At 33.3% G+C, this 72,089-nt stretch overlaps 2 protein-coding genes and 1 long non-coding RNA gene across 4 annotated transcripts; all 3 read right to left on the bottom strand.

Moving 5' to 3' along the window:
• Positions 1-17,970: 17,970 nt before the first annotated feature.
• On the bottom strand, positions 17,971-19,318 carry LOC127257461 (uncharacterized). The gene is made up of 3 exons (XR_007839985.1): positions 19,207-19,318; positions 18,652-19,131; positions 17,971-18,511 (listed from the first exon to the last, which is right to left on the bottom strand). It is a non-coding gene; the product is annotated as an uncharacterized LOC127257461 (long non-coding RNA).
• A 5,692-nt stretch (positions 19,319-25,010) lies between these two features.
• On the bottom strand, positions 25,011-31,576 carry LOC127257164 (serine/threonine-protein kinase/endoribonuclease IRE1a-like). 2 transcript variants are annotated; one of them, XM_051283518.1, is made up of 7 exons: positions 31,209-31,576; positions 30,663-30,882; positions 27,552-28,855; positions 27,272-27,444; positions 26,166-26,412; positions 25,774-26,083; positions 25,011-25,417 (listed from the first exon to the last, which is right to left on the bottom strand). In XM_051283518.1, exons 1-7 carry the CDS (start codon positions 31,355-31,357, stop codon positions 25,274-25,276), a joined length of 2,547 nt encoding a protein of 848 aa, XP_051139475.1. In that variant the 5' UTR covers positions 31,358-31,576; the 3' UTR covers positions 25,011-25,273. The 2 variants fall into 2 exon arrangements, with proteins under 2 accessions (XP_051139475.1, XP_051139476.1); XM_051283519.1 differs by having other exon boundaries at positions 31,191-31,321.
• Positions 31,577-48,207: 16,631 nt separating this feature from the next.
• LOC127257159 (MLO-like protein 8) lies at positions 48,208-53,621 on the bottom strand. Its single transcript, XM_051283510.1, has 15 exons — positions 53,266-53,621; positions 52,219-52,276; positions 51,921-52,129; positions 51,581-51,697; positions 51,247-51,307; positions 50,853-50,941; positions 50,652-50,726; positions 50,464-50,552; positions 50,293-50,342; positions 50,139-50,179; positions 49,893-50,066; positions 49,664-49,699; positions 49,491-49,558; positions 49,330-49,390; positions 48,208-48,787 (listed from the first exon to the last, which is right to left on the bottom strand). Exons 1-15 carry the CDS (start codon positions 53,398-53,400, stop codon positions 48,356-48,358), a joined length of 1,695 nt encoding a protein of 564 aa, XP_051139467.1. The 5' UTR covers positions 53,401-53,621; the 3' UTR covers positions 48,208-48,355.
• Positions 53,622-72,089: the final 18,468 nt, after the last annotated feature.

Raw genomic sequence — 72,089 nt, 5'->3', positions numbered from 1 at the left:
AGTATCTACAAAATTCTCATATGAACCAGGTAGTGAACACAATAAAATTAGGGCTTGATCTTCATCATCTACTTTAACCTCAACTCCTTGAAGATCAAGAATGATACGGTTAAAGGTATCAAGATGATCCTTTACCTGAGTAATTTCGGACATCCGGAGGGTGTAAAGACGTTGTTTCTGATATAGCCTGTTCGTGAGAGAGTTGTTTTGGTACTTCTTACACAGTTTATTCCATAACCCAAAAGCCGTTGTCTGATTTACAACCTCCCGTAACACCTCATCAGTAACTGACAGCAAGATCGCGGAATGAGCCCTTGCCAAAATCTCCTTATTTACCTCCTCCTTCGTGTCTTTAGGAAACTTGTCTTCTCCCTCCAACGCAGCCGCACATCCTTGTTGAACCAGAAGTGCCCTCATCTTGACCTTCCAGAGCGTGAAGTCATTCGACCCATTAAACTTCTCCAGATCAAACTTATACGAGGACATCTTCAATCAATGAGATATGGCTCTGATACTACTTGTTATGAGAAAACGGGAAAGAAAGCAAATAAAGAAACAGAGGTTTTACGTGGTTCGATGACAGTGTGTCAACCTACGTCCACGGACAGGAATCAGAGAGATTTTATTATACTGATTCAGAGATTTACAATATGTCGTCCGACTAAGAACCATAGTTGTCTATTTATAAGTACCCCAAAACACCCTAAACCCTAAGCCTATTTGTTATTAATTAGGATAAACCCAAAAGGAACTCTGCCAATTGAAACAGCCATTTCGCTTTGGTTTAGGGTCGGGTAGACCGCTAAATCCAAGTCACGTTTCAACAATTATAATATTTAAATAATATACAATAATGAATATTAAAATAAAAATAAATTAATTTTTAATTTTACTTTTCTTTTTAAATAAAGATATGTATAATAGATATAAAAATATTAATTTATAATATTTACAAAATATATCAAAGATGTATATTAAATGAATAAATAAATAAATGAGAAGTAAAAAAAAATACCTATAAATCATATACAACATGTATTGTTATATTTCAAACATTTTTTAATAAAAAAAATATACGAATATGAAGAAACATGCACGACAGTACGATAACCCTGATTTTTTCGTAAAATTTTGTGAAGAAAAAAATTTAATACATTAATTATAAATAATATTATAAATAAAAATAAATCAAATTTTAATTTTAATTTTTTATTAAACATAAATTAATATATAAATTACGTGAGAAACAATAACCCGAAAATATCTATAAAATATACCAAAAAACTTATATCAAATTATTTATACACAATACAAAATAAAAAAATTATAACATATTATATACATTGACACATGTTTTTCTTCCCATTCTTTATTTCATCTTTCTTTTAAAAATTTTGACTTTATTCCTCCGACTTCTATTTTATCTCTACTGAATTATTCTTCATATTTTTTTTGATATTAAGAAGACACAATTTAAAAAAATTTATAACATGTATTGTTATATTCCAAACAATTTTTAATAAAGAAATGTAGGAACATAAAGAGGCACAAAGGCAGTAAGACGACCTGATTTTTTTGTAAAAAAAATTATGTAGAAAAAAAATTTAAATCAATAAATATAAATAATATTATAAATAAAAATAAATTTAATTTAATTTTTTTTTATTAAATATAAATTACATGGGGAACAATAACAAAAAATATTTATAAAATTTACAAAGAAAATTATATCAAATTATTTATTATGTACAATACAAAATTTTTAAAAAAATATCAAATACTATATACGTTGACACATATTCTTCTTTCTATTTTTTAGTTTCATCTTTCTTCTAAAAAGTTTGACTTTATTTCTCCGACTTCGATTTGATCTCAACTGAATTATTCTTCATATTTGCCATAATATTAAGAAGACACAATTTAAATTAAAATATCAATTCTTATAGATAGAAAAAAAAAATAAAACAAAATTTTTAAAAACTAATTGAAGATAAAAAAAAAAAACATAAAAAATAAAAAGAGAGAGATATCTATCGATATGCGTATATATTAGAGCGAAAAAATATAAAATATATATAGTAATATATGATAAATTAAAATATATATAATATATATTGGGTAATACTTTTCTATAAAAAAAATTAAATTTTTTTCAAAAATAAAATATCAATTACAGTGATTTCCATAAAAACTATCATTATTAATTTTCTAAGTAAAAAAATCTTAAACTAATATAAGTTTCCATAAGTTTTGAAATTCTAAAAATTAAAAATTTAAATTAATGCAATTTTTCATAAAAATTATAACTTACCAAAAATATTTTATAATTTTTTTAATTATAAAAATTTAAAAATTTGTGGTGCTAGGAATTGAAAATTGTGGGATCCATGTCATTCTCAAATATATAAGTATATCTAGTACATTTGATTAGATTAGATATATTTATAGACTTTATTTATTAATTTAAAATTTAAATCGATATTAATATATCAAATTTCTTATTTATTTTATATACATATATAAAATAAGCTCGCTCTCTATATATATACATATATGTTATAGTTAGAATTATATTTATGCACGATTTTCGAAATTTTTTTCAACTTTTCATATGTATGTGGGTGAGTATGATAATATATATATAGATGGATGGATAAGTATGTATGCAGTGTGATGATAATTAATTAATGATTTTAAGAAATATGAGTAAATCCCGTTCTTGTTTGGCTTCTCTGTCGTCTTCTTTAAGTTCTAAGCATGAGCAAAGTTGCGATCAAGCAGAGCTGTTTGAAAATATATTTAAAGTGTTGGAACCTGAAATTCGGAGATTCCAAAATAATTTGTCGATTCCGTGGTCTGGGTTACGGAAGTACTCCAAAGAGCCAATCCGTCGTCGGGTAATTGAGATCTTATGTGATTAATCGAACTAAACTACGATAATCTATGGAAATCCAGTAAAATAAATTGCAGAAAGCAGTAACTTGAATTAAATTGCATAAACGAAACTAGAACATGAAAGAAAAATAGAAAAATATACGGTTTGATCTTGTTGTACCTGTGTGTATTGTGTTTTTTCCTAATTTTAATCATAAGCTAGAATAACCACCTCTTCCACTAAAAAAGGTAATTCCAATTATTCCTCTACTTCTCTCAACCGCTTGGTAACCTTCTTCCATCAGCTCCTAACCACTTTCATTGCCTCTGGACCGAGTTCCATTCGTTTTGAACATCTTCCGTTGTTTCTGGACTGGGTTCCATTCGCTCTGAACTTCTTCCATTGCCTCTAGATCAGACCTACAACTTACCTTGACTTGCTTCCATCATACTCCTAGCGGTCTTACGGAGATATGTCCCCAACAACCTCGAGTTATATGGAATCCTCCTTCTTCTTTCTTTTGTTTTGACCTAAAGAACCTTTCGTATAGGACATGTATGTACCGGGGTCTTCCATTAGTGTTACGAACCAACCCAGGGTTGATGGAGCTTGCTGTCTAAAGACATATGGAAGTTGTACCCTTTTGCTCTATGGAAGCTCTGCAGCCTGATGGAAGTTGTTACCTTCAGTTTTGAGTCATTTGGACTTGGGGTCCAACAATTGCCCGTTTAAAAAAAAATTTAAAATGCGAACCATGTAGAGCTTTACTCTTTTTTGGAATTTTCTTCTTATGGAGCTCACACCCATGGGCCTTAGTATAAAATCCAACCCGTTTTGATTTATCGCATAAGGCCCTCAAATGTTGATGTGACGGCTGCACTCTTCGATTCCAGCGTCGCTTGAAAGAAAAGACAATTTAGGGCTTTTTTGGGGTTTATCTCAACACTTCCCCTTTCCACCATCTTCCCCCTCATTTTTCTCTCTCATTTTCCTTTGGATTTTCCTGTTCTGGTTTGTGAGTGCAGGCGTCGATTCGTATGGCTTCTCCGATAGCTCATCTTTCCGGTGGTGTGGAAGAGCCCTTGTCGATGGCGGCAGTCCCAGGTCCGATCCGCTATTTGATGTCGGCCGAGGGACCTTTGCGCTTGTCTGCTGATGGGGATTTGTGGATGTTAACACCGTCGGCCGAGACGGATCTCCAAAGAGAGGAACTCCAGCAAATCATCGCCGGCGACAGGGTATCTCCCCTGTTAATTGTGAAATCCTTTTACTCGTTGGCTCTTCGACAAGGTAGGGTTTTAACCCAATATCCCGACAGCGCGACCTTTAAGGAATGGATGGCGACCCTCAGTGGCTCAGTCGACACTCAATGGGAAGCTTGGGGGATTGACGACATGATTACCATCAGCACACAGGTTTCTCATCCCAACTCCGATCTTCTTTTCGTACTTCTAGGGTTTTGGTGTCCAGCGGTGAAAGGATTTTGCTTTCCTTTCGGAATGCTTTCACCTACATTACTTGATATTGTGGTGATGTTAGGTCTCCCCGTAACAGGGGATGATCACACTTTGCTCCATGCTCCACCGAATACTGTCGATTTTGGTATAGACTATTCAAAGTCTAGTTCGAGCGCCTTACTATACGAGAAGTATGGGGCGCCGAACTTGAAAGCTAGTTTGCTAGATAACCATAGGACTTTTGTAATGCTTTGGGTGAATCGCTTCTTCATAGGTGCAGCTAGTAGGAACTTGGTTAGGGAATACGAACCCTTAGTATCGTCGATGATGGAGGGTGACTGTTTGGCGCTTGCTCAATTCTTCTTAAGCCATTTGTATAGAACCCTTAACGATCTCCATATTCGCCTAGGTCGTAAGGAGCGTGTATCCACCCAGAGGGACCCTTATGGTTTCTTCAACATTAGGCTGCTTATATGTTTCCGAAGTTGTTTGACATACTGTGGCCGTTCCAAATTCCGAATGAAGAACATATCGGTGTGTTTTTAGCTGGGTTTGAGTGCTCCTGCAATGCTTTTCAAATCGCTAATTTCTTCTTGTCGTCGAGTAACCGTGAGGACGCATGAGTTTTTCCTTTTCCGGAGCGATCTCATGGGCCTGATTGGTTTTCTAAGCCTCTGCTAGTAAAGGAGGATGGTTCCCCTGACTGGTCTTCCATCACGTCATCATGGAATCAAGTTTTAACCGCAAGGCCTTTAATGTTGGGTTTAAAGCCTACGTCTCGTTCTTTACCCGTTGGAGTAGAGGGATACTTCCCACAGTTGTATGCGCGCCAGTTTGGACTCCAACAAACGATCCCGATGTACCGTTTCCATTTTCAAGGGCCCTTTCCTCCAGCGGTAAAGGACCTATCCTCCAAAGATCTAGATAACTATCGGGGCTTGAATGCAGCCATTAAGGATTTGCCCCTTCCTGTCTTCGAAACCAGGCCCTCCACTGATTAGGCGTTTGCAGGCTGGCAGGAATCCTTAAAGGATGTTCTTTTTGCTGAACCTCCGGCTTCATGGCTATGATGTTTCATTAATACCGATTTTGACCACCTGAATGAAACAGCTGATATTGTCGCTGAGAAGGTTGAAAGTACGGCTCCTGAGATCATCGAAGGTAAACTTTCATCTTCTCATTGAGTTTTGCTCACTAAAGATTCGGCTGACTCTGTTTGTGTTTGCAGTGACGGATTCCTTCCCTGTACGTAGATCAACTCGGCATGCTAACGCCAAAGCTGCTGCCCCGAAACCTTCGGAGAAGCGTCGTAAAACTATCTCTCCCAACACCTAGGTTCATACTCACTTTCATGTAGTTCTTCCACAAATACTTAATAATTTTCCCATTCGTATATATCATTGTATCCAGCCCGCTAAGAAAATGCACAAAGGCGTTAATGTAATCCCGACGATGAGGACTACGTCTCACTCTATGGTGAATCCTTCTTCGAAGGTTCATCCACCCAAAGCTTCAATATCTAAGGTATTTCCATCGCCCAAAATGCATTCTTCTTCACATTCACATTAGAATGTTAATTGTCAACGTCCTTTACCAGCATGCACCTTCGAGGACGTCGGGGACTTCTCTTCCGCCTCCAGACCACATTCTTGCCACACCTCGTGTAGGTCATGTTACTTCCGACTTGAATATCAGTCCGGAATGTATTCAAGAGTATTTCATTGGGCGTCTGGATGCAACGTCTACTTCGGCACTTTCGACTCATTCTCTGAGGGTCTGGACGAACAATTCATCACCACATGCTTGGAAGCGTCCCCGGGAGATCCTGAAACCTTGAGTTCCATCCAGTTGGCTTTGCTAAATTTAGCGGAATCCCCTTTTTATGCAAATCTTCTCGAGTCTATTCGAGTGCAATGGATCGGCTTATCTTCCAAAGTAAACGCCTTTGCTCAGCGCCGCAGAATGGCAGAGGAGAACCGGGACTTCAGGAGGACACACTTGGATTAGTTGGGAACATTAAGGAAACAGAAGCAGTGAGGATGAAGCTTCCAGTGCTTCAAATCAGCTTGAAGCTTCTCGCACCGAGCAATTGGCAAAGCAAATTGAAGTGGCTCGTCTCCAAGCTTGGCTCGCCCAATTAGGTCCTGAAATTGCGGGGTTGGAACGGCTATTGGCGGAGAAGTGTCGAATGCAGGCTGATTTATATCGGAGGTCCCAACGCCTAGATGCCCCCATAGCCACTTTTTCGCAAAAGAAAGTTCTGTATGAGTTCAACGGCACTAACGGGGAGGCAACCTTGAAAGAACTAGAGTCGAAATGGGGGACCCTGGCCTCTTTGTGGGCAATTTTTAAACCTTCAGCGCAGGTAATCTCTTCACCATCTCAAGACCCGGACGATGAATATACGGGGGATGCACCACCTTCTGTTCCTGTGACAGACACTCCCATGGTTTCCAAATCTGAACCTCTGCTTCAGACCGTTGCCGACGTCCAAGCATCTATTGGTCATGTTGTGAGAGATTTGATGTCAGCCTTAGAAGTGGCAGCAGACCACAGCGCTTCCGACCCACTTTCAGCTTCGACAATTTCAATCTTTGAGGAGGCAGCATCAATCCAAGAGCGCTTGGCTCTAGTGGGTGTAGTTTCAAGCTCTGGTGGGATGGCTTCATCCTCGGAGGGCCTAACTTCTATAGATGTGGTTCCAGTCGTTGGTGGAGTAGTCCCAATTCCCGGAATTTCAACTCCAGTGGAAGCCGTGCCAGGTCCTAATAGAACGGCTCTATTTCTGGAAGATCTGATCCCAACTCCGGCGGATCCAGTTCCCATGGAAGCAGCCCCAGGTCCCGATGGAATGGCTCCATCTCTGGAAGATCTGATCCCAACTCCGGCAGATCCAGTTCCCATCGAAGCAGCGCCAGGTCCTGATGGAATGACTCCATTTCTGGAAGAGCCGATCCCGACTCCGGCGGATCCAGTTCCCATGGAAGCAGCGCCAGGTCCTGATGGAACGGCTCTATCTCTGGAAGATCCGATTCCAACTCCGGCGGATCCAGTTCTCATGGAAGCAGCGCCAGGTCCTGATGGAACGGCTCAATCTCTGGAAGATCCGATTCCAACTCCGGCGGATCCAGTTCCCATGGAAGCAGCGGCAGGTCCTGATGGAACGGCTCCATCTATGGAATAGCCGATCCCGACTCCGGCAGATCCAGTTCCCATGGAAGCAGCGCCATGTGCTGGTAACTCCGAGCCAAATGTAGACCCAACCACAAAGGATACTCCTCCAACCGTACCTTAATTTTGGGAACCATTTGCCTTTTTCCATGCTACCCGCAATTTCGTCTGGATTTTTTTAATTTGCTACTTATTTAGCTACTTAAGACAACTCACTTTCATTTTGTTTCATTTTTGCACATTAGCGGCTTAATAGCCTACTTTCATTTTGCCTTGTATTTAGCGGCCTTAACAGGGCCTGCTTTCACTTGTCCATTTCATTCCTTCATCTGAACATTTCTATGTTTCATCCCATCAATACTCATCAATCTATAAGCACCATTAGGCAACACTTTACTCACTTGATATGGACCTTCCCACGTAGGAGACCACTTCCCAAACGTATTATCTTTGAATCCTTCGGGTAACACTGCCTTCCATACCAAATCTCCTTCGTGGAATGCTCACCGATGTATATTTTTTGTAAGCTCGTGCTACTTTCGCTGTATTCACTTTGATATTCTCCAAGGCCATCATCCGATCCTCGTGTACGTCGTCCAATCTTGAGCAAATTCTGCTTCAACACTCGTAAAGATGGCACCGTGATTTCCAATGGAAATATCGCCCCTTGCCCATAAACCAGTTGGAATGGAGTGCAACAAGTGGCTTTATTTCGATATTTCTTACAGGCCCGTAAAGCCTGCCCCAACACTTCGTGCCATCTTCTCAGGTTATCTTCCACGGCCTTTTTATTTACCCCAATTAAAACCTTATTGGCTGCTTCGGCTTGCCCATTTTCTTGCGTATAATATGGGGATGAATGCAAAAGAGCAAACCCATACTGTGCGGCAAAGGCGGCCACTCTATCACTGGTAAAAACAATACCTTGATCGGCGGTAATCATTTGCGGGATTTCATACCGGTGAATAATGTGTTCCTTAACGAAATTGATCACTTCTTGATATGTTAAGTTGGCCAATGGTACAACTTCTTTCCACTTTGTGAAATACTATGTGGCCACCAATATGAACGAGTGTCGTTTGGAGAATGGCGGATGGATCTCTCCGATGATATCCATCGCCCATCCCTGGAATGGCCAAGGTTTCACCACTACATGCATTTCTTCCGCTGGAATTCGGATCAAAGGACCATGTCACTGACACGCTACACATCCTTGAGCATACTTGATGCAGTCTTCTGTCATTGATGGCAAAAAATACCCATATCGTCGGATCGTCCATCTCATGACTAATATGGATCTGTGTGCTCCACTAAGCTTTTCATGCACTTCACCCACCACCTTCATGGCTTCTTGAGTATCTACGCATTTCATTAACATTCTAGCGGCGGCTCTGCGAAAAGGATCTCTGTCAATCAAAGTATATTCTAGAGCCTGCTTCCGTAGCTTTTCAAAAGTGTCACCGGTTGGTTGTTCCAAATACTTTCTTAGTTCCATATGCCAATCCTCCACTTCCACTGGGCACATACATACTCGCCCTGACTTGAACTTTCTTATGGCAGATGACTTATACCCAGAGGCTTCTTGAGTTAAATCATTAGTTATTCCGTTTTCAGCTCGAGGTATGAATTCCACCACCGCGTCGTCAAAATTTTGTAACATCGTAACTGCCTCCATTCGAAGGTTTCTCAATTTTTCATCTTTGCATTGGAACTCAGCAGAAATTTGCTTCAGAATTAATTGTGAATCGCCTTGAACTCTGATCGACTTGGCTGGCTACATACTCTGCTTGATTATTAGTGAATCCGGGTGCCAATGGGCTCTCAATAAATACCCCAGCTCCAACGCTGGTCTACGTGACCTTTCTGGGCTCATCGCTCTGCCCTGACCTGTGTTTGGTTTGAAAATTCTGCCGGGCCCACCACCGGACCCATTCTTTTTCCATATTGAGCCAAAACCCTAATTTTGAATTTTCTGTACTCAACAACTTTCCCCCATCCCACCTGCCTCAAGATGTGACGGTTGAAAGTCTGCGACTCACATCAACAGTGTAATCATTACATTTTTTCAAGTCAAATCACGAGATTTATTAGAACCCTCTTGGTAAGGCAAATCGTCTCCTCTTCGCCATTTGCAAATTTTACCCTGTACCAAATCCCCTTTATCTTCTTCACTATGAAATTATCCTTCAATCTCTCAGATTGCTCTCACGGGCAACCAGTATGTTCTTTCCCTGCCTTTTGATGGGTCCGACCCAACACCTTTTGTTTCGTCGAAAGTCTTAACCCCCGCCATTCGTTCTTACTGTACCACAGTGGAAGACGCCTCCCGAATGCGGGAAATCATCGAACAAGGTACACCCCTCTGCCATCAAAAACCCTACATTCAACCCAGCTCGCGTCCTGGAAAACATCAAAACCAACCTGATTGATCCAAAAGACACATTCCGCGCATGGCGCACCAGGCTATTTCCCCACTTCCATAAACAATGGAAACATCAGAGGATCTACAAGGCAATCTTCCTACTGCTTAAGTATTTCACCTTCATGGAAAGGTATTGTTGGCTATGACGGCCTTTTAGAACCAAGAGATTGGTGTTTTTCTCATATCATGTGGTCCTATAGGCATTATTTGCACCCCGTTGTCATCGCTCCGCTGCAGTGGCTGTCTGGGTCGCTGACCTCAGAGATGGAGTCGTCGCTTGTGAGCGGTATCGCTTGTCTCATCTGCCTTAGCTTTTCTGGACCCATATCACCGCTTAAAAGGGCAAAAATTGTTAATAATCTCAACAAACCAATTCTGGATCATGCCAAGCGAGATAGATCAATAAAGTATGCCATAAATTAGATATTGTGATAAAATTTATACAGAAATTCAAGTAATACATAGTTTTGTCAAGCGGAGAATATGCTCATATTTCGAGTCATCAAACCTCAAATTATGACAACACATTTTTTCATATATATTCAAATGCAGGGAATTTAGTCGAAAATTTAAATGTAAGTGTTTATTGTGAGCGATCAGATATAGCAAAAATTTGTGGTTGTAGACCCTGAATCATTTATCATAATTATCTATACTCTTTAACCGGTGAATTTCCAGGTCGAACACAGGGATTTTAAGTCAAGAAATCAAATCGAGTGTCGATCTCATAAAAGCGGCAGAAAAGCAGTAAGAAGACCCGCTTTGCAGCGAGCCTGAATCTAACGCTACAGAAAGCTAGAAACTAGGGAAAGCGATAAAAGTGAGCGAAGGTGAGCGGAGCGGTGGTGAGAGAGATATGTGCCAGCGATGAGTGAGAGAGAGAGACATGAGCGGGTGGCACAACATATACTTATATAGATTAAGCTGTAAAGGGTGATGGAGAGGTGCTGTGTCCGAACTGTAGGTTACTCAATGGCTAGATTTTCCTGGATGAAATGAGCGAGTGATGCTGGTGTTTAATCGAAACATATATGTATAATATGAAAGCAGTAGGAGAGAGAGTAATGTAAGTATATAAACCGGATTATAAAGAACTTTGATCGCTGATGCTTGACCTTAAGGGAGTTACAACACAAGGCACTATTACACCTATTGAAAGATCCCTTCAATTTGCCAATAAATTTCCCGATAAAATTCTTGACAAAAACCAATTACAAAGATTTCTTGGGAGCCTAAAATATGTCTTAGATTTCTACCCAGACATAAATAGAAAAATCAAACCGCTTCACGATAGGTTAAAGAAAAATCCGCTACCCTTGACAGATATACATACAACACTAATACAAGATATTAAAAAAAAAATTACTGAAATACCATGCCTCCATCTAGCTGACCCAAACCTGCCAAAAATAGTTGAAACAGATGCTTCTGATATTGGCAATGGAGGAATACTAAAACAACTACAAGATAATAAGGAAGTTATTATCCAATTTACTTCTGCTCATTGGAATGATACACAAAAAAAAAATTATTCTATCAAAAAAGAAATCCTAAGCATTGTTCTTTGTATATCCAAATTTCAAAGTGATTTGATCAACAAAATATTCCTATTACGAGTGGATTGCAAAAGTGCAGAAGAAGTCCTATAAAAAGACGTTCAAAATCTTGCCTCAAAACAAATCTTTGCCCATTGGCAAGGAATACTAACCATCTTTTGCTTTGACATTGAATACATAAAATGTGACACTAATTATATTCCTGATTTCTTAACCCAAGAATTCTTACAGAACAGATCAGATGCCGCAGAAACCAGTCAAGCTCCACATCGACAAGACTGACGATGATCACCAAATACCACCCAAAGACGATCTTGAAGATACAACAACTTCCAAGCCGTCATCAGTAAAATCAACGCAAAAATTCCTAAAATAGAGATTTGAAGATGGCGACCCGACAGTAGGAGCAATCTATTCCTATAACGGTAACTTTCAATACTTTGTTAATCTCAGTGATGACACTTCTGACTCGGACAAAAACGCTCTCTTACCCGAGCCAAAAACTTTACAAAAAATTTCTCAGCCAGAACCTCTACAACAAGTTCCTGAATCCTTAGCCCGTAGATACCCGAAAAAACCTCCTCTTCTCAGAAAACCTACGGTTGCTGCCACTTTAACAAAATCCCCAGAAAACACCTCTGTTGCAAAATCCTATTCATCTACTTCCACAATCCAGCTCACCCAATCCCCGCGAACTAAATGGTCCCTTAAATCCACCTACCAGAATATTATTACCAACGAAAAGGGGTTTGATTCCCTTGACCCTTTTGAGACAGCCGAAGAACTTTTTGGAGAAAATAACTTCTACAAAATTTTCGACCATGGGAAAACTATCCTCTACTACCAATCAATCCTCGAAGACACAGCCTCTGTAGTTATTAAACATGAAACTTCAAAGAGAAACCCCTTCGAAATTCTTTACTCCCAGTGGAAAATTTTTCGAGTAATCTCTCCGTCTGACTGGTATGGTCTACCACTTACTGAACCTATTTCATTCTCAGAAAGATTCTCTAGCCTACCTTTTGCGCCAAAACACTACAACTACTTTGAATACCAACAAGCCTGGTTTAACTCCTTCTGGCTCACCAACAAATCAAAAACCTACACATGGCTCATTTACTTTGACCGCACAGTTAACATTAATTCCTTCCCCATTTGGTGGTCTACTTGGTGGGAATACCTTGGATCTATCCCTAAAAATTTTCTACCCATCATTCAACAGTCTTTTGATATATTCTCCAATAAACATTGCCCAACCAAGCATGAAAAGAACTATTTCACCCATTTAGCAAACTTCTGTACAAAATTTTATGCCCCTGGGATTTTTTCTTGGACCCTTGAGATTCATAATGATACATACAAGGTGCTGCGATGAAGGTTTAACGTAAAATGGTGGGGAAAATGTTCGATTGTCAAGAGCATACAACCAGACCAAATCGAGTATTGGATTGCCCAAGATACAAGCGTAAAGCAGATTGTAGCAAAGCCAACTAATCCGAAAATAAAATTCCAAGAACAGCGATCCCATATTGCTTCTCTCATCGCAGCCACTAAAACACCAAAGGAAGCCATTCAAATCATAGAAGAGCAGCTAGGCTCAGACGATTCAACAAGCCAGTCCAATGACACATGGTTCGGTAATAGTGGAATGTAAAAAAAAAATGATGCTGACGACATTCCACATCATATAAAAGAGACCATCCGAAGACCAATTGTGACAATTTTAATATGCCAGGGAAAAAAGACTTTAAAAAAAATGATGAATGATTTATATATATATCCCTACTACTAAAAAGACATATATATATATGTACAAATAAACTACTATCTATATACATACATATGTACGTACAAATACTCTACTATCTATATACACAAATATTATATATACATATATATATACTTTTTATACTCTACTATCTATATACACAAATATTATACATGTATATATATATAATATACCCTGACAGGTTCCACCAGGCATAAAAGGAAATGTGGCCGACAAAGATCACAGGTCCAACTTACCAAATAAGGAATGATGGCCACCCAGATTACCACTACCTTCCGCGTATGGACAAAACCCTCATGACATTTGCACTTCAGTCCCTCCTTATTTGCCGAAAGACCCCTGCCTCCTCCTATATAAGGGCTTTCATTTCATCAAGAAAGAAGGAGCGAGGAAGAGAGTCCTGATTTCTTTCTGAATTCCAAAAGCATTGAAGGTCTAAGAGTGTTCTACATGCTAGTGAAGTCTGAGTAACTAGATTCAGCAACGTTCTAGTGAAGTCTAAGTAACTAGGTACGAGTTGGCAAGTAATCTTTTAGAATGTTCCAAAGGTCTTAATATTTGTGAGTCTATATGTCTTAATCAATTTAGTTTATGTATAAACCATAAGTTTGTCCAAGTTGTGTAAAGTCTAAGTCTGTTTATTTAAGAATGTCATTATGATAAATCATCAGTTTATTCAAAAGATGTCAACCCGAGTCTATTAAAAATACGACTGGAAAGCTGAAATCAAGACTGTAATGTTCTCCACAAAACATTGATTCAAGACTTTAATGTTTACATATTAATACCTTAATTTTAATAATCTACATCCCTTCCCCTGCGGACTGGCAAGGCCGGACCACTAATTAACTTTTAACAACCTAACATCCCTTCCTCTTTGGATTGGCAAGGTCATACCACTAACACTAATTTTTCCTTTTATCTAATTTTTACGTACTTTATATCCTTTTACATCATTTGATTATGTGGACTCTTGGTATCAGTTTATTCAAAAGTCATATAGTGCCATGGTTGAAGGGATCTTTCAATTGGTGTAATAGTGTCTTGTGTTATATAGTGTCCTAAGAGTCTTATTTTTGTTTGAAAAAGACTTATTTTAGATTCAGAAATGACTAAACCATTTTTCTCTGTTATTGATAGAAAGGTACGAAGGTGTTTAAAATGTTCTTCTATAGTTTTTGAATAAATTAAGACATCGTCAATATAGACAATACAAAATTTATGGAAATCATTAATATATCGTTCATAATTTTTTGAAATTCGGAAGGTGCATTTTTTAATCCAAAAGGCATTATGTTCCATTGATACTAGCCGAATGGAACAGTAAATGCGGTTTTATATCTATCTTCGGGGGAAATTTGTATTTGCCAAAAACCCGATTTCATATCAAATTTTGAGAATATATAAGCATCATATAATTTTTGTAATAAATCTCTTTTATTAGGAATAGGATATCGAATCCATTTTAAAGCTTTGTTTAATAATATCAATTAATTTTTGTTGTTCTTGTGTAATCATATTGATAGATAGATCTGTGCTAGAAGAATCTATTGAAGTTTCATCATTTTCTATGTTAAATATATTATTTTTTTATCGTCATTAGATGAGTCAGATGATCTTTTTTCCGTTTCGGATTCATCTTCCTCAGAAGATGTTAAGAAAGGATTATAAAGTTTATCAGTTATTTCATCTTCAAGTTGTAATTCTTGAATCTTTCTTCTAATTTTACAATATTTAGCTATATGTCCTATTTTGTTGTATCTATAGCATTTGATTTGATCCTTGTTTTTTCTTTTGTAGTTATTATTAAGAGGTTTTTATACTTTTTGGCATTATTGTAATATGTAGGGGTTTTAAAGGGTTTGTAATCTCGTTTGTGATAACCTTTTTTATGATATTTTCTATTAGACTTAGACATTTCTTTACAATTGCAATTTTCATTAGGGGGTTTAAGACTACAAGCTTCAAGTTTCTTACAAAATGTTCCTAATTCTGTTTTTGTTTGTCTAAGTTCCCATTTTAGGTGTTTTTGTATTTTTATATCTTGACATATACGAAGTACTTCTTCTGTTATTATACTAATTAATTGCCCATAAGTGTAATTATCATAATCTATAGTTTGTGATCCTAATGAAGTTTTAATTTTATTTCGGACCTTTTCTCCTAATAATGTTGGTAATCCTGCGAGAAATTTTTCTTTCCAAAATGGTTGGTTTGAGTCATCACGAGTTAGTAAACTATCAAGAAAATCTCATTTGTAATCAGGGAAATAGCTAAGTTTTTTTATATCTGAGGTTGGATAAGAGTTCAGTATTTCTATTTTTAATATGGGTGGGATCTTCTAAGAAATGTATTGATATAGTCTGGATTAAAGAGGATACGACATCTTGTATAGTATCACCTGATTCATTTAAGATAGGAGTTTCGTATTTATCTATTTTAATAGCATCTAATATGTCTTGTTGTTGATTATAAGTGAGGTATAAATCCCACCATCCTTTTAACTGGCCTGAAAATCCAGCTATTAGAACTTCAACGATAGCCCTATCTTGTATATGCCCTTGTGTTCTATAGGCATTAGCAGCCATAGTCATTTTTTGTAACAGAAGTATGATTTGATATTCTCCTAAACCATTAAGATTCCAATTATATAAGGAGGAATAATTAAAACGAGTTTGAGGAACAGGCTGAAATACAGAGGTAAGAGGGTGTGGTTGTGCATCCCAATTTATTCCAGTTTGATGTGAACAAATGACATTTAAGTGAGAAGATGATGGTGTATCAGGAGCATATTCGGCGCTGGTGGTGCCTATTCGTGAAAGTTGGGATTGAAGTTCTTTAATAAAATCAGATTTTCCTTGTATAAGAGTTTGTGTACTTTCTTTGGAGATTTGGAAAGGCTTAAAGAAAGGTTTTTTGGCAGAGGAAATGTGTAGATTTGGCTTATACAGTGTTGTGAATTGTGTATCTAATATATGAGATTCAACTCTTACCAGTTGTTTTCCGATTGTATTTAGATGAATGTTGGTGTAGTTGGTTTGACCAATTAAATTTTTTATATTGATCTTTTCATCCTCATTAACTTTCTGTAAAGGGGCAGTGTTTATTTGTTGATCTTTGATAGAAAACTTAAAAACTTGTAGAAGTGGATGATTGGTATTAAAGGTTTTTTTTACCATTTGTTGTTTCTCAAGTAGGTTTTCTTTGTGTAATAGGATGAAGAGTTTTTTGAACTGGATAAGTGGTTTGATAGAATTCAAACCACGTAAAAAAGGGAATTATTGTTTTTGTTTCTGAGATAAAATTATAAAATGATGTTTGTATTTTATTTTTTATCATCAAGAAAGTTTTTAAAGAACCAGTTTCGCTTTTCATAATTTTTTGGAGAATAGAATTCATTATGAAAAATTGTTTTATCTATTGAAAATTCTTTTTCTGTAGTGTTCAATTCGTTAACATTTTCAGTTGTTGAAGAAAATGTAGAACTAGTTGGTTCGTGTAAAAGTTCATTGTCTCTACGGGTGTAAATAGATTTAGGTATTGATGAAGAGAAATTTACTTCTTCTAAGGATGAAGTTGGGATATTAGAAGTGGAAAATCTGGATGGTTTAGTCAGACTATTTAGTTGCGAAACTCTTCCTAAATCAATGGTATTTGTATCAAAATATGTAGAGTTATTCTCGTAATTATAGTCTGATTTTGGGTTTCTGTGAAAAGAGAGTCTAACTTCTCCACTGCTACTTTAGGATATGGTTTTAAGATGAGGGTTTGGAGTAGGAAATAATGGTTTTTCAGGTTCAACCGCATCTTCTCAAAACCATTCATCTGGAAGAGAGACATCCTTCCACTGAATAGATTTTGAGACTATAGCATTAGATTTGCTTAAGTCTATTTGGAGAAGAAGTGTTTCTCTTCTCCTACTATGGAATTTAACTTTTGTATCAAAAGCTGATAAAATGGCTTTGTAGTAAATTCTTTATAATATAGTTACAGGGATGGATCCTTCTAACATTTTATAGTTATGAGTTTTAATTTGTAGTACTAAGGATTTTAATACGTTTTTATCACGCAAAGAGATTGTCATATTAGGATAACAATCGAAGGAAATGGATCCTGTGCATAGGCTAGATTCAACTGAACTAAGAAGAGATTCATCAAAGTTAATAAAACGAGCATCTCTAAGTACGGCAAGGATTGAAGCATCAAGACCTTCTTTTGTCAGTGGTTTTATACCAACTTGGACTAACCCAATATGTATGTATTTATAACCCTTAGAAGAGTGTTTATCTAAAGAATTTTGTGAAAGTAAGGTGATTGTCTCAAAGGGTTTTGATAATTGGATATTTTTTTCTTCAGTTTTAATAGCTAAGTCAGTAGACCAAGAGAGGAATCTAGAGGTTTCATATATTTCATTTTTTGAGATCTTTGGTATGGCCCAATCATCAATAGATTTGTTAAAGTTTTCAATAATAGTTTCTTCAGAACAGACTAATTTCTTACAACTAGATGAGCTATTTGTGGACATGGTAGAGAAAGATCGCTGAAAAAAGGAATCCATAAGAGTTTAAATGTATATTTCAAGAAAAAACTTACAATCCTAAGGGTGTAAAGGACATAAGGCGTACATGGCTGGTCCGGTTACCCGTCGGCAAATATCTTGGAGTATTCCTGAAAAACACAAATGAACGCCTTTTACACCCCCTTGGTTCTGATACCAAGAGTCCACAGAATCAAAGGATGTAAAAGGATATAAAGTACATAAAAATTAGATAAAAGGAAAAATTAGTGTTAGTGGCGGTATCCATCGATCAGACGTCTCTCTTCTTCAATGTAGCCGCTCAAGGCGACATATTCTCTCTTGAGTTTCTCTAATTCATTCTGGTGGTGCTCCAGTTCTCTTTGCCTTCTACTGATGTCCTCATCCAAGAAGGATTGGGATTGGAGTAGGTTGTTCAATCGCGCATCAGCTTGTCGGAGGTCCTTGTTGGTCTTTGACAAAACGGGCCTTAATTGTGGTCAGATCCGTCTCAGATGGACGCTGGGACGGCCCTACAGATGGAGTTGGGATCAAGGGAAGGTCGGCTTGAAGTTCTGTGATCCTTTCTATCAGTCAGTGGAGAACTGGAATGGTGTCCAAATCAGCGGGACTTTGGACCAACAGATCGATTATGACTTGAGTCAGAGCCTGAAGTGCTTCATAGCTCAAGTCAGGGCAAGGTAAGTTGACATATCTGGTCACCACTGTTCAAACAGTTGTGGGAATTGGGATATGAGAGAGAGGCGTAAGATCAAGTCGGCTCTATCGAAATAAGGAATCTTTGAGCAAAGTTTGAAATGGATAAGACAGATTCAAAAGGTTTTTCTTTTGGGAAGACGTTTACCTGGCTTGGAATGACTGTCGAGCTGGATGGAGCCAGAAGTGCGGGCACAAGTAGGGGTGGACCCTAGAGCTCCTAGGCACTAACTCCTCACTCTTCTCCCGCGGGAAGAAGGCTCGGATTAACAACATTTGGTTCTGAACCTTGTGAGGAGAAGGGGTTGAGAAAACATGAAATCTCAGGAAAGTGGAAAATTGGAAAATTGGAAGTAAACAATTAATTTACCATATTTTCTAATTTCTGGTTGATGGAAGCCTCCCCTGATTGAGATGAAGATATTTCTTCAACCACCACGAGGGGAGCTTCGGGACAGTTGGCCGCTGAAGGGTCGGCTCCTAGAGGTGGGGCGTTTGTTTCAAAATGTTGGTGGACTGGCTCGGGGAGAGTTTGTTGTTCCTTTTTGACTTTTTGTTCGAGGAGATCGGTAGGAAGGTTGACAACAACGACTTGTAGGTCAGGCGCAGCGTCAAGGGGATCATGAGTCTGCAAGATTTCTCCTCGGGTTAGTTAAAAATTTAATTGATCTGGATATAACTGGATGCTATGAATGATACCTACTGGGTTTAAAGGTGCATAAGCCAAAGTTTCGGAAAGTGGCAAGGAGGAGGAGTCTGGCTCCTAGTTGGTTCATCTTCCCGACTAATCATTGGCAATTCCCTTTGATGTGTAGCAGGAGCGGCTCCGGCGTGTCGGTTGGCGAAGCAGGAGTTTGAGTTTCAGTTGTTGGAGGAGCATGTGCCTAAAAGTTAAAAGTTGTGTGAGGAGGACATTTTAGTTTTTGGAAATATTAAGTAATGAAAAGAGTCAGTTACTTGTGGTTCAGGGTCGGCAGATTGATCCGTAGTTTCGTCGGTTCGATGATAGGCGGAAGAGGGTCATCTACAAGGACGTCTGGGTTATATAGAAATAAAATTATAGTGTTTATGAAAAATTTAAAGTAGGTCTGGCCTTACCAAAGCCGGGCGGAAGAAGGCATCGTACATTGGATGTCATCCAATGTGTATCGATAGGTAGGGAGACTAATTAGTCCTCCACTGCTTGTCGATCTACTGCAGTCATGGTGCAAACTTTGTTTGGACGGCTCCTTTCTTTTTCTTTAGTGCGCTGGGGACAGCCTCGGCAGCAGACGCCCGCTTCTTTCTTGGTGCCGGCGCCGAATGGGGTGAGCCTAGGGATAGTTCCGGTGCTAGAAGGAGAAACCCTATTAGTTGATCGGACGGAAGGGCTAGCAGCGCCATATGACCGACCACCACTCCCGGAAGGTTTCAATGGTTTTGAGGTAAGAGTTGGAAGTGATATAGGCGGAAAGATGAGTAAGATATGGTCGGATGAGTTCGGGAATGACATTCCCTTCAAGGCTTTAGGTGATAAGGTGGGGTCTGGCAAGAGGACCGAGAACCAAACTGGCATGCCAGATATTGAGGTTGGTAGTTGAAAGTATAATGAAACTCTGATGACTCCAAATATGAGCATATTCTCCGCTTGACAAAACTATGCATTACTTGAATTTTTGTATAAAAACTATCCCAATATCTGATTTATGGCATACTTTATTGATCTATCTCACTTGGGATTATTCAGAATTGGTTTGTTGAGATTATTAACAATTTTTTCCCTTTTAACCGGTGATACGGGTCTAGAAAAGCTAAGGCAGATGAGACAAGCGATAGCCACTTCGCTCACAAACGACGACCCCATCGCTTAGGTCAGCGACCCAGACACCCACCGCAGCCCAGCGACAACAACGGGGTGCAAATAATGTCTAAGTGTTCAATCCGTAGCAGTACAACCATTCCACTACCAACCAGCATTGACAACTCCGCTCAGCTGCGCTGATGCCCTCCAACCATTTGGGTGAGCGAGGAAGATCTGCGCCCTTACAAGTCGAAGCAAGCGAAGCGAGTACCCTGGAAGTTACGGCCAGTAACTGCCCCAACGGTATAACTGCCAACAACTGCCTAACTGCCCAGCGGTTGGAACCACTTCTCAACTGCTCGCAACTGCTAGTCCCATTAGCTATAAATAGGCCAGATATGCAATTGTAAAAAGACTCTGAAAAGGAGTATACAAGCACTTCTGTACACGCATTCTTGTTGTCTTCCTGCCTCCAGAGAGCTCCAACCCTGTAAGGGAGTTCTCAGCAGGAATGACCAAGGGGGTTGAGATCTCTCTTTCCCCTTGGCCACATTTTACCGCTTACTTAGTTTTAGTTTACCGCTTTACTTTCGTAGAATTAGAAGTTCTTGCTTTGGTAGTAAGTAATGTAATATCATTTGTTCTTTGTCATCACTTCTTCCATATTTTACATTTATATAAACCCTGGTTGTAAAGAATTTCACTTTGCTGAGAAAGAACACAGAAAAATTGATTATCCAAGCCTTGTCTTTTGTCACAAACAGATTCAAGGTAGTTCAATGTAGTTAAGTACGCGGGAGCCTTGTCGACCTGCTTAATTACTAGTTTAAATTTAATTTTGATTAAAAAGAGGTAACAGAAGGGTAAAGCCACTAATGAGACAGAATTTGGGATAATTAATGGGGTATAGGCGGTGGTCTATTGGGTTACAGAAATTTCTAGTGACAGTAGGGTTTCTTTCTTATAATGTTCTGATTCTGGGTGTCATTGAAATCTTGTTGTAACTCCCTTAAGGTCAAGTATCAACGATCAAAGTTCTTTATAATCTGGTTTATATACTTACATTACTCTCTCTCCTACCGCTTTTGTATTATACATATATGTTTCGATTAAACACCAACATCACTCGCTCATTTCATCCACGGAAATCTAGCCATTGAGTAACCACAGTTCAGACACAACACCTCTCTATCACCCTCTACCGCTCAATCTATATAAGTTTATGTTGTGCCATCCGCTCATGTCTCTCTCTCTCACTCACCACCACTCACTTTTATCACTTTCCCTAGTTTCCAACTTTCTATAGCGTTAGATTCAGGCTCGCTGCAAAGCGGGTCTTCTTACTGTTTTTCCGCCGTTTTTATGTGATCGACACTCGACTTGATTTCGGGACTTAAAAATCCCTGTGTTCGACCTGGAAACTCACCAGTTAAAGAGTATAAATAATTATGATAAACGATTCAGGGTCTACAACCACAAATTTTTGCTATATCTGATCGCTCACAATAAACCCTTACATTTAAATTTTCAACTAAAATTCTCTGCATTTGAATATATATCAAAAATGTGTTGTCATAATTTGGCGCCGTTTCCGAGGATTTTGAACTCAAGAACTGAAATCTTGAAGAGATCTATGAAGCACCATAATCTACTTATATTTATGTATTGTATGCTTTATGTTTTATTATTGTATTTCTAACTTCTTCAGTTGGTGTGGCTATCTTTATGTAGGGGTCTGAAGCGTTTTCAGCGTTCTACTAGTCCCACTCCTTCTTCTCGCTCACAAAGACGTCTGTTCAGAGAATTAACTAGAGAAAGGATTATGACGAACCAAGGAAATGTCACCGCTCCCTCTACTGCCGTCCCAACTTTCCAGAAAATCGTTGGGACCTCTTCAAACTCTGCCACATCCCCACTGTAGTGCCAACCGTTGTTCCCCACGTCCTGACAGCTACTGAAGAGCAGCTTGTGAGGACGCTTAGCAGCTACAACAGGGGATGGCGAGACTACAAGCGCACCTCGCTCAGGTGAAAAAAACTATAGCTGCTCAGGGGGCGTTTATCGCTTCCCATACAGCTCAAACCGCCACTGCGACACCCGCCATCATCGCTTCTCCTCCACCTATTGCTGAGCCTAACCAGAGGCACGAGGGACAAAGGGCTGCTGATCGCCCGCTTACTGAAGTCCCTATGGACGTTCATTATCAGTCCCTCATGGATAGCACTTTGATCACAAGTTCTGCGCCCATAGGCTCTGGACATTACGAGGTGAAGCCAGAGCCAATTCTATGGGCTGCTTAATGAAAGCCCGTACGAACATCTGCAGAACTTCAACAGGATCGCTGTCACCTCCAAATCGCACGGCATCACAGAGGACGCTGCAAAGTTGATATTTTCCCTTTTCGTTGTTAGGAGAGGCTAGGAAATGGTTTGACAACCTCTACCCCGTTCCTGCCACCTTCAAGGAAGCAGCGCAGGCCTTCGTGAGCAAGTATCATCCTGTATCGAAGACCATTAGCCAGAGGAATGAAATTTTAAGTTTCAAGATTTGGTATAGGGTAAAATTTGCAAATGGCGAAGAGGAGATGATCTGCCTTACCAAGAGGGTTCTAATAAATCTCTTGATTTGACTTGAAACAACGTAATGATACACTGTTGATGTGAGTCGCAAACTTTCAACCGTCACATCTTGAGGCAGGTGGGATGAGGGAAAGTTGTTGAGTACAGAAAATTCAAAATTAGGGTTTCGGCTCAATATGGAAAAGAATGGGCCCGGTGGTGGGCCCGGCAAAATTTTCGAACCAAACACAGGTCAGGGCAGAGCGATGGAGCCCAAAAAGGTCATCAAAATGGGTTGGTCGGCTCATTGTTTGAAAAGCTCATCCGACTGGGAATTTCTTGGTCGATTGGTCGTGAGGGAACTGACTAGAGTTACCAAATTGGTTGTTAACCATCACAATTGACTACATTTAAACATGGAAAACAAATGTTGTAACTGACAACATTTCAATGTACGATCTCGGTAACCGACTGGGGGACAATTCCAGCCGGTTCAGACGGGTTTGTATATCAACAACTTCAATGAGAGGATGCGTGCATCTTCAATTAGCAACGTTTTCAAATAAATCTCATTAGGGATATCATTTTATATTTCGAATTCCCTTTATTTTTTCAAATAAATCTCATTAGGGATATCATTTTATATTTCTAGTTCCCTTTATTTCTGTTAGAAATTTTAGAGGAAAATAATGAGATTGTCTTATTAATCATCACAATAAGGAGCCTATATATAGGCAATACAAAAAAGACTCGATAGACTCAAATCTAAGTAATCTAATTTATGAATAAGATCAAATCTAGATATAATCTACTAAATTTAAAACTGAATATCTAAAATATCTCAACATCCCCCTCAAACTCAAGTGGTATAACAGAAACCAACTCGAGTTTGATGAGAAATTTGAATATAAATGCAAAAAGAAAACATAAATAAAATTAGCAGTTGACACTCCACCCACCAGAGCAAAAAACGATAGGACTCCACCGGAGCCGAAAACGAGATGACTCCACCGGAGCCGCCGAAAACGAGATGACTCTCCACCGGAGCCGAAAACGAGATGACTCTATTGAAGCCGAAAACGATAGAACTCCACCGGAACCGAAAACGACATGACTCCACCAAGAGCCGTCGAAAACAAGATGGAAAACGAGATGACTCCACTTAGCCGAAAACCACATGACTCCTCTGGAGCCAAAAACCACAGGACTCCACCGGAGGCGAAAACGAGATGACTCCACCGGAGCCGAAAACGAGACAAATCGCAAACATCGGACAGATCAGATGGCACGCAAGCAATAGACAAACAACGGACAGATGGTAGATCATAGACAGATTTCCGGCAATAAATAAGCAACGAAAGATGGCAGATTGCACGCAGGCAACAGACAGACAACGACAGATGGCAGATCGCACGCAGCAACAGACAGACAATGGACATATGGCAGATCGCTTCAGATTGCTCGCAGGCAACAGACAAGCAGCGAATATTTCAGATTACACACAGGCAACAGACAAGCAGCAGACAGATGGCAGATCGGAGACGAGACGAGACAGATTTGCAAAAAGACAACTTGCAAATGCATGATCTCAAAATCACAAGACCTCCGGGTACAATTTAGGTTGAATGTACCCGGAGAAACACGGTTGATAGGCTATATCTATAACATGAGAAAAATAGGCTCTGATACTATGTTAGAAATTTTGGGGAAAAATAATGAAATTGTATTATTGATCATCAAAATAAGAAGTTTATATATAGACAATACAAAATAGACAATCTAATCTATGAATAAGATCAAATCTAGATATAAATCTACTAAATCTAAAACTGAATATTTAAAATATCTCAACAATTTCAATTGTTATCTTTGTTGCGTACTGTGTTTAGACACTTTTATATTCAAATTCGAAATATATTTTTGAATTTTACTTTTTATTATTGAAATTTTACCCATCACACCCACAAATTTATTACTCTTATTTTAACAAATAATATTTCCACTGCTCTTTCTACTAACTACATCACATTTTTATCAATTATTTAATAAATTTACTATAATACTTTACTTTTTACATACTTCACATATTTATTATAATATTATTATTTATTAATGCCCTTATCCAAACAAAATGGCATAATTAACCGAAACAGAAAGAGTACTAAAGAGTAAGAATAAAGGAAGAAATAGTGGTTCTCTTCCCCAATTTGCATACAACATGAGTTATGATATTATTTATTAATGTACATGATACTGAAGTGTGGAACTATCACATCTGTACTTCTACATTTGTATTAACATTGGCTGTCTATTTTTACATTTTTATTCAGAAGTTTGCCTTGTGCGTTAATAATCTTTTACCACAGACATAAGCTCAAAGCATCAAAGCTGGTTTGGTAAAAAAAAAAAAAAAAAGCTGGTTTGGTTTTGTATTAGTTTGAAGGGTAGAAGTACTTTGAAAAACACTTTTCTGTCTTACAGTGTTGCTGCATTACTTTGTATACTTCGATCAACAGCTTGGGGAATCGAATCCGGAAAAACCTATCGAATCCTTCTGGAACAGGCCCCAGTAGCTCCTTCAATTAATCAATCAATGGGATCAGATCAACAATTTCTTTTTATGTATGGAAGGAAGGAAGAATGACTTTGTATATATGCCTAATTATCGTTGTTGTTTTCTAATTGTCACTCTTGTAAAATATATCCTCTATTTCAGTATATTGACCGTCCGTGACTTGTACTTCATGAACACTCTTAACAAAATATGTCCCGTACATAGCAAAATTGTGACAGATGTTGGATATAATTTATTAGTGTGACAATAAAAAGATAAAAGTGATAATTGAATATAAGTCAAGAATATTTTTTGCAATTTTAATCGATCAGTTGTCCACATGGAATGGAATGGATCACACTGATTATTTATTGGTACCTGAATTTCGGGGGGAAGCTCCCCGTAGTGAGTCAGCTTGTTGCGCATGACTCTCAGCAAGTCGCGGACGCTGTAATAGTTGTAGCGCCTGTAGCGCCCCATGTTGTTAAGAAATATATACTCCAACTTGTCGTTCCACTTGGATCCGAAAGCTGCGGGAGCTATAGTTTCTAATGATCCCAGAAGATCCAAGTTGGAGTCAGTTCCCTTATCTTCTAGTTGCAATCTCTCACTTGTGTCCTGGATGAAGGAAAGCCGCTTCTCGGCATCCCAAAAGAGAGGATGGCAAAGCACATCCAATACTTTCGGCCTATTGTTCATAGTTCAGTGTGGAATAAACCCCGCGTTTAGGCTAATCAAATATAACACCGAAAGTACGATTGAATAAGTACCTCAATTCGGCAATGGGGTTCAATAGCCCCAAGAAAAGATGCACCGCTTCCGGAATATGATCCACAGGGGACACATCGACTTCATTTCTGGCAATGTTCCTGTCACGTTCTAGACGGTTCCCAAATGGATGTCTACCACCAGAAACGCAGAAAAACAGAACACAACCAAGGCTAAACAAATCGACAGCCTGGGTTTGACGCTTGTTGAGGAGTTGTTCGGGAGCTTGCCATCCGGAACTTCCACAGCCTGAAATAGAATAATCCAATATAGTAAGTAGGAAAAATGAACTGTGACTATTATGTACAGTACACCTGGCCTTTATACATATTTGCCCTTTATACATATTTGCTTTCTCTTCATTTAGGTGAAAATGTTTGCAGGTGAGTAAGTATGATGTGATGTGTTACATTGCATTAACATATGCATTGAAAGTTTTGGATAGTTAATAGGGGTGTGTTTGTTACAGGAGCGTGAGATTTTGTTTGTTTGAGTTAAGAGAAATCAAATTTAAGAAAAAAATTTATTCTCTATTTTCATTTTTTTCACATATGCCTGATAAATAGAAAAAAAAATGTATATTGAGAAATGATGCATTGTCTTTGTTTGTTATTTTCTTCGTACTATTTAATTTTTACAATGTTATTTAAAATTACAAAAAAAGAAATAAGTAACGCTAACAATATTTTTGTATGGATTCTCACTCACTAAAAGCCTCTTACACAATTCACTATTTCCCCTTTGATCAATTCATTCAAATGTCTGCATCTGTTTTACTTTTCTTAACTGAATTTTTTATTATACTAAACAAGATAATCAATTATCTACTCCCATTTCACTACAATTCTATATTCTATGTACCACACCCTGGATGTATGATTTGATGTTATCTATGAGGGGAAATATTTTACATACAATGAATAGTGGTGAAAACAAATTAAAACACAACCAATCAAATATATAAATCAGAAATGGTGCACTCTTGTATCAAACTTAAACTTTCCGGTGAGATAGTTGCATAAAATTTCTAAAACGAATTAACTATTATGGATGAACACGGAAGCACATCAGAATAATAGATTGCAGATTATTCAGTCAAACCTATTACCTGTGGAATGATTACTCGAGGAAGACATGTCTCCACCAGGGAACTTGCTTATACCCATGTCGGAAACCTTTGCACAGAGAGATCTTTTGCATGTTATCAACACATTTTGGGGCTTCAAATCCCGATGAATCATTCCAATTATATGTAGATGTGCAATCCCAGAAACTACATCCCTGTGTTTCAAAGGTTCATAGTGAAAATTGATAGAAGTAATAATATTGGTTTGAGTATGTTAAGTTGAACTTTATTTTTCAAATATTTTGGCGTAAAGTTAAATAACCTCATCAATTTCAGCAAAAAACGGGAAGGATAGGCATCTGAGTTCCACAGCTCATAACCCTCCATCAGGCCTTTAATTGAATCCAACTGGACCGTACCCTCAGTCACCTCCTCAGCATGCAGGTTCCTTGCGTGCATAAGAATAATATCGTTTAAGTTGCAATCACACCGCTCCAATGCAAGATATACAAAATGTTGGTCTTTCTCCACTCCATGCCATCTCACAATATTTGGATGGTCATCGGAGGCAATAAGATTTTGACTTTCTTTTAAGGCAATGTCATAGTAGGCCATCATAAGGCGCTTCACTGCAACAGGACGACCTCCATATATTCCTTGGTAAACAATAGTCCCATTACTACCTTTTGCAATTTCTTCATTGTAAACAACTAACTTACCAATTGAGTACACTTCTCTACCAGAAGATATAGACTGCCCAACATCATTTTGCTCTGCACCTAGGTTTGCACTATTGCCACCACTATTTCCAACTTCTCTAGAATTGGCATCAACCAACATGCCTCTTATTCTAGAGTAAGTGTAAGAGCAGATAACCAATCCTAGAACCAATATAAAAAGTGGAGATGTGATGAGGTTCCAATAAGAAGATCGTACTTTAGCATCATCTGCAGTAAGCATTTCATAATTCTCGTTGAATGCAAGCTGGGGAAGAGAACCATCAGTGTTCTTGCCACTTTGTGCATCCACACCCTTGTCACTGTGGCGAGATGAAGAAATAAGCTTCAGAACTTTATCGATATTGGGCTGTGATGGAAGAACATCAGCAGTTGTAAATGCCTGAGGCATCACATCTTCATTAGAAACTTCCGGAAGCCTGTATTGTTTTGATAATGTTTCTGGCATATTATAGGTGCGGAGGCGATAGACTCTCGCCCTTGACTGACATGGTAGTGGCATTTTATAAGGCAGATTGTGCTCAGAAGATTTAGAATGAATGAGCTCAAATGCATTGTGGGCATCTGGACAAAGTAAAGCAACCCCTATGTCAGCAACTGTCACATTCCACAGAACTTCTTTTGAATTTGGCATATACGCTGTCAATAAGTAATCAGTCCTTGTGATGCGAAGTGGTGAATCATATCCCTTCGGCTCATTGAAAGAGGCGTTAAAAGGAATATCACCAGACTGCATTCCTGACTTTGAATCGGATATCGTATGGATCACTCTTCCAGTTTGTGCATCAACTAGAAAGACAACTGTTCTCTTGGAACCTATCACAATTCCTCCATCCTCAGCTATTTGAGGAGTTGAACTTATATACTCTTCGGGACTCTTCATAAGTTTCTAAAGGATAAGAAATTGTGGTAAAAAGCACATCATAAGAAATATAGACAAAAGCACATAACAGATAATCAGTAAGTATTTATGGCTTGCTCGGAAATGTTAATTATCATTTGAACTTAATAATCCAATGCTTAATTTCATTAAACTTATATGATAATTAAAAAATATATATACATATGGGAACACAATGTGCTGGGTAAAAATTTAACAAGTGAAAAAAATACTATCCTACTATAACTATATGGACCGTATCACGCAATTGTTTCAATTGAGACATATTGTTCTTTATAGATGCCATTTCATGCTCTCTTTCTTGCATGAAATCAGCATACATGATTAGGCTATAATGAGGATTCTGCTTTTGTAGTGCCTATAGTATTTCTATCTACTTTCGGGCAGAAAGTCTTCTCCTTCCTTTTCGTTTTTTCTTGCTTTATTTTCTTCCTGCACTTTTCCTTCACAACTTTAAACTAGTCAATTTATATTCCATGGCTACCTTGATGTTGAAAAGGGGTATAGATTATGCGTATCTTCACATGGTAGGTATTTTGTATCAACTTTCAATCAGGTTTCATATAACTCCACAATCTCCTAGTGAAATCAAGAGAAACATCTCAATCTCCCCATCAATGTCCATCACATATCTTACATCATTTTTGGCTTCTTACTATAATAATCGTATAGATGTTAATTAAGCCAAATGGAATAGTGTACATTTTCAAACACGCCTCACATTTTTATTGAGCCAAACTCAGCTTGCTTGATCAAGCAAAGAGTTCAGATGTTAAAACTCGAGCTTGATCTAGTATTTTATTAAAAACAATAACAGAAACTACAAATTGATGTCATATCAAGCTTATTACAGTACTTTTTTTTATTGACTCAAATTATTAGAGTATTTTTTTTTTTTCAAGCTTGAGCACAACTGAACATTATTATTAACAAGCCAAACTTTAGAGCATCTCAATTTGATCCGAATGTGCCTGGTCCACTGTGATGAAGCCAATGTCTTACAAGTTCGGCATTTTACGTATTGCAGTCAGACTTAGGTAGCTACCTATTAACAATCTAATATCTTGTTAAATTGTGGTAAATTGTGTAAATAAGTGCAAATTTAATTCCATTTCAGACTAACATAGGCAAACTATATCAGGGTAGGTGTTATAAGTGTATTGAGTTCAGTGTTATAGAGTGTGTTTGTTTGGGGGTTTGGATTTTGAGTTGGGATTTGAATAGTAAAAAATTTTGAACTTAAATAGTTGTATGATGTGATATAAATAGGTGTTGATGTAATGTTTTGAATGTAAAATTGATTTTTAGTATAGTATAAAAAATGAAAAATAGGTGTTTGATTTGATGTTTTTGGAAGGAAAAAATTGGATGAATAGTGTAAATCCAATCCAATCCCCCAAACAAACACACCCTTAAGTGTATTGTGTTCCCCGCAATATGAATGGAGAACCAAAAAAAAAAAAAGCGCAAGTATAAATAGCATCAGATTTAAATCTAATATTTTCCATATCTAAAATAGAAACTTCAAAAACTTATGTCATGGTCACCGGAGGTACATCCTTAAATTTCCCACTACCAAAATGCAGTTAACAGAAGTAACCAAAAACGAAGATCAGAAGATTAATGTCAGGCTTGAAGATAAAAGCTAATCTTCCAGGCAATAATGAACTAAAATAGCCACAACTTCATATAATGTGAAGTCAAGAATAACCAGCAAAACAGATGTGTGTTTCGACAAGAACCAATAAATCTAATACTAATTACTTCAAGGAATGATGATTAAACGAACACATACCGCTTTGCCAAGAAAATAGTGCATGTAAAGTTCCCAATCATCACCACAATCAATGAAGTAATAGTTTTCTAATTCGACTCCGGTTCCATTGATAGGAGCTTGATATGAAGAGTAAATTTGTGGCCCGGATGAAAACGACCATACTGGTTCCATAGAACCTACTTCCAACAGAAAAATAGTACCATCCAATGTAGCCACTAAGGCAGTCTCTCTTCTTTCCCTGATCTCAAAAAGAAAATTGCAAAGCAAATAAATCAATCAGCTCCTCAGCCAAACTGCCATAACATATATATATATATATCTATATATATAAAAGACACATATATTAAAGAGGAATCCACAGCAAGAAACACTAGACTCAATTTTGAATTCTACTTGTTTAGTAGCCAATTCCTAAAAGCATAAACATAAAATTCACTCCCTATGTACATATTAAGACTTCCATATCATATAAACCCTATGTTTAACCATAAACAAATAGATCAATTTGTCAAAAATTAATGACCTAAACAGGAAATCAAAACATACGTGGGTGGTATAGCTCACATTTTTTGATCCATTAACAAAGAACGGCACGCCGGAGCTTGAAAAGCGGCGGCGACGTGCCCATTGTCATGGTTACTAGTAGCCGGAAACTCATGGGCCCAGCCATACAGAATTTCGAAGAACAGAGACAGCAGCACAAGACTGGCCATAGGCCCTCAAATTGGAGATGCAAACAAGAAAAACCTCTCCAATTATTGCTTGCAACTGGAGATACAAAAGGTATTCAGTGGATCTCTTTCTTGATGATATAAATTCCCTTCGTTTTCTTTTCTTGGCTCTCCCTCTTGCAGGCAGACAGGCACTTCAGAAGTCTTGCGAGTCAAACCTTCCTTCCTTCCCGTAATATATCTAATCGTCGTCACCTGCTATTTCTTCCTTCCTAATCTTTCTATTTTTTTTCTTTTTTTCTTCTCTATACTTGTCCTCGTTACTTTTTGTAAAATAAATAATAATATTTTAAATTTAATAAAAAATGATAAAAGAAAGTGCTTTTAATTATAACTGAAGGAGTACATAAATGATAAATCTATATCAGCGGAGCGTCTTGCGTTATGCATTAAATGATTATAAATTTTATTAAATTATTAAATTAATTATTGTTATTAAAACTTTCGATTGATTTGTCTATTTCTTTTTTAAAAATTAGTTGAAATGAAAAAAATAAAAATTAATAAATTTTATCACAAAATATAAATTTTAATAATAAAAAAAATAATTCTTGATATCATCCCATATAATTTGTCATCGTTTTTATTTCAATTGATTTGTCTACTTCTTTTTTAAAAATTAATTGAAATGAAAAAAATAAAAATTAATAAATTTTATCACAAAATATAAATTTTAATAATAAAAAAAATAATTCTTGATTGATATATATATATGATAGCATTCCACATATACAAAATTATGTTTAACTTCCCTTTTTTTGATATATATATATATATAAATCTTAAAAAGACAAATATATATAATTAATTGAAGTGAAATGTCATGAAATAATTAGAATGAAAAATGATATGGGATCCACGTACATATTTTTCTAAAAATAGGCAAATAAAATAATTAAAATGAAAAATAAGTCTCACACTACCCAAAAAAAGAAAAAAAAAAGGTGAAAAATGAATTCTACACCAAAAAATTAAATAGTAGTCTATCAGTCATATACAAATAATACCATTTCTATTTTATCTATTCTATAACAAATGAAATTTTTCTATATTTAATAAAATTTACTAATTTAAAATATATTTAACCAGTATAAAACAAATTAATTGAGTTTATAACATATAACATCTTATAACATAGATCCGCTAAAAAAAATTTTATTTCTATTTCTTTTATCAATAAATAAATATTTTTTTATTTATATTTAAAATTCTTTATATTTAATAAAAATTAGTTTTTATTAATTGTTTATATTTATTTATTTATACAGTATAAAATTTTATTATATACAAAATGATATAAATATTTAATCCGTTCACTCAGCATTTATCAATAGAACAATTTTTTATAAATATTCTTAAAAAAAATTACATATATAAATATTAATATAATAGATATTATCCACTAATAAAAGATCAATTATACATAAAATATTATTTTTTATATTACCAACGTAATTTTTCATGACACACAAAAAAAATCAATTCATATTTCTATTGAGTTATCATCTTTTTAATATTTAATTACATACTCTGTATTTCTAATCATATTTAATTTTTATTATAAAACTACTAATAATATTTCTTATATAAAAAAATAATTAAAAAATAATATTCTCTGTCCCATTTGCAGTGTCCATTTTTCATGTGCATGTTCCACATATTTTGTCATTTTTCTTTTGTGAAAAAAATTCTCAATTTTTAAATTTTATAATTTAATTTTAATTAAAATAAATAATTATTTTAATCTTAATCTAAAATTATATTTATTATACGATAATTTTTTTCACTAATATATACTTGATTATTTATTAATTATACCCCTCGTAAATTCACGTATCTACCGTAAAAAGGACACCATAGTGGAGAGTCAGGGAATATTATAATTTATTATTATTAACTAATTAAACGTAATTATATTAAAAAAATAAAATTTAATTATATATATTATATTAAACAGTGGGACCTACTATATTAAACACTAAAAATATTTAAACGATAAATGAAGAAAAATCAAATAAAATAAAATTTAATATTCAAAAATAAAAATAAAAAAATAAAAAATAAAAAGAAAAAACACCGATTCACGACGTGGAGAAACAACTTCGTCTCCAAATAAATGGTAGTATATTATCCCGTAAGGGTTGGCCTGGTGGCGTAGAAGTTGGACGTGTGACCATGAAATTATGAGTTCGATCGGAGGTTTACTCCATGTGCATTTTAAGATAACCGCTGGCATTTTCGTTACAACGTGAGTGGTTAAATAATATGCATTTGGATAATAATTAAGTTTATTTTTTATTTAAATATTAATTTTTAAAATAAAATAATATATTTTTATATTAATAAATTAATTAAAATTAAATTCTAAAAATGCCTCTATTGTACATTCAAAATTTTCAACAGCCTCAAACTATCACCTACTATTAAATATTGATGGACGTCTCCGCAGTGAGAATCAAAAAAAGAGAATCAAAAAATTATACGATGAGAGATTATTTCTAAAATTTCTAAAATAATACAATTTATTTTATTCTATGAGTTATCATATTTTAAAAATTGTAAAAAAAAAACAATAGGAATATTAACTACACAAATTTAATATTTATTTTAAAATATTATTTAAAATCAATAAAAGGTATAATTTATAATTAAAAAAACACTTGTCTTTGAAAAATGAAATGATTTTTAATATATTATATTTGTTGTAATATTAATATAAAATTAACTAATAAAAATATTAATTATTTTTACCGTTAACTACTATTTCATATATTGTATATAATATATAATATAAAGTATATATATAAATGTGTTTGCATATATATAATATATAAGTAAGATATTATTATATATATATATATATGAGTTTGTATGTAGGGTGTGTGTGATGATGATAATGATAATGATAATGATGTAGTATATATATATATATATATATATATTAGATAGAGAGAGAAATAGAAAGCCCAGTAGGAGACAAGGTGGATAGAGTTTTGTATTAAATTATTTTATAGTAATAAATATCTTTACACAATGTCATATATATATATAGGCAATTAAGTCCAAACATTAGCCTATAAAGCATCCGTACTAAACATACGTGTACGTTATGTAATAGCCTTGTAATAGTTATGTGTACAATATTTCACCTTAGATAATTTATACAAAGAATGTATTGGGACAAAAAATTTTAGTGAAGGAAAAATAATAGAACATTCTTGTATCAATTTGCTCCCAATGATCTGAGTATTATTTGATATCCCTTAACCGACACATCCCAATTTTCTTTACCGATTTTTCAAATGTTGCAGTCGGCAATGCCTTGATTAATATATCCGCTAAATTATTATTTGATCGAATTTGCTGCACATTAATTTCACCATTCTGTTGAAGATCTATGTAGAAAAGAATTTTGATGAAATATGTTTCGTTCTATCTCCTTTAATGTAACCCCCCTTTTAATTGCGTTATACAAGTTGTATTATCTTTATACAATGTAGTTGGAGAAATTCTATCGTCAGGTAATAACCCGCAATTTTTCAGAATATGTTGATTCATTGATCTCAACCAAACACATTCTCGACTAACTTCATGTATTGCCAATATTTCAGCATGATTTGAAATTGTTTCATCGATCTCCAAGAGATCACAGTTTCACCACAAGTGAATACGTGATCAGTTTGAAACTTGGTTTTATAAGGGTCAGATAAATATCCTGCATCGGCAAAACCAAACAATTCATGTCGAGAATCTTTCGAGTAAAATAACCCGAGATCAATTGTTCCTTGGAGATAGTGAAATATGTGTTTAATCTCGTTCCAATGTCGTCGAGTAGGCGATGAACTGAATCTTGCCAATAAATTTACAGAAAATGATATATCAGGTCGGGTGCTGTTAGCAAGATACATCAATGCGCCTATAGCACTCATATATGGCACTTCTGGGCTAAGTGTTTCTTCATTTTCCTCTTTTGATCTAAATGGATCATTTATTGGATCGAGTGTTCTGACGATCATGGGGGTACTTAGAGGATGTGATTTATCTATCAAGAACTGTTTCAGTACTCTTTTGGTATAATTTGATTGGTGGATGAAGATTCCACTTTCCAAGTGTTCAATTTGCAGACCAAAGCAAAATTTAGTTTTTCTAAAATCTTTGATATCAAACTCCTTTTTCAAATATTTAACAGCTTTCTTAATTTCATCAGGGGTTTCAATCAAATTGAGATCATCCACATATACAACGATGATTACAAATTCAGACCCGTTTTTCTTTTGAAAACACATGGACAGATAGGGTCATTTATATAACTTTTTTTTTGTTAAGCTTTCGCTTGGAAGATTGTACCACATTCGGCCCGATTGTTTGAGCCCACATAAAGATTTTTGCAATTTAATGGAATATAATTCTTTTGGCTTTGATTTGAATGATTCGGGTATGTTAATCTCTTCTGAGATTTTCATATAGACATCATTGTTTAAGGAGCCGTAAAGATAAATAGTAACCACATCCATTAATCGCATATCAAGATTATTGTGTACCGCGAGGCTCACTAGATACCTGAATGTTATTCCATCCATGACCGACGAATATGTTTCTTCAAAATCAATGTCCGGTCTCTGGGAAAAACCTTGGGCTACAAGTCTTGCTTTATATCTTATGATATCGTTATTTTATTTTATTTTTCTCACAATAACCATTCTATAGCCAACAGGTTCTACATTTACAGGTGTTTGGACTATGGGGCCGAATACTTGTCGTTTTTTCAATGAGTCCAATTCAGACTGAATTGACTCTTTTCATTTTGTCCAATCATCTCTTTGCCGATATTCATCAACTGATTTTTGTTCATAATCCTCGTCATCTTTCATTATATCGAGTGTACAGAATATGCAAATGCATTATCAAAATTTGTTTTCTTTCTATTCCAATACTTTCCACTTGTGGTATATTTAACAGAAGTTTCAATAACTTCATCCTCACTTTCATCAGAATTTTTAGTATCAACCTCTCAGGGGTTGTATTGACCTTTTCAGGTATTTGATCATTGTTGATCTCATCACAAATATTTGCAATTTTCTTCTTTCGTGGATTATTATCCTTGGAACCCAACGGCCTGCAACGTTTTACGCGGGCAATATGCTCATTAGCATTCAGCATCTTCCCTTCTCGGATATTTAATTTAGCTGGTGTATTTGTTGTTGCAATATATGATTTCGTAACTCTAGAAGCATCATTAAAAGCATCAGACAATTGATTTGCAATTTTCTGCAAATGCACAATTCTTTGAACTTCAAGTTCACTATGTTTCGTACGAGGATCAAATTCAAGTGGTATTTTCCACGAAATTTCTTTTTTCAGTTGATTATTGTATCCCCCTAATGTCGGGAAATGAGATTCATCAAAGTGACAATTTGCAAACCTTGCAGTAAATATATCACCCGTTGTTGGTTCAAGATATTTCGCAATCAAGGGTGATACATACCCGACATATATGTCCAACCTTCTTTGAGGTCTCATTTTCGTGCGTTGAGGTGGTGCAATTGACACATAAACAGCACACCAAAAAATTCGCAGGTGAGATATATTTGGTACTTTTTCCAGATACCAATTGAGTAAGGGAATAACAGTGATAGCTTGTCGGTCTTATTTTCACGAGGGTTGTTGCATGTAATATAACATGTCCCCAACATGATTCAGGAAGTTTAGACCTCATTAACAATGGTCTAACAATGAATTGCAATCTTTTAGTGAGAGATTCAACCAAGCCATTTTGCGTATGTACATGAGGAACATGATGTTCCACAATAATTCCAATTGACATATAATAATCATCAAATGTGTGATGAATACTCTCTAGCATTATCTAAACGTATTTTCTTTATCGGGTGATCTGGAAATTGTGCTCACAATTTAATCATTTGTGCAAGTAATCTAGCAAAAGCCAGATTGCGAGTAGATAACAAACATACGTGTGACCATCGCGTTGATGCGTCAATTAGTACTATAAAGTACTTAAAGGGTCCACACGGTGGATCTATTGGTCTACAAATATCACCCTGAATTCTTTCCAAAAAAGATAGGGATTCAAATCCAACATTTGTTGAGATGGCCTAATTATTAACTTCCCTTGGGAACAGACGTCACAAACAAATTCATTCAGACTCAAAATATTTTTCTTTTTCAATGAGTGGTCATTTGAATTTTTTACAATTCGCCTCAGCATTACATTGTCATGATGCCTAAGTCGATCGTGCCAAGTTTTGAATTCGATAGCATCCATTTGGTCTACTAGGTGATATATTTCAACGGCACTGACTTTTGAATAATATAAGCCGGAAGAAAATGATAACAATTTTTCTTTCACAATTCTTTTGCCATTCACAATCTGAGTTATCAGAAGATACTCATTTTCTGCCTCATTCAATATTTCAATGTAATACCCATTTTTCCGAATATCATTGAAGCTCAGTAAATACCTTCGAGCTTTACTCGAGAATAGGGAATTTTCAATTGTCATTTTTTTCCCTTTTGGGAGAAATACAGTAGCTTTTCCTGAGCCTTCTATCATTTTCGATGCATCACTGATAGTAACAATAGTGGTCTTTCTCATATTCAAACGGGAGAAATAACTTTTGTTTTTCAAAATATTGTGAGCACTACAAAAAAGTTTCTAATTAGCTACACTATTTTTAACTACAAAAATATTTTGTAGTTAAAACATGTCATTTAGCTAAAAAAATTAATTTCATTGCTAGAATTAAATTATTCACTACAACATTAATTTCGTCGTTAAAATTTATTTGTTATAAAATTATATCTTCATAGCAAAAAGGTTTTAGCTACAAAATTATTTTTCATAGCTAAAATCATTTGGATAAAAAAATCATACATATTTTGCTGCTAAAAATCTTTTTTTATGAATTATAATTTTATAGCAAAAAAGTTTTATCTACAAAATCATATTTTCGTAGCTATATCTTTTTTTGTTAATTTTTATTGCAAAAAACTTACTTTTTGTCACAAAAGTCTTTTCTCGCTAAAGACCTTTACTAACACGGTATAGGTGACAAAATGAGTTTCGTCGCAAAAATATTTTTACTATGAAATATTACCTTTTGCTACGAAATATTTTTGTAGCTAAATTTCAACTTTTTTGTAGTGGAGTCGTAGCACTGTCGATAAGACACATTGTCATCGGCTCCAAAATATTTGGCATCCATATTTTTGCAAGAAAGTAGAAATAATAAAAGACTTGTATTAGTACATAATCAAAATAGACTTATATTACATGGGGTAATACAAAAAAAAGGGCAGAAAACATCAAAATAACAAAAAAGATACAACAACATTTTATTATTTAACATAATCAGCTATGTCAAGCAGATCATCGGCATCCAGGTGCGTGATATTTTCATTCATCACATCATCAAATGTGTCATCGTGGGCAGCGTGGTTTATTTCGGCAGCAACTCTTCCTTGCCTTTCTTTTGAGGCCCGATACAATTCAGTCAAGTGACTGGTTGTGCGACAAACATGGGCCCAATGGTCTTTGATTCCACACCGGGTGCATTTTTCGTCATTGTTTCTGTTTCTTCCGGTGTTGAACCTCTGTTAAGGTCTGTACGGCTTTCTGTCAATATAACGCCGATTTGGCATATATCGGGGCTTGTTCTGACAATTATTATGACCGTATGTGTTTGTCCGGCCTCGTCCGCGATTCTCATTTCGATCGTGATCAATTCGTTGATTTCTGACCTGCCCACGGCTAGGCACTGGATTTTCTGGTTGTATTGCATTTGCCTCTGGAAATGGATTTGCACCTGTCAGCTGAGATTCATGATTTTTCAATAGCAATTAATTATTTTGTTCGGCCAGCAAAAGACAGGTGATCAGCTTATAATATTTTTGGAAGCTTCTTTCGCGATACTACTGCTGCAAAACTATGTTAGAGACATGAAAAGTGGAGAAAGTTTTCTCCATCATATCATATTCAGATATATTTTCGCCACAATGGCACAGCTGTGATGTTATTGTAAAGATGGTAGAATTATATTCTTGGATTGTTTTAAAGTCCTAAAGCCGTAGGCTTTGCCATTCGCTTCGTGCTCTTGGCGACATAGCTAGCCTCATATGATTGTATCTTTCTTTCAACCTCTCCCACAATTCAAGTAGGGATTCCAATGTCACATATTGTATTTTTAATGCATTATTGATGTGATGACATAAAAAGATCATGGCCTTTGCACGATCTTGGCTCGTGGGATTTTTATCCCAGGCAATGGTATTTCTCAAGCCCATTGAAGCTAGATGCATTTTAACATCGCGAGCCCATGCCATATAATTTTGGCAAAAAACGAGGAGAGTGAGAAATTCCTATTTGCCAAGGTTAGACATAATAAACAGATAAAATATAAAATATTACATTGCGGAAATTAAAATATATAATCGTGCTGATAACGTGTTGTGACATAGCCAGCCTCATATGATCGTATCTTTCTTTCAACCTCTCCCACTATTTTATATATTGTATATAATATATGATATAAAGTATATATATATGTAGATGTGTTTGCATATATAATACTCCCTCCGTCCCGGAACTATAGTCTTGGTTGTGTTAGACATGGGATTTAAGGAATATTGATATTATATTGATAGCGGGTAAAAGGTATAGGTAAAAGACATTTTTGCCCTTATGAGTGTATTAGTGTAAAAGGTATAGGTAAAAGACATTTTTGCCCTTATGAGTGTATTAGTGTAAAAGGTAGTGGCAATTGTGTAATAATAATGAAAGAGTAAGGGTAGTTATATAGTGATATGGTTATTTATGGAAATAAGACTATTGTTTTGGGACGAACAAAAATAGTAAACAAGACTATTGTATTGGGACGGATGGAGTATATAAATATAAGTAAGATATTATTATTATTATTATTATTATTATTATTATATGAGTTTGTATGTATGTACATGTGGGTGTGTGTGATGATGATAATGATAATGATGTAGTATATATATATATACATATTAGATAGAGAGAGAAATGGAGAGCTGAAAAGGAGATAGAGGTGGATAAAGTTCTTTATTAAATTATCCTGTAGTAATAAATATCTTTATACAATGTCATATATATAGGCAATTCAAGTCCAAACATTAGGCTACAAAGCATCCACACTAAACATACGTCTACACTATGTAATAACCTTGTAATAGTTATGTGTACAATAATATTTATTTTCTTTTATTTTTATTTTTATTTTTTGAATATATATTAATGGTGAAATGGGTTGGGGATGAGGATGTACCCCCTTACCCTTGAATTAATCCGCTACTGAGTTCAGGTATTGAACATGTAAGTCAGTTCATTGACAATATGACAAAATATAATATAGTAATTGACATAAAATTTAAATATTTTTATTATCGTTGATTGTTGCGGTATTCAATTAGTATTTGGTACTACCGCTGAACTCCATACATTCGTTGCAAGATATAGAGAGACCATTTTATGATCGATTTTATAGTCCATCGATTGAAATTATATTGGTTGATTTAATGAACACATAACAGTAAGTTGATGAACCAATAATTGTATTATATAAGGGGACGTTTGGTACATTGAATGGAATTGCATAGAAATGAGGTTATATAATAGAATTTGAGATAAATGAATTTGAGTAGAGAATGAGAAATAATTCTCTTGTTTGGTAAAATACAAAATTCAAATGTAAAAAGAAAATGTAGCTATATGAATGGATCAAATAAGAATAAATGATTTACCGGATAAAAAAAGAGTTTTAACAAATGAGAATTCATGAAAAATATTTTTGGTAACTTTTTTTAAAAAAAAATTATAAACTATATACGATATTTTTTAAAATTATATTTTAGTACAATTTCTTAAAAAATCGTAAAAGTTAAATATTTTAACAATAAATTAAATTTGATTTTTGTAAAATTGAAATAATATAATTTTAAAAATTTATAAAAATTAAATAGTACAAAAAATATAAGAAAGATAAAAAAATATATGGAAGAAAACCGAAAAAAGAGAAATAAAAATGATTTATTTCTCAAGTTCCATTTCTCCAACTCAAACAAACAATAGAAACGAGACCATTTGCATTTCTCTGGCCTCATTTCTCTGTACTAAACACACCCTAATATTCTTTTCATACCGGGATCTGACACTTTAGTTGTCATTTCTGCTAGTTTTGCAGTTATTTCCGAACCACCACTAGCTTTCCCCACGATTGCATATTTTTTCGTAGCAGGTTGAGCTTTTTCTACTAAGCCAGATTCTGGGCTACTTGTTTTCTTCCTGGGCCTCCGCTGATTTGAGCCTACTTCAACCAAATTTTCGCTGGACTTGATTCCTCCATGATTCTTCCAAAATTTGAAAGATTCCTTGATATAAAACTATTATTTAAACTAAAACATAATACTCCACCCGTCTTATAAGAATGGTGTCATTTTTCATTTCGGTATGTCACAAAACATGGATGCCATTTTCTAATTTAATATTTTACTGTCCACTTAATATATTAATTACCTTTACAACTTATAATATATTATACAAATATGGTTAAATTTATATTACATTGTATTTTTTACTACAAACTAATAGTAATATTAAAAACAATTTATGTGTAACAACACAAATAATATTCTTCTTATGGGACAGAAGGACAAATATTAAAATTTCAAATAAATAATTCTAAAACCATATCCTAAGTAAATAAATACATATACTATTTTTCTTTTCTTTTTATCTCTCTTCAACAATCATTTGTCTATCTTCATACGTGTATATATATATACACACATGAGTATACATATACTACATCCATATAATTCCTTGTGAGAGAGCATATGGAAATAGCTCACATAGCATAAAATGTATATAAATATAGTACATATAAACTGTCAATATATAACAATAGTTCACGTAACACCTATTATGATTGATTTTAATAAAATAATGTATTTTAACACAATGCAATTCTAAATTATAAACTAACATCACATTGTAACAATCTCTGTAGCACATACTTTATCAATTCAAACTATGTATTGATAGACTATATTTATCTGTTAGCACAAATACAATAATGATGCAAGCTCAATTGATAGTGTAACCATTCTTATAAATTCAATGCTTTTTCCATTTTATAGAGAAGTGCTAAAAAACATTTGGCTAAGAAATATATATATATGTTAATGTTGAACACGTAGTAGATATATATTATGTACGTAGCCACTATATGTACAATAGTGGATGCAAGATTTCTTAACTTTGAAGTATATTGTACCTATAAATATATGTACATCCTTATTAATGAAAAGCCCAAAGAATTCACTCTGCCTTATCTGATTGTGTCTTATTTATTTATTTCATTCCATTTTACATATATTATATACAAGTACACACATAATATGTATTTTTATACTTCTACACTAACGCACACACAACACACTTATATATATATATATATCATTATATACACACGCCACACACCTATATCTATATACACATATTTATATATACATATATTATATAATGCAATATATAAAATAGTTGTTAACGCTAAAAGTAATTAATATTTCTATTGGTTAATACTATACTAATATTACAAAACATTATCAGCACAATTATATATTTTAATTTTCGCAAGGTAATATTTTATATTTTATCTCTTTATTATGACTAACCTTGCCAAACAGAAAATTTTTCCATCTCGTTTCTGACCAAAACTATATGGTCTGGGCTCGCGATGTTAAAATGCATTTGGCATCAATAGGCTTGGAAAATACCATTGTCCGGGATAAAAATTCCTCGAGTCAAGATCGTGCAAAAGACATGATTTTTTTGTGTCATCACATCGATGATGCACTGAAAATGCAATACATGACGTTGGAATCTCCACTTGAATTATGGGAGAGATTGAAAAAGAAAGATACGATCACTTGAAGCTGATTTTGTTGCCAAAGGCACGAAGCGAATGGCAAAGCCTATGACTTCAGGACTTTAAAAATGTTCAAAAATATAATTCTACCATGTTTAAAATAACATTACATCTGCGCCATTGTGGCGAAAATATATCTGAATCTGATATGATTGCGAAAACTCTCTCTATTTTTCATGCCTCTAACATGGTTTTGCAGCAGCAGTATCGCAAAAGAGGCTTTCGAAAATATTATGAGTTGATCACCTGTCATTTGTTGGCTGAACAGAACAATGAATTGCTGTTAAAAAATCACGAACCTCGGACGATATGTGCAAATTCATTTCCAGAGGCAAATGCAATATAACCGGAAAATCCGGTGTGTGGTCATGGACAAGTCAGAAATCAGCGAATTGACCGCGATCAAAATCAGAATTGCGGACGGGACCAGAAAAATACATACAGTCACAATAATTATTAAAACAGGTCCCGATATGTGACAAATCGACGTTATAATGATAGAAAGCCGAGCATACCAAAACAGAGGTTCAACACCGGGAGAAACAGAAACAATAATGAGGAGTGCACCCGGTGTGGAATCAAAGGCCATTGGACCCATGTTTGTCGCACAGCTAGTCACTTCGCTAAACTGTATCGGGCCTCAAAAGAAAGGTAGGGAAGAATTGCCCCGGAAACAAATCATTTTGCCCACAATGACACATTTGATGATGTGCTGAATGAAAATATCACGCACCTGGATGCCGATGATCTGCTTGACATAGCTGATGATGTTAAATGATAAAATATTGTTGTATCTCTTTTGTTATTTGGATGCTTTCTGCCCCCCTTTTTGTATTACTCTCTATAATATAAGTCTATTTTGATTATGTTACTAATACATGTCTTTTATTATTTCTACTTTTTTTCAAAGATATGAATGTCAAATATTTTGGAGCCGATGAAAATATATATCTTATCGACAGTGCTACGACTCACAACATTCTGAAAAACAAATGTTATTTCTCCCACCTGAATGTGGGAAAGACCACTATTGTTACTATCAGGAAAAGCTACTGTATTTCTCTCAAAATGGGTAAAAATAGAAATTGAAAATGCCTTGTTCTCGAGCAAAACTCGAAGAAATTTACTGAGCTTTCAGTGATATCGGAAAAATGGATATCACATTGAAACATTGAATGAGGCAAAAAAAATATCTCTTGATAATTCAGATTGTGAATGAAAAAAGAATTATGAAAGAAAAATTGTCATCATTTTCTTTCGGCTTGTATTATTCAAAAGTCAGTGTTATTGAACATATCACTTAGTAGACCAAATGACTGCTAGCGAATTTAAAACTTGACACGGTCGACTTGGGCATCTTTGTAATATAATGTTGTGACGAATTGCTGAAAATTCAAATGACCACTCATTGAAAAAGAAAATTATTTGGAGTTTGAATGAATTTGTTTGTGTTGCCTGTTCCCAATGGAAGTTAATAATCAAACCATTTCCAACAAAGGTTGGATTTGAATCCCCAGCTTTTTTGGAAAGAATTCAGGGTGATATTTATAGACCTATAGATTCACCGTGTGGACCTTCAAGTACTTTATAGTACTAATTAACGCATCAATGCGAAGGTCACACGTATGTTTGTTATCTACTTGCAATCTAGCTTTTGCTAGACTACTTGCACAAATAATAAAATTCCGAGCACAATTTTTAAATCACCCAATAAAGAAAATACGTTTAGATAATGCTGGAGAGTATTCATCACATACATTTGATGATTACTTCATATCAATTGGGATTATTATGGAACATCCTATTCTTCATGTACATATACAAAATGATCTTACTAAATCCCTTATCAAAATATTGCAATTAATTGCTAGACCATTGTTAATGATGCTTAAAATTTCCGTATCAGCTTAAGGACATGTTATATTGCATGCGACAACCCTCGTGAAAATAAGGCCGACAAAGTATATTATGTACGTAGACGTAGACTACGTGTACAATAGTAGATGCAAGATTTCTTCACTTTGAAGTATATTGTACCTATAAATATATGTATATCTTTATTAATGAAAAACCCAACGAATTCACTCTACCTCACTCTATCTTATCTGTCTGTGTTTTATTTATTTAATTTCATTTCATTTTACATATATTATATATAAGTACACACACAACACACTTAAATATATATCATTATATACACACGCCATATACCTATATCTATATACACATATTTATATATATATAGTATAATGCAATATATATAATAGTGGTTAGCGATTGAAATAGTTAATATTTCTATTGGTTAATTCTATACTAATATTACAATAGTTAATACTACTTTTGTATTTTTATAATAAATGAAATTGTTATAGGGTTAATAATATATTTCTTCAGTCTCACTTAATTTGTCTATTTTTTTTATTTTCGTTCGTCCCACATAATTTGTTCCTTTTTTTTAAATATAATTATACACTTTAATCACATTTTAAAATTCATAATTTATAATTTTTATTTTAATTAAACTATTTAGTAATTTTAATTTTAATCTAATTATTTTTATTAAATCATAATTATTTTCACTAAGATACTTTTTAATTACTTAGTAACTAATAACGAGATAAAAAAAAGTGTGGAATCGTCACCGGCAATAATGGTGTAAATAGATAAAAAATTAACGGATAAATTAAGATTCAAATAAAATTTTATAAATTTTTTAATTTAAATATGATATAAACATATTTTGATAAACATACTCAAATAATAAAATGAACATATATTTACAAGACCGATGAACTATATTCGAGCATATTATTAATTTTGCGTAAAAATTAACATTAAATTATAAAAAATACTGAGTTCTTTTTGTTTTTTATTTTTTAAATACAAATATTTTAATTTAAGCAATTAATACACATTATAAAACATTCACAAATGAATCAAAATTGAAACTCATCTAACTTAGCAAATATGCTTCAACGACCTCGAACAAATCAAATTGAGCCAAACTCTGCAAACTATTTCGGGTCTGTCTGGTCACTAGAACATCAATTGATACCATGCACTCAAGTTTTATGCACTCAAGTTTTATTTTTATTTTTTTATAATTATTTCTTTATTTTTTAAAAATGAAATTACTTTTAATATCCTATTTCTATTTTTCTCATGAATATAGAAATATATCTATATATACTTAATTTCTTAAAAATATATTATTTTATCCTCTTTCGAAGATATTTGCTTAAATATTTGGTCACAAATTTTAATAAAAATATATAATACTCGTTTACTTTTTCTTTAATAAAAAATACAAAAATATAATATATATATATCCTAAAAAAAAAAATACTTTTTTATGACTATTAAAAAAATAAATATAGATTTAAATGATAAAGATATTAACTATATATAAATATATATTATTTATTTATATTATTTTTGTACAAATAAACATTTATATGAATTATAACATTACCTGGAAATAATTTTAATCAAATAAACTTACAATCAAATATCATTCATATTTTAGTTCTATATTTAAAACGCCATCATGATATTGCACCCAAATAAATTATCATTCTGATATAAATGTGGATTGAATAATTTACTGATATATAAATAAAATCCAAATTATTATTGAAATTTATAGAATTCATAACTATCTATCTTTTTCATATTTAGTATTTAGTGCTCTATTCAAAATATTATTTTTAGTTCAACTCATAATAGGCATCTTATCTACACGGGGTTTAGTGTAAGTGTCCAAAAATTGACATGTCTAGCCTAAGCTTTGCCTACTTTGAGGGCTATGCCAACTGTCTCATGTAATATAAGAAATATATGCGGAACAGATACATGCATTAAAATATAGATCATTAATCCACTTTACAAAGATAAGAGGTTTGCACACATGAGATAAGCTATGGTCGAAAACTTGAGACGAAACTATCAATTCATAACAACATTCTCCCACTTCAAATCACAAATCTCCTTGTACGATACTACCTAAGTGCATCGACGTTGCTTTCTTGCACCCCTTGCAAGCTTTCAAACGTCAGTTCATCGACACTTCCAGCATACTCTTCGTATTTGCCCAAAGTAAATAAGGTTTTCCATAGCCAACCCACGTATAGTCCATTCACCTCTTCATCTCCGCACATCCTTTAAAACACCACCTGTTGTTGTGGTCCCTCTCTTATGAAAGCTCTTCCACTTCAGCGCTACAACACCATCGAGCGTACTCCATCTCTCAAAGAGCACCCTCCCCCTGTGAGGTATTGCATTACGCTCTTATTTGCTTTGATCATCACCACCGTCAATGTCTCTTATACTACTTGTAATATGCCCAGCAATGGAGACACCCAGCATCTAGGCCCTAGCTTCTCTGAGGGCTAGGCTAGCCGTTCTCTTGGGTACGATAAATCTGATGATACTATATAATATGATAGATATATGTGAAACATGTACTTGTATCAATATATAAGTCATTAATCTATCCTATAGGGACAATGAGACCCATACACATAGAGTGGACTATTCTCGAGAACCTGAAATGAAATTGCCAACTCGTAATAGTAGACATCCTAAAAGGTAACAAAGGCGTGCAAAAATTTCCTAGAGCCGATTTTGGATATTGAGGACCATAGGTTCAAATCTTGTCACGTGATGGTACAGTAAATAAGAATGACATGATACATAAAGTTAAAGTTAATCGTATTAAAATATAAGTAGTATTAGGATGACATCACTTGAAAACTTTTCGTACTCCATAAAAAAAAAAAATAATAATAATAATAATAAAAAAAAAAAAAAAAAAAAACAACTTACCATTCTTATATAAATGTGAATTGTTAATTTAGTGATATATAATACACAACCCAAATTATTATTGAAATTTACAGAATTGATAAGCAACCTCCCTTTACATACAAGCAAGCAAATGAACAAAAAATTACAAAAAAAATCAGATCGTCGTAAGTCTGCTAAAACAATTGACGTGAACTATGAATAAAGATCACTTGTGAGTTGGAGCAGGTTTTACGAAAGAGAAATCATCTTCGTTCCTACTACTTTGCTGGCCCTTGTGTTCTATCTCTATCTCTGTTTCGCTTCCGGAATCGACGTGATCCTCGACTTCTTCGCTGCGCCTTGTCCGAATGATTAAGCTAGCAGTTGGCGCCGGAGGGGTCGCCGGATCTTCGAGATCAGACCCATCATGCTCCTCATAACGCGCTGAATGCCCGGTGGTTTTGAACCGGTGGAGGGCAGCTGCCGTCGTCGGATGGAAAGGCGACCCCATTGAAGATGTGGGACTAGCGCCGCCCCCGCCCAGGGTGCGGGTCGGTGTACTTCCTCCCCGCGCCTTTTTCTTCACGGCCATGTGCCATTTCTTGAGGGCCTTCGATGTTTGCTCGTCAAAAATCGATTTTTTCATGTGCGAACCCATCTGCACGACCAAAGCATGCACATGATGATGACGACGAAAAGATAAATTTAAATCAAACAAGAAGGCAAAGATATTCTGAAACAACTAATATTGTGGAGTCTCGAAATATATTAGTAGTTAGCTAAAATGTATAGAGCATAATTTAATAAAATCTTTACTCTTATCCGTTCAAATTCAATGTATTTTTTTATTATTTTCGTCTGTTCTACTGTCTCTTCCAGCAAAATGGCACATTGAGTAAAAAATAATGATAATAACAGCAAATCAAAGTGAACTCGCCTTTAGTCATCGTTGCTTTTGGATAAATAGAGTATTATTTTATCAAAGACTTTAGGATAATATAAAGAGCATGTTCACCCTATTTGTTTTTTATGACACGATTCCAAGTATCATATATATATTTTTATCAATAGTATAACAAAAAAATATTATTTTTTATATTATTAACTTTATTCCTGTACCTAACACAAAAATGACAACTAAGTAATTTTAAGACCCATAGCAAAGCAGTTGAACAATACAAAAAGTTGTCGCCATTGCACCTGAGTTATAAGGGCGTAGAGAGGAAGTGTAATGTAGCTGCACAAGAATAGAACTCCAACTCTGCAACATTATTACAACAACTTTGTTCGATTAGTTCGGTTGTTATCCCCAAAGAACTACTTACATTCATTCATTGAGGCATGACAACTACATTACTTACCCTAAACAAATCTTCGCGATCACAAGACCAATATTTTCGTGGAAGCACGACCGGATACCATATTCGTACTGCAGAAACAAACATAAGATGGTATGTTATTTCACTAAAGACACTTGAGAACAAGAAAAATTACACCATGATCATCCTTAACTAATTGGAAAAGAAATCCTTACCCAAATCCACAAGAAATACGTCACTTGGAAAGCATTCTGCGTAGAGATATTTCAACTCGTTAGCATACAAATAACACAAGATACTAAATGTCCATTGTCTTTGAGACTTTTTTTTTTTTTTCTCTATTTGTTGTTTCAATATTGAATATCATATCCAACAATTGTTTCACCTAAACGAACATAAAAAAAATAAATAAATAAACTAAAATAAGTAAAAGAAGTGCAATACCTGAAACAATGCAAAATGTATGAGATGCAGAACCAAACGGGGTCGACCAAACCAAAAAAATTTATCGGAGACTTGCACAAGCGGTATGCCTTGGACAACCGCATGTCTCTCTGTTATTTCGAGCGCCATCTTGGTCAGTACAGCCTGAAGCTTCGTGCCAACAGCTAATATTATCTGGCGAAAGTCATGTCGTTAGCCACACATCTATACAACCTGACAAAATCCATATTCGTTACAAAATCTTACAATTAATGGGATTAAGGATGCCCAAAACAGCGCCTGCCAACCTGAACTCCATCGATGTAAAAGTAAAAAAAATCGTTAAGATCCTAAAGGAAGAAAAACTGCAAAAGGTGAAAATGGAATTAGGCCGATTACGAGCAATGTAATGACAGCTTACCATTAACATTTAGAAGCAAGAAGACAACGAATGATCCCCACAACACCGGACTGCAGACATTGGATCCATAAAAGCGGTAAGAACAATAAAGGCAATTTAAGGTAACGAATTCCACGAAAAGTAATTCATATTTAAACCTGAAAAGTTTTTTTTAAAACAAAAGCATATTACCTAACTCCCACAACTGTTTTGAAATCATCTTCGAGCGACCTTTTGATGTACTTTTGGAAATTAAACTTGCTTCCGGGTGCTAAATGAACCTACACAACAAACCGAGTTTCATTACAAAAGATTGAAAAGGGAAAATGAAATCAATTGGGTAAACAGAAAGATGACGACGCAAAATGAAGAAAACTCACGGCGATGAAACCATTGCGTAAGGTCAAGTAATCAGATTTGCTAACAGACCTAAAAAATTGACGGAAAAAGCATCCCTGCGTAAAAGGTCCATCGAGTTAGTAAGTATTTTGGAACGTAGCAAAATAATTGAGTAAATACATGCATGCAAATCAGATAATATGGAGCCTAGGACAAGAAATCGATCAAATTGATGAGCTTACAATGTAAAAGAACAACGGAATCCGGGTCCAAAAGCTGGTGTGAGCTCTTACAAAAGATGTCTCGTGACTAAGCCTGAATCTCGAAGGATCTGTTGAAACCACAATTAATAATGTTGTGGAAATTGTCAAATGACTTTGTGTTGTCGATATTTTCACACTATGAAATCTACGGTAACATTACTTTTTTTCATAAAATAATAGTATATCAGAATCTCTTCTTTATTCAAAATATCACATCTAACAAATCTTTTCTAATTGAAAAATTACACTCAAAACACATCTTCCATTCAAAAATTTTCTAAAATATTCCAAAATATCTCAAACACAAACAAAAATTCCAAATGTAATCAGATTGTTAAAATACATAGAAACAGAGAAATACGGAATCACATACCATTCGAAAACTCATAGTCATGGGTTGATGTCTCGTTCTCCCAATGTTTCCAGCCACGGATCTGCATGATGTATCGAATGTCAGGAATTCGAAACAAAAGAAAGCAAAAATATGCTAAGTAGCTGTATATCTGTGCTATATGTAAAAGTTAATCATTTCAAGTGTTTCAAACACATTGTAAACGACGATCATCTATTAATGACTTAATTTAATGACGCACAACGAATTCAATTGAGAAAAAAGGAAAAACTATTCTAGCATTCAGAAATTTATAAACACTTGAACCAATTGGCACTAGTCTACGATTATCTTAAGAAATAGTTGGTAGAATCACCTTAAGTCTTCCGAGAGCCATCGTAATGGCACTGTATATCACGTGGAAAACAGCCAAGAAAAATATAAGGATATGTATCTGGTGCAACCCGTCCACCGAAATGAGTGCTACTCGGCCCTGCAGGTTTTCAAATCGATCAAGTGTGAAGTATCAATTTAAAGCAGCCATAGTAGAAGCAATTTTCAAAAAATTTGTAACATGTCTGGTCCAAGGTTGTCATGTTGGATTGAAGACGATTTTCAACTTGCTTTGACTCCAAAAGAATGGATGAGATGAAAAGATTTGACAAAGGGTTGAAAACAGGATAATTGTGAATCTAGGCTCCACAAGAATTTATTACCTCCTTGCAACTCGACTCTTTTCCGGCCAAAATTCTGCGCTCGTACAACAGAAGCCTCCGATGATTTTCTTCCTTCACTTTGCCTTCATCCTCCCCCTTGGGCCGACATGGTAACATTGTATCGGCAACATGGGTGGGTATGCAAATCTCTGCAATGTAATATTGACTGAAGACGAGGATGAGCGAGATGAAGCCAAGAATCATCAACTCTGCCACGACCAAACCAGCGAGTTATATAATAAGTACACTCACTTTTAGAGAATGAGATGAAGTAAAATTGATTGCGACAAGAAACTACCTGCTTTCACCTTTTCCAGCGCCTCGTAAAGAGCTTTCTTGTGCCTGTCCGTTAACCACTATGAAACAGGAGACACTATCGTCACATACACATGAAACATGGTAAAAAAGCAAAGGGAAATTTTAAGGTAGAACAACCAATGAGGTTGTGGGGATGAGTGATTTTCAGAGTTTTTATATACATTTAGGGTGTGTAATGATTGATTAATAAGTTGTATCTTTTATGTTGTAAGACACGGCGCGCCGGGGGATTTGAATAAATTCGATTTCACCAGGGGAAGGTACTTTGCTGCAAGAACAAGACAATGTTGCCTTTTTTACTTATGAAAAAACAACACCAATTAGTTCTTGTCGAAGGTAAAATAGTATGTACATTTGGTGAACAAAGATGCATTGGCATTTTGATCCCTTCTAAAACCATAATCCAACCAATCTGCTTTGCAAACTACTCTAAAATAAAAACGCACCAAGAACTGAAAAGAATATTACATAGTCAACCCCTTCACCCTTGCCCGCAGCCACTTGAATCAAATATTACATGGAAAATGAATTTTATGTTGAAATATTACATCCATAATTATATATATTAGGTCAACCAACTAATCTAATTCAAAAATTTCCCATCTCCAACCCCCAAACCTACAACCATATTTGTAACATACATAACAGCATGTTTAAACAAACAAACACAAAACTTGGAAGATGCCTAACAGATGCAGAACACATAAAATCCAGAATCTTTTTTGTTTTTTTTTTTTTTTGAACACTCAGAAAAGTCAACCAGAAAAGGTAAGAGCCGGATGAACAGGCAGAGAAGAACCCCTTGTTCCTCGCGGAATCAGACATAGACAAAACGACCAGAATTGGGCTTATCGACAAATTTATTTTTTTTAAAAAAAAAAAGAACATATCGAGCACCCTCAAATACTAGTTGTCAATCAACGCACAGAGAAACCTAAAGTGAATGGAAGGGCAGGGCTGAGTGAATCGTATGGTATAAATGAAGAAGAATGAATGAATGAATGAAATGGAGGAGTAGGTAGCTCACCGTTCCGACTTTGTGGAGAACCTTCTCGAGGGCAATCGAGACGAGTATGATGACTGCGCAGACGCCGGCCACTGCCCATGTTGGTGTGTACTCAAGGGTTCTTGTCGACCCTCCCTTCCCCGCTTCCCCCGCCATCAAAACTAAAATTAGAGAGAAGATTGGAAGGAAATTGGAGAAGAGGATTAGGTGCAGAAGGATTCCGCTGCCTCTACTTTCTCTATTCACAAATTCTTTGTAATATGTAATATAATTATTATTATTATTATTATCGGATTTCAGACAGCATTTTGATTTCCTTTACAGTAAGGCATTTGTTGCTATCCGAGAACCACCGATAACTATTTATTTGTCATACAGAAAAGGAAAGAAAAGAAAAGATGAGGGGTATATATATTCATTCATACATTCCCATTCCGGGGTCGGGCGTGATGGATGCAGCGATCTCTACGATATTATTATTATAATAATAACGGCGACGACAAGGAAAGGCGTGTAAATGTAGTTTAAAATAGTCAAATTAGAAACCAAGTAGGGACGCCCTGACCTACCATTTATTGAGCACTCCGACTATTATTATTATTATTATTATTATTATTATTATTATTATTATTATTATTATTGTTGTTGTTGTTACTGCTACGACGCTTAGTTAATTATTGAAGTTTCCTGATTTTTGTCTGTTCTGACATTAATAAATCAGAGAATAAAAGGAAACCTCTTGTTCAAAATGGTGTCTGGTTTTGAAACAGTCTTCACTAACTCACAGATTACTACGTATCAAATTTTGTTACGGTGATATTTCTCCTTTCCGTGTTGAAATGCAGTAGAATTTGACGAAATACTATTATATTATTAAATATGTTGTGAGGCTATCTATATCTATAATATATATGGATGTGTGGTAGACTCGAATCAGACACGATCAAATCAAGGTCAGCGCAGGCAGCAGGCAGCGTTGATTGAATTTGGACGTTATCTCGGGTCGGGTCGGGTGAGGATGCAGCGCGTGTCCAACTGCGTCAATTAAGGAGGAAGCGTTGAATCTCTTCTTTTGTCCTGTAATGTCTTTCATGGACGCCTATTTTCATCCGCGCTTTCAAATTTTATATTTACGTTTTATTATCATTATTTTTTTATTATTATCAACATAATATCTAAAATCATTATAAACAAAGTAAGGATAAAATAAAATAAAAATGCAATTCTACAAATTACCCCGTTTAAAAAGTCATACCAAAAAAAAAAAAAATACATTAGGATTGATAATAGGGTTGTGTTTGTTTACGTTTTTAAATAGAATTTGTTTGTTTTTCGATCTAGTTTTAAAAAAAATATTTTTTTTATGTGGGGTGTAAAAACAAATGAATAGATAATAAAAATAATAAATACATATAATATTAATTTTTTTATAAAAAAATATGTGTGTTTGTTTTACAAAAGAACAGACTTTTAATCTTTCAGCATAATATAAATAATATACTTTATCTACCGATAAAAACTTAATAATACAATACAAAATATTATATTTTATATTATCAACACAATATATATATAATATACTTCATCTATCAATAAAAACTTAACAATGCAATACAAAATATTATGTTTTATATTATAACACTAATTTTCATATCTTAATATAAAAAAAAGGTACATATATTCAAAAAAAACACAAAGTGAACATTTCAATTTGTGTTTTTGGATTACACGATTTCTTATAAATATTAAATATATATATATATAAACACATTAGCACAATATATATATAATATACATATTCTATCAATTTACCAAAATTAATAATTCAATGCAAATTATTATTATTTTTATGTTGTTGCAAAAAACGGGTTAGCTCCACACAATCGGCGAAATACCGTAGTCGATTAATACCGAAGAAAATTCTCAAGTAATTAGAGAAGACACAAGTGTCACAGGTTGACATTTCTGTCCCAAGTTCTAGGTTATAGTCCGTCTCATGTGTGCGAGTCTCTATTCTGTACGGCTGATTGACGGCATGTTCCGCATTATTCTCCCATATTGTATGGTATATCCCGAACGTGTTGCGCACAAAGGACGGTTAGTCTGGGCCTCAGCACGGGCGTGTCAGCTTCCGGACACATTACACAAGGCTCACTTAAACCTCAATTTTCTTAGATCTTTTATAGTTTTTTTGACAGAATTTTTTCGACAAAATTAAAGCACAATACCGGCAAAATAACCAAAACGCTATAGCAAAATAAAAAACACCAAATTTAACGGGGTAATTTGTTTTTTTAGTCTCGTATTTGACCTCCTTTTATCATTTTAGAACTTTAAGTGAACCATGTTTGAAAATAGTCCTATAAGTAAAAAAATTTCGCTAAAATGGTCCTTCGGTGCTGGACTCGCCACGCTAGTCTGTCGTTGCTGACGTGGTGCTGACGCAACTGATATGTCATTGTCACGTAAATGCCACGTCAGCGACACGTGAAACTTTTTTATTTTTAATTTTACAAATATCTTGGTAAACTATTTTTTTTTTAAATCTAGTATATGACATCATTTATCATTTTTAGGATATTTAAATAGACTTTGTCTTTAAATAGTCCTGCATGTAAATTTTTTTTTCACTAAAATGGTCCTCCGACGAGACATCTACGTGGCGATGACAGGTTAGCCACGTCAACGCCAAGTCAGCAACGACTGCCAGCGTAGCGAGTCCGGCACCGGATGACCATGTTAGCGAGAAAATTTTACCTACGAGACTATTTTCAGAAAATTTTTCCTCAAAAAACATCAAATCAAACATTTAGTTTTCATTTTTTATATTATACTAAAAATCAATTTTACATTCAAAACATCACATCAATTCTTATTTATACCACATTATACAACTATTCAAATTCAAATTTTTTACTATTCAAATCTCAATCCAAAATCCAAACCCTCAAACAAACATAAAGGGAGTCGGATACGAGACTAAAAAAATAATTTATCCAATTTAGGCAAAATTATGTCTACGTTCTCGGACTCCAACCAAAATTCTATTATAAAAAAAGATAAAAAAATACAACGATTAAAATACGAAGATTGTGCCGCGGAATGATTCAAAATAAATAGAGAGGGTGAAAATTCACCCCCAATTCATATTGCTAGGCGACGTGGGATGATGAAGAAGCCAACAAGTGTTAATTTTTCCTACATATATTATCTACATAATTTTTCGTACTAATATAAAAATTAATCCATTTAATAATACAAAGTAAACACACCCAAGTTTAGAGTCCACCATTTTCAAAACTATTCTAACAAAATATACAGATTAATTTGTAAATATTTGTATTTGTGAAAAATCAAAAACACAAATTTCTTTTATTCTTTATTTTTCACACTTTTTTCTTAAAAAATTAATACACTACTTATATTTATTATTTTTATATTATCTATATATTTTTCACATAAAAAAAATAAATAAAATATATTTTCAAATTATTTTACAAAATAAACAAATTAATCATTCAATTTTCAATATGGGACAATAAGGTAACAAATATACTTTAAAATAATAATGAGCAATAGATTATTTTGAAATTGTATATATAAGTCATATATCTATTAATCAATAAAATAAAATAAAGTTTTTAAAAAAAATCAAAATTCATGAAAATTAGTATTGTGCTATATGAATAATAATATAATATAATTAGTAAGTATTCAATATATATTTTGTGTTTATATTATAATAGTATGTATGTTATATATGTATTATGAATACATGACAATTAACATGAAAATAGAGGAGGAGAAAAGATAAACGATGATGTCTCTATTCGATTTACATATGTACATATTTATATGCGCGATGTAAAATAAAAGTTGCGGCTGTTGATTTGCCACAAGACGAAGACGCATATGTTACGTATTAAATCATCCACACACCTTGTACATTATGTGTATAACATATTGTATATTTGTTGGGCTTTAAAATTAAGTATTTTGAATTGTATTGTACTCCATTAAAGAGATTAAAGAGTGTTCTTTATATATAATAATAATAATAAAACATTTAATAATTATTTTATTTAAATAAACATTACAACAAAAAATCAAGGATGTATTCACTTGGATTGTGTTTTTTATAGTGTTCATAATTTTATTGTTTTAAAGCTTTATGGTTACTTTATTGTAAACTATGAAACACTACTAAAATATTTTATGAATAATAATAATAATAATAAATAATAATAATCTTTTATTGAAATGTATTTTGTGAAAGTAAAGAAATTTATTTTTATACATGTGTTTTGGACTTTAATATTTTATTTATATAACATAATTTATTAAATTTATATCTAAATATTAAATTTTATATTATTTAAATAAAATAAGAAAAAAAATATAAGACTATAAACTCTAAATAAGCAAATCTAATTAAATATATATTTAAAAAAATATTATAATTTTTATTATATAATTATTGATTTTTGTTAAATATACTATTTCCCGTCCCGAAATTTGGGCACGATTATTTTGTTAAATTAAATTAATAAATTATTAATAATATGGTAGATCATCTGCACGGGCGCCGCATCATCAATTTTCTTTTTTTAAAAGAAGATATTTGCTTCCCAGACGAGATATTGTACTGTTGTTATGTGTCCCAAAATTGCGACACATGGAACATATACGATATATATTTTGTTTTTTAATTTATATTGAATTTATTACTATTATATTTTAGTTTTGTGGTAAATTGTTTTTTTAGTTCCGTAATTGGACCCCTTTATCATTTTAGTCTCGTAAGTGGAGCATGTCACAAACTAGTTCCATAAGTGAAAGTTTTTTGTTATTTTAGTCATCCGGCGCCGGAGACGCCTTCGTGGCTCGTCGGAAGTCACATGTTCGCCAGGTGTTCGGCCAAGTCAGCAACACCTGGCGAACACATGAATTTTATTTTATTTTTTCATTTTTTAAATTTTTAAATTTTTTTTTCAATTGGACCAAATAAAAAATTAAAAAAGTAAATACAATTAAAACTAAATTAAAAATAAATTTGAAAAAATAATAAAATTCACATGTCTGTCAGGTGGCTGACCTTGCGGACACGTGACCTCCGGCGAGTCACGCAGGCGTCTCTAGCGCCAGAAGACTAAAACAGCGAAAATTTTTCACTTATGGAACTAGTTTGTGACAAGCTCCAGTTACGAGACTAAAATGATAAGAAGTTCACTTACGGGACTAAAAAACCAATTACCCTACTTTTTATAATTAGAAAATTTGTTATTCTACAAAATGATATCAATATTAAATATATTTTATTAATTTACTTTTTTAAAAATATAAATACAAGTAATATTTAATTTTATTAAACTAATTAATATTAAAAAAATAATATAATTTATTGGATAAAATAATTATAAATTTCTATATCTCTACTAACATGGCAGAAGAAAAAATGACGTGGAGGTAAAAAGTAACGAAGATATCCAAAAGTTTGTATCTTCATTTCGGATAGTCTTATGATATTGGGGTGTTTGGCAAATAACTTTTTGAAGAGCTTTTACTTTATTGAACAATTTTTAGCTGTTTGACCGGTCAAAAAGCTAATTTAGGTGTTTGGTAAATTAGCTTTTTGGAATAGCTTTTTGGAACAAAAGAACTAATTTCTGAAAAGCTAACTTACTCAGCGTTTTGAAATAGCTTTTTCTTGTAATTTTTTTTTTATTCCTTATATACCCTTAAAATTTATTATGTATTTTACACAGATAAATATATTTTGATTGTTTATTAATTATATTAGAATATTTTCCTATAATATAGTTTTACTTTTATAAATTTAAAATAATTAATTTTTATATAAAAATTATTTTAATTGTAAAATATATAAATTTATTAAAATCAACATAAAATAGAAAATATAAATATTAATAATTTATTTTTATATTAAAATTACATTATATAAATTTTATACTAAGAATAAATTAAATAAATTAAATTTATTAAAAATTATAAATATAATGAACTAATCAATAACTAACATAATAAATATATACACGAAAAATTTATTATTTTATATTTTACATCATTTTCAATAGAAAAAACTATTTATATATTTTAATAAAAATATATTATTTTTTAAAATCTAACTGTAATAAAAATAAATATTTTTATAACACTTTTACAATTTTTAATAACTAATAACAAAATTTTTTAAACATTCTAAAATAACATAATTGAATATATTAGAAACAAAAATAAAATAGAAATATCCTGAATTGTCATTTTATGTATAAACAACTAATATCAAACAGTTGTTTTACCAAACATTTTAATACAAACAGCTAATCGAATAAGCTAGTCAAACCAGCTAATCAAATCAACTAACAACTATCAACTAATTGAATCAGCTAACAACTAACAACTATCAGCTAATTTCCAAACACGCCTATTATATTATTTATTTTTTTTAGAAATAGTGTTGATAGTATATTAAAAATATAAATTAAAATATATGATTAAAAAATTAGAATATGTGTTTAACATTTTTAACATTATATTTTAATGAGAAATATATACAATATAAATATCCTTTCATAGATAATAAAATTTTATATCATATAAATAAAAACTAATAGTATTTATTTATAATTAATTCAAATTAATTATATATATATATATTTTAAAATCTAATTAAAATATATTTCTTAGATATAACGATAGAATTAAAAGAAGTTTAAATTTAATAAAAATTATTTATATTTTTTAATTATATTTAAAATAAATAAAAAGAAAAATCGTCTTATTATTGTTTTTATAAAATATTAAATTCTAACTTTTATTTAATAAAAATATAGAAAACATATTCGATGTATATCTTCTAATTTTTTTTTAATTTTTTTAATTTTTAATTAATAAAAAAATTATATATATATATATTTATTCGATATATATCTTCTAAAATATATACTTATATTAAAATTCGTATCTAAAATTCAAACATATTTTTTTTAAAAAAAAAAGTTAAAAAAAAAATTAGACTACTTAAACAGTACAGTAGTATCAACAATGGCGACTATGTGGTCCGTCTCTTTCAATGTTCTGTCCACATTTCCTTTGTTTTTTTAAGGTATTATTCAAAAGTCATGGGCCCCAACTCAGTCTTTGACGGCAGTTTCGACTTTTAAAATTAAATATCTTCTTTAATGTCGTTGCATTCATTTAACTGTATATTTATATTTTTAATTTTAAGAATTTTGAAATAATATACTCCCAGATAGATATGATGTCCCTACAGCAGACCTAAGATAAGTATAATTAATAAATAATTAAAAATATATTAATAAAAATAATTATTATTTATTAAAAATAAATTTAAATTATGATTAAAATAATTAATTAATATAATTAAAATTTTAAAAAAATAAATTTAAAATGATATTAATATGTATAATATTTGTCAAAAAAAAAATAACAGTATAAGTAGACAAACGGAAAAAAAAAAAAAAAAAAAAAGTAAACAAGATATAGGGAGTATATCATATTTTAAGATGGAAGGATATCATTAATATTTTTTGTACTTTATAGAACAAAAAATACAAAATAAAATAGACCATTCAATGACACATTAAAATTCAATTAATGTCCAATGTTAACATCAAGATTTTCATTCATATAAATATATTTGATCAATTAAAAACGGTATCGAAACTGATCAAAATAAAAGCAATATAGTAAAAAAAAAACTAAAAAATAAAAAGAAAAAGATACAGAATAATTTTTCATTATAGCATAAAATTAAACATATAAAAACGGCATGCACATTCTATTTGACTGAAAAAAGTCTCCATAAAAATAGAATAACAAATTTAAAAATAACGAATGCTTCTAATTTTTCATTTAACACAATAATTTTTATTAACTTCAGTAGCAAGTAGAGCTGTTAACGATCCGAGCCGAATCAAATTTTAAGTGTTCGTTAACGTTCGTGAACAAGATTCGTGTTTGTTCGTTAAGCTTTCGAGCTCGTTCGTAGCGTTCGAGCTCGGCTCGTTAAAATTTTTTTTTGTTTGAGGTCGTGTTCATATTCGGCTCGTTTATGCTCGTTCGAGTTCGTTCGAGTTCATTTGTCTTATTTTTAAAAATTTATATATAAATTATAAAAAAAAATTTAAAATTATTTTATTGATATATTTTAAATTAATATTTTATTTATTTATAAATTATAATTTTATATGTATATATAATATTTATAATAAATATATTATTTAAACGAACGTTCGCGAATAAAATTCGGACTCGTTCGTTAACCAAACGAACCTGTTTATATTGTTCGGCTTGGCTCGTTAATGTTCGCGAACCGAACCGAGCCGAGTTCAGGAATTGTTTAACAGTAGCAACGTCTCCAATTGGCTCTATCTTTTCCCTCTATTTTCTTTTTTCTGAAAATCCCCCCCCCCCCCCCCCCCCAAAAAAAAAAAATTATTTGAAAAGAATCCAACTTTTACAAAGATTTTTATATTAAGGTTGGAATTGTGGTCATTAACCTTAAAAATATGAATTGTAACATGTTGATGACATAATGCTACGTTAAACACTAATAAATGGCGAATAAACTCAATAACTATTGAATACCCTAAAGTCTCATGTTCAAGTTGTTGAGTAGGGGACAATATATAGGGAATTAAAACATCATATTTTATATTAAAAAAAATCCTTCATTCAATCATCAATAGTGATTTAAATGTAATGCACATAAGATCCTTGTTTCATAATAAACAAGGAGAAATATATAATTTTCAAATAGGATTTTCGCACTTTGGCAGCCAATTGAGATATATATCAACAAAGACATCACAATTTTGTTGCAGAAATTAACATCTTATAAATTTTGGAGATAAATAATGAGATTGTGTTATTGATCATAAAAAATAAAGGATCTATACATAAATTAAGTAATATAATCTATGGATAAGACTAAATCTAAATATAAATCTATTAAATCTAAAACTGAATATCTAAAATATCTCAACATCTCCTCAAACTCAAGTGGTATAACAAAAACTAACTTGAGTTTGATAAGAAAATTGAATATAAACGGAAAAAAAAACGAGATGACTTTCCACCCCGGAGCAAAAAACGAGATGACTCTCCACCGGAGCCGAAAAACTAGATGACTCTCCACCGGAGCCGAAAGCGATATGACTCCATCAGAGTCGAAAATGACATGACTCCACCGGAGCCGAAAATGAGATGACTCTCCACCGGGGCCGAAAACGACATGACTCAACCGGAGTCGAACACGACATAACTCTCCACCGGAGTCGAAAACGAGATGACTCTCCACCGGAATAAAAAACGATATGACTCCAACGGAGCCGAAAACGAGATAAATCTCCACCGGAGTCGAAAACGAGATGAATCTCCACCGGAGCCGAAAATAAGATGACTGTCCACCGGAGCCGAAAATAGTTGACTCTCCACCAAACAAATCGCGCGCAGGCAACAGACAGATAGTAGAACGTAGACAGGTTTTAGATTGCACGTAGATTACAGACAAATAGCAGATAGATTTTAGATCGCATGCAGACAACAGACAAACAATGGACATATAGCATATAGATTTCACATTGTACGCAGGCAACGGACATATGGCAGATAGCATGATCTCAAAATCACAAGACCTCCCGGTACAATCTAGGTTGAATGTACCCGGAGAAACGCAGATTGGTAGGCTATATTTACGGCATGAGAAAAATAGACTCTGATACCATGTCAAAATTTTGGAAGAAAATAATGAGATTGTGTTATTGATCATCAAAATAAGGGGCTTATACATAGACACTACAAAACAGACTCGATATATTCAATCTAATTAATCTAATCTATAGATAAAATCAAATTTAAATATAAATATACTAAATCTAAAACTGAATATCTAAAATATCTCATCATAAGAAAAAAAAAAGACAAACAAGAACATAAGAATTTGATTATCCAATTCAATCAGAATGATCTATGTCTAGAGACTCTGACAATCCATAAATTTTTACTACAAAATATGCCGTTTACACTCTAAAAGTGAAAATACATATATATTTATAGTCTAATAAATCATAGGTCCCCACTTGACCCATGTCAATAATATTCAAATTATCCTAAAATTTAGGATATAATCAGGTTTCATATCTAATATTTTCTCACTTGAAGACTGATTGCATCTCCCACATTCACATTTTACTTCATCCGCGATGACAACGTCAAACCTCATTCTTCACTCATCGAGGCCAATTGAGGTTGAACAAAACTTCAATTTATCTAGAATCGCCACCTTAGTCAACATGTCTTTTGGATTTTTGATTCCGGAATCTTCTCCAACTTCATAATCCCCTAATCCAATAGCTCACAAATGTAGTGACACTCAACTCAATATGTTTCATTCTTACATAGAATGCCAGATTATTTTCCAAGTGGATTGTGCTCTGACTATAGCTAGAAAACTACTATTTTTTTGGATCATTTTCAAACTCAAGCATGAAGTTTTGTAGTCAAACCATCTCCTTGCTCGTCTTCATTACTACAATATACTCAACTTTTGTCGTTGATAAAGTATCCACATTTTGCAGCTTCGAAATCCATGATGGTTTTGTCCCATCATAAGTGAATACATATCCAAATGAGTTTTTTTCTTTTATCATAGTCACTTTCTACCAAGTCAGCTTCCACAAATCCAGCCAAGCAAGGTTATCTTCTCTCGAAGATTAGTGCCTTAACTACAGTGCCTCGTAAATACCTTAGTATCCGCTTCACAACTTCCTGAATAGCTTTGGCCTCTGCATAACATTCTGGTTTGCCACTGTCAGCCAAAAGTAAATAATGAAGGGTAAAAGAGTACATATTTGACACACGATGTTGTCTCATGGATCTCCTCAGTGCTAACGGTGTGTTCAGATAAACTTTTGTTGGAATTTCAACATTCGGAATAATGGAGGTAGGTAGCTCGACCTCAACATCAGCCGCACTCTAATCTCCTGAGCTTGGCTGCTCAGGCTCGGTTTAGAAGTATCAAATTCAACCATCTCCAGATTCTTTCTGCCCTCGTCACTCGATTTGTTCATATACAAGATCTGCTCATCAAAGATAACATCTCGGGCACTCGATTTGTCCTTATTTAGACGATCCGCAGCTTTTGATATTTGGTTTGCCTTTTTTGCCTTTTGAAGAGCTTCGGTCTTCGTGTGGGAGATTTAATTATCAGCTTTAGATTTGATGTCTTCTTTGGATGATCCACGGCTTTGATCTTTTGTTTGTCTTTTCCGCCTTTTGAAGAGCTTTGGTCTCCATACGGGCGATTTGATCCTCAACTTTGGATTTGATGTCTTCTTTGGACGATCCGCAACTTTGATCTTTGAGGAGGTGGATTTGATGCTTCATAACACTTTTGGCGGCGCGTCCCTTTGACTTTTGGATCGAAGAGAGTCGAGTTGATGCTTTGGTGAAGAATGCGATGAACATCTTGAAGCTTTGGGATGAACTTTTGATGCTCTTCCTTGGCTTTGATGGATTCTTCAACGGCTTTTGGAGATTTGATCCTTAATGAGGTGGATTTGGTGCTCCTTAAAATTTTTGGCGGCGTGTCCCTTTGACTTTTGGATCGAAGAGAGCCTAGTTGATGCTTTGTTGAAAATGCGATGAACATCTTGAAGATTTGAGATGAACTTTGAAGACTTTCCGTTAGCTTTGACGAATTCCTCAACGGCTTTGGGAGCTTTGATCCTTCCTCCAGCTTGGGCATACGACGAAGAATGTTAACTCCATCGATTCGTCAACCAATATTGGATCATTTGTCCAAATCAGTGACTTTCGAAGAAGAACGCTTCGAAGGACACAAAGAACATGAAGAACAATACAGAGAGAGTCTAGAGACTTACCCATTTGCTTGAATCCTCGATGTAACTTCGGTGTCTCAAATGAATTGGCCATGACTCCTATTTATAGGGGAGGGGTGACCTCGACTTCCTTTTTTAATGGTGCCACGTGGCACGTTCTGATTGGTCAATATGAAGATTTTATAATCTTTCCTTTTCCATCAGATGTTATTTTCCATTCTTGACGAATTTGATTGTGCACCTTCTTTTCTCGCCAAGATCTTTATATCATTGTCTTTTTCAAAAGATATTAATTTATATACTTCATTTATTGACAATATTAATTTATTTTGCTGCCAAATTTATTATGGCTCTATTTATGCACGTAATATTTGTATGATATTTTCCATTTTAATCATATTTTTGCATTAATGGTTGATATTTATTGTACAAAAATTAACATATGTGCATAATTAAATACTATATATTAATTTTATTTGAATTTTTTATTTTCTTCCAAAATACATGATATTTAATTTAATTTAGACATATTTTTAGTGTCTACAAAATGCCTATTCGAGACTTGTTTAAGCCGACGCAAAGCGTTTAAGGCATAAATGAGTATCGAAACATAAGTCAATTTTTTTTTACTGAAACTTTTTTTTTGCCCTTTTTTTCATTTTTTAAGGGCTTTTTTTATTTATTTTTTTTGGACATGATTTTTTTTATCCAAATGATTTTTTTTAAGCCTGATTTTTTTTGGACATTTTTTTTCCCAATTTATTTTTTAGGGCTTTTTTTTTTTTGGCATAATTGACTGAACTCAGGGTTATATTCCTAGTTGCCTACGTATCCGGTGAAGGAATCAAGTCATAACGTAGTTCAAAACAAATTAAATTTGTTTGTTTTTGTTAAACAGTATATTCTCTCAAATTAAATTAAGTTTATCCTCGTTTTTAGGAGGTTGTAGAAAGTTTATTCTCTTTTCTAGGAGATTTTAGAAAGCTTATCCTCGTTTCCAGGAGATTGCAGATAGTTTATCCTCATTTCCAGGAGTGTGAAGAAAGTTTATCCTTGTTTCTAGGAGGGGTGAAGGTATGACTGTCCCCACTGTTTGAAGTGTTGTATTTCTCGTCTTCTGATTATTCTTTAATCAATTGGTGATTGTGAAGAAAATTTCAGTTTAGACCCAAGGTTGAATGACCTATGATAACCATGCCACGAGAGTGGAGGTCAGTGCGTCACTTTATGTCTCGACACCCACCGGATTCAATGCGACAGAAAATGGCTTTGATAACCCCAATCAGAACTCTCTGAAAACTCACCGGAATCATTCGCCGAACCTATTAGAATCTCTTTCCAGTTTCACTCCTCAAATCTCACGAGAGAAACATAGGCTAGCTTATATCGGTTTTCTTTTTTTCTCTCCCTTCCTCCCCAAAACCCCCATTTTCCTCTCTCACAGTTTTCACTCTAATTACACCCTTATGAAAGACTATCTCTATATCCAAAAAATTCTCCAAGCTCCCTAACTAATGAGATCACCCACATAGTTATAACGAACGTAACCAACACAAGGGTAAACATACTATTGGGCTAAGGGTTCAGAAGGTTTAGGATAAATGGCTTGGATTTAGGTTAGAGTTAAGACCGAACTAATGAGTGGGCTAAATTTCGTATTATCGAGGGATGGGTTGGTTAATCGCAGGCCAAAGTTCCCAATAATCCTCAAATACCATTTCCTAAATAGTACTATCAAGAGTAGACACAGATGACGATGTAGTAGTGATATACGAACAACCTCATACTCATAGTGAAGAGCCAGCAAAATTTGTACGAGTTCAAAATATTCCTGACTAATGCCTGTAGACGATATCGAATAGACTAAACTTGTGCAAAAAACTCATATTTCACTCGAAATGAAATAAGAGAATCAATTGACCAGATTACTATAGGATGAAACTCAAAGTGCTCCAAAGCTGACAGTAGTGAGTAAGACTTCTAGTCTAAAAACGAGCGGCTATAAAATCCTAAACCTCATTTGCAGCATAAAAAAGAGTCAGTTGTACCTGAATAACAAGCACACGAGTGTTGAGTAAGACTTCTAGTCTAAAAACGAGCGGCTATAAAATCCTAAACTTCATTTGCAGCATAAAAAAGAGTATGTTGTACCTGAATAATATTCAGGCACAGGGGTGTTGCACAACAAAACAAAAATTTAATATTTCTTACTATTCTAATCTTTTCAATCTAATATATAACCCTCAACCTTATGAGAAGTAGGATCTACATTAACAATATGAGGTGGAGGGACATGTGGCTAAACATCCCCGATCACTAAATGCCATAATTTTCTACTAATTAAAATGTTTTTATAGACTGCATTTAAAAGCTATAATCATCCCCACACAAAATAACAATGATAGAAAAGTGCACATATATATGATCCATATTAAAAAATTAACGAAATGCATAATAATAGTCACAAGATCACAGAAATACAAAAAATATAACTTCAATAAGATAAGAGACTAGATAAAGAAAAAATAAAATTATCATAAAAATCAAATTTGATCGGATGAAGATGTAAGGACAACGGTAATAAGTCAAGGATGCAAAACAACCGTGCAATAGGCATTGGAGGTGGCACTCACGTGCCAATCAAACTTTTTGGCCGTGGGAAGAAGACCAGATATGTGTGATGTAAACATGCGGCTAATTGAGATAAATTTTCTGGCTTCGACTCGCCATAAGACACCGGAAACGATGGTGGGGGCGGTAAAAATCGATAGTGGTTGTACGTGATCGAAATAGAATTTCAATGTAAATTTAACTTAAAAGGGCTCTGATACTACGTTTTATTTTAAAACAAAATTATAAATTATACTCTCTCCGTCTCGCCACAGATGACACGTTTTCCTTTTTTATCGGTCTCATAAAATATGATCTATTTCTATTTTTAGTAAATTTATTCATTTTAAACATATTTAACAAATATAAATTATTTTAATTAAATTTCTAACATCGTGTACATAAGACTCAATCAAAACCTCTTTATTTCCATCACTCTCCTCAATAAACAAATATTTTTATATATATATATATTTAAAACCATCTTTTTTTTATAAAATTAATTTTAAATTAATTATAAATAAATAAATATATTTTTTATTTTTGAATTATATAAAATTTTATTATATATTTACAAAATGGTATCCATATTATATATATTTATTAAGATATAATATTTAAAATATTTATAATACCAACAACACTACTCATATAGAATACTCCCTCTGTCTCATATCTATATATTCATTTACTTTTTTTTACGAAGTTTTAGAAATATTAGTATTATATTGGAATGTAGTAGAAATAAAAGTAAAAAGACTAAACTAACCTTATCAGTATTGTATGATATAAATATTATGCCATTTGTTTAATATATTGTAAATTAAAAGGGTATTTGTAATGTTAGGTAGATAGTACAATTACTAAAAAAGAGAATGAATACTTTATTATGAGACATATCAAAATGAAAAAAATGGATAAATTGTTAAGAGACGGAGAAAGTATAATAAAATATAATATCATAATTTATTATTAATAGCTTATTAATTTATATATTTTATTGAGATATAATATCCTTAAAATATTATGCTCATAACCAAAGTGTCATATGGACGGATGAAGTATTAAACTAAAATATATAATACAAATAATACTATAATAATCAATAGTATAATTAACAATATGAATTGAATAATAATAATAATAATAATAATAATAATAATAATAATAATTTGTAATTGAAACCAAACAAACCTAATATTCATTAGGTGGAGTTGATTTGTATTAGATAATTAATTGGGACAACATACAGTTGAATTGACTAAATTAATAAGTATCTCATTTTACGTGGTTAATGCACTACAGCTTACGTGTTTTATTTATATTTGAACTGTACGTAATTACGTATTGTCATAGTCATTCCGCTATGTGAAGAATACAATCTTATCAATCATTTTGACAATTAGTTTTTAATTTTTAGTTGTTAGTTGATTTGATTAGTTGATTTCACTAGCGAATTCAGTTAGTTATTTTCGTTATAATATTTGGTAAAATAATTGTTTAATATTAGCTGTTTATATATAAAATAACAATAAAAGACATTGTATTTTATTTTTAAAATATTTAGTTTTCTTTCTTTTTTTTTTTTTTTTTTTTTTGCATGTAGGAGTTTTTAAAATTTTTATTATTACTCATTAAAAATTATAAAATATTTATTGAAAATATCTATTTTTTATTTTTTAAATATTTTGTAAAAAATTAATATATTTTTATTCGAAAAAAATATTAACTCTTTTTTTTTCATTAGAAATATATAAAATATAAAAAAAAAATGTATATATATTTTTATGAAATTAAATTTAGTTAATTTATTTTTATTAAAATTATAATTTTAAATAAATTTATTTTAATATATTCGTTATTTATAAAATATTTATATGCCAAAAAATATATAGTACATAAATTATAATTATTTTAAAAATTTATAAGTTATTAAAAAATATATTAAAATAATTAATAAATACTACAATGAACAATATATTAATAATTGTAGGAGGAATGACTTATATTTAAGGACAAATAAGACATAATATTTTTTAAAGAGAAACAACTATTATGAATCACAGAAGTTTCAAAAATTAATTTTTGGGGTCAATAAGCTATTTTGAAAAGCTAATTTACCAATTATTTAAATCATTTAAAAGCTCTCCAAAATGTTGTTTATCAACCACCATCTAAATTTATTTTATTATCTCTATTATTTTTATTTATTTATTTATATATATATTTATTTTTTTATGACGAATTATTATTATTATTATTATTATTATTATTATTATATTTTGATCGGAATGACGAATTATTATTATTATTATTATTATTACAAGTTGATCATGTTGGCTTTTGGAAAGTCGCTGATAAAACAAAAATGTGTAGACGAAAGGTATATATATACGAGTATATGACAAGGACTCTTCTATATGGAAGACAAATGAATAAGTTGAAATCTATGCAACTTGTTAGTTTTAAAATTCTATCATAGAAATTCCTAATCCATATTTAGGAATGGGACATAATAATTATTAGACAATCCTAACTATCACTATGAAATTACCTACTCTTTTCAATATTTTTACTGAAAAATGAAAGCTATATATACACTTGGAATTTTAAATTTATTTTTGTACTTATCAATTTTTATTTTTTTTTAAAAAATATGTGTAATAGATATTTTTTATTTAAAAAACTAAATCAAACTTCTTTATCTCTGATTAAAATTTTTATTATTGTTAAAATAACTAAAAATGTCAAACTACTTCCAAAATATAACTATATGGGAATAGTTTTTAAAGGAGCCCAACGAACATCTCTTTGTATATTTAATTTATCCTTATAATAATTTTTTTCCTATTCTAAGATAATTTTTACCAACCATATTTTAAATTAGTAAAATTTTTGTCTTTAATCATTAATTCAATCCAAATTCACTATTCACCGATTTATTCCTTTAAAAAAAAATCAAATCAAATCAAATTTTTATTTTTTATATTATACTAAAATTTAATTTTATAATTAAATTATTGTATTAATAACTATTTAGATGACACTATAATTTTTATAATTAAAATATTATATTAATAACTATTTAGACCACACTTATAATTATTTATGTTATATTAAATAACTATAAAAAATAAAAAAATTTACTGTTTAAAATCCAAACCATCACATACATAGATAGAATTCCCATCCATCCCATTGACTAATTCATTAGGATTTTATTCAAACATTTTCATCCATTATTTAGTCTCATTCGTATTGCCATTAGGCACATCACTTCTATCAAGCTCCATTGCTGCATGATTGCTTCAATCTTCTTCAAGAATCTGTACACAATTAAACAATTAATTGGGCCCGCTAAGCCTAAGTACACTCCAAGGACATTCGTGGCTCAATATACGACCCAAAATAGCAGATGGATCTTCTAATTAATTTCAATTTAATTTCAGATTTTTTTTTTCCAGATTTTTATAGTTTTCTTCAATTAATTTCAATTTAATTTCTAGCTTTCGTTCTTGTTTTACCTTCTTCTTTCTTCGTCATTTTTTTCAGTTATTGCGAGCAGGGCCGTCTCAAACTTTTTTTAGGCCCTGAGCGAAAATAAATTATAGGCCCTACGTGACCGTCTGGACAATGTCAATTTGAGAAAAGAAGATGAAAGACGGTCTATCTTAAAGTTCGAAAAGCAAGAAGGACTAAAGGAGGGTGAAAGATATAAGAGAAAATGTGAGGCATGTTTGATCGAGTTGCTGGAGGCAATGCGATAGGGTATAAGGTAAAGAAGTATAGACAATTAGAAAGAAAAAAATATTAGAAATTAAAATTTAATTTTAAAATTAAATAGGATAATTACAAAGAAAAAAAATTAAAACTTAAAATTTAATTTTAAAATTTAATAATAATAATAGATAATATTTAAAATATAGACCATCTATTAATTAGGGGCCTTGAGCAGTTACTCACCCTGCTCCTGCTATGAATCGGCTCTTATTGCGAGATAGCCCGGATCTTTTTTTGAGGAGCCCGGGGAACCTTACGATTAAATCAATTCCGACAGGCTTTTCCGATTAAGCCGTCGGTGGCGATTTTTTGACGACAACAGTTTGGCACGCCCAGTGGGACACCGGCGTCTCGTGACTTTTACATGCAACTTCGGAAGAAATTGATGCCGCCGACGACCGCAGAGATGTTTAAAAACAAAGGAATCGTCGGTGATTCGTCATCGTGCCCTGCGCAACATGCTGCCCCACACGACAAGGCTTCGGCGCTGCTGGAAGGTCGGACCAGATCCTTAATCTTCCAGCCAGCGTCCTTCAGGAGCAGATTCGTGAGGAAATTCGGTCATTCATT

The sequence above is a fragment of the Andrographis paniculata genome, unplaced genomic scaffold (assembly GCF_009805555.1).
Source record: "Andrographis paniculata isolate CXL003 unplaced genomic scaffold, ASM980555v1 Contig57END, whole genome shotgun sequence".
Lineage (NCBI taxonomy): Eukaryota > Viridiplantae > Streptophyta > Magnoliopsida > Lamiales > Acanthaceae > Andrographis > Andrographis paniculata.
Note: the sequence above shows the minus strand (reverse complement) of the source record. Positions and strands in the feature narration are given on the sequence as shown.

Excerpts from the sequence above, each read along its gene's own strand:
- LOC127257159 (XM_051283510.1), bottom strand. The coding sequence starts at position 53,400 with ATGGCGGGGGAAGCGGGGAAGGGAGGGTCGACAAGAACCCTTGAGTAC. Across the intron at positions 50,942-51,246 it reads TGACTATGAGTTTTCGAATG|ATCCTTCGAGATTCAGGCTT; the intron begins GTATGTGATTCC and ends TGGTTTCAACAG. Across the intron at positions 50,343-50,463 it reads AAAACAGTTGTGGGAGTTAG|TCCGGTGTTGTGGGGATCAT; the intron begins GTAATATGCTTT and ends CAATGTCTGCAG.
- LOC127257164 (XM_051283518.1), bottom strand. The coding sequence starts at position 31,357 with ATGGCCAGTCTTGTGCTGCTGTCTCTGTTCTTCGAAATTCTGTATGGC. Across the intron at positions 30,883-31,208 it reads TTGTTAATGGATCAAAAAAT|GGAAAGAAGAGAGACTGCCT; the intron begins GTGAGCTATACC and ends TTTTGAGATCAG. Across the intron at positions 25,418-25,773 it reads AGCTTCCCCCCGAAATTCAG|GAGCTACTGGGGCCTGTTCC; the intron begins GTACCAATAAAT and ends GATTAATTGAAG.